We start from the raw sequence: 60,948 nt of genomic DNA, 5'->3' as shown, positions 1-60,948 counted from the left end.
CAATCTTTCTCCATCTGTCTGTGACCCCCCCTCCATCCCTCCAGGGACCCCCTTCCCCCCCACCAACACATCCGATCACGCTTCATCCGTCCATCCAGGACACCCCCCCCCCATAAATAAATGCCAGTCCCTTCTAGCCCTAGACACTGTGCTGAGCTCACCAACCAATAGGATTCATATACAAACCCTGGTGGAGAGTTGCCCCATGGCCTAGGGGATTTAGACACCTCCAGCATGGGTGATGTGTCTAAGCCCCCTAGGCTGGAAATCTCAGCCTTCGTCTGCCACTTGCCGGGCTCTGGACACTAGTGTAGCTGCTTTACGTCGCCCCCTGCAGGTGATCCGGGAGAGGCCGTAAGCGGAGCCCGTCCCCTGTGAGTTCCCGAAGGCACTCGCCCTCCGCCGGGGAGTCTGCAGGATGGCAGCCAACGGCACAGTGGGGCCCGAGTCGCAGGACATGCAGCGCCGCGTGGATCAGATCACAGATGAGGTGAGCAGGGACGAGGGTGCTGGGGCCAGCTCTAGCATCCCAGAGCGCCTGGCGCTGGGGCAGGCGTGTGAATACCCCCACTGCGGAAACTGAGGCACCGAGAGAGGAAGTGACTTGGGCAAGGCCAGACTGCAAGTCAGTGGCAGAGTCCTGACTCCAGCCTGCCTGCTCTAACCCACTAGCCCCCGTTCCCCTCCCAGAGCTGGGGAGAGAACCCAGGCATCCTGACTCCAGCCTGCCTGCTTTAACCCACTAGCCCCTGCTCCCCTCCCAGACCTGGGGAGAGAACCCAGGAGTCCTGACTCCAGTCTGCCTGCTCTAACCCACTAGTCCCCGGTCCCCTTCCAGAGCTGGGGAGAGAACCCAGGAGTCCTGACTCCCAGGCCCCTCGCCCCACCCACGGGCCAATGCTCCCACCTAGGGGAACAGGGGAAAGATGGGGCCAGAGAGAACAAAGGGATCCGAACTGCCTTGCAGGGACTAGAGCGAGGCCCAGGTGGAGGGGAAGGAAATCCCGGACCCTGCCCCTGATGGCGACTGATGGGGTGCAAATGGCAACTGGGGAAGTGGCAGCTCCTGAACCGGGCGCTTAGTCACTGGGAACCGAGCTCCCGAGCCCCAGCGGAGCAGAGAATACAGCGGCCACCGAAAGGCCATTGGGAAGCAGCTGGCACCTGCAAGCCTTGTTCCCCTTTCAGCCGGGCCCCGCCGAGCAGGTGGTGAATTCATCTCCTCCCAGGGCACACAGAGGGCAGCGGATGGGCAGGGCAGGAGCCAAGGGATTTGGGGGCTGCCCCACGGCAGGACAACCGCTGGCAGGGAGCTCATTTTAGGGGGCCCAGGAGGGGACAGATTCAGTGAGCACAGGGCAGACACCTCCTTGGGTCTCTCAATGCAAAGCCCACATGGACAGTAACAGCTACACAATAGGGATCAGGGCCCCGTCGCGCCAGGCGCTGCCCAGACACACAGTGACCGAGATCAGGGCCCCGTCGCGCCGGGCGCTGCCCAGACACACAGTGACCGAGATCGGGGCCCCATTGGGCCGGGTGCTGCCCAGACACACAGTGACTGAGATCAGGGCCCCATCGGGCCGGGCGCCGGCCAGACACACAGTGACTGAGCTCAGGGCCCCATCGGGCCGGGCGTCACCCAGACATACAGTGACCGAGATCGGGGCCCCGTCGGGCCGGGTGCTGCCCAGACACACAGTGACCGAGATCAGAGCCTCATTGTGCCCAGGCGCTGCCCAGACACATCACAAGGGCCTAGAGAGCTTTCAGTCTAAATAGACAGGGGAAGGATTATCATCCATTTTTTACAAGTGGGGAAACTGAGGCACACTCACTCACCCAAGGTCTTGTGGGGAGTTGGTGGCTGAGACAGAAATCAAACCCAGATCCCCTGAGTCCCAGCGTAACATCGTAACCATGAGGTTGGCGGGCCAGCCTGCCTCCCCTCCATAACATCCCCCCCACCCCACCCCACTGCACCCCACTGCACCCCACCCCACGTGCTCTTCTCTAGCTACTTTCATTCTGCAGAGCATTTTCAGGAGAGCTCATGCAGGGAAGGCGCTTTCTGCAAGAAGGCTTGCGGTGGTTTTGCTGCGCTGTGGAAGGGCTGTGCCCCAGAGGTAGCTGCACTTCAGTCGCCTGCCCCATATGCAGCACTGAGCTCCTCAGTGGGGGCACGTGCTCTCTGCCGATGGGAGTGCTGGGCTGCGTTTCTTGTACCAACACCCTGTTCTCTGTTCTCCCCTGCAGTCGCTGGAGAGCACCCGTCGGATGCTGCATATGGTGGAAGAGGTAAGAGCTGAGCCAGGACCCCAGGGGTGATGGGGGGTGGTCCCTTGGCACCCCCTTTAGTATAGAGATGTGCAGCAGCTGATAGCAAAGGCAGCTGTCCCTTGGGGCTGGTAAACTGGAGTCCCAGTTGGAACTGATCAGGACACTGCTGTGGGGAAGCTCACAGCATCAGAGAGCCCAGCCAGGAACAGGAAGGGCTCTCTTGTGGGGAAGTTCACTGCACCAGAGTCTTCAGCCTGGTATTGGCAGGGCACTGCTGTAGGGAAGCTCACAGCTGTGGAATCCCTGGCTGGGCACTGTTGTGGGGAAGCTCACAGCTCTGCAGTTCCTTTATGGACACTGCTGTGGGGAAGCTCACAGCACCGGAATTCCTGGCAGGGCACTGCTGTGGGGAAGCTCACAGCACCGGAATTCCTGGCTGGGCACTGTTGTGGGGAAGCTCACAGCACCAGAGTCCCTGGCTGGGCACTGCTGTGGGGAAGCTCCCAGCATTGGCGTTCCTGGCCGGGCACTGCTGTGTGGAAGCTCACAGCACCAGAGTCCCTGGCTGGGCACTGCTGTGGGGAAGCTCCCAGCATTGGCGTTCCTGGCAGGGCACTGCTGTGGGGAAGCTCACAGCACCAGAGTCCCTGGCTGGGCACTGCTGTGGGGAAGCTCCCAGCATTGGCATTCCTGGCAGGGCACTGCTGTGGGGAAGCTCCCAGCATTGGCGTTCCTGGCAGGGCACTGCTGCGGAGAAGCTCACAGCACCAGAGTCCCTGGCAGGGCACTGCTGTGGGGAAGCTCACAGCCTCTGGCATCAGCGCGCTGTTCTGAGGTTAGTGTCACAGTGGCTGGGCCGGGGTTTGCTAACACTGCCCCCCCCTTACCTCCTTTCCCATCGCAGAGCAAAGACGCTGGGATCCAGATCTTGGTGATGCTGGATGAACAGGGAGGTGAGGAAGAGGCTCAGGGGGGGGGGGTGGCGGGAGGAGCAGGACACACCCAGTGTGTGCCTGGGAGGGGGGGACACTCCCAGACCTCCCCCCCAATCAGGTCACTCCTGTCACAGACCCGCCCGGCTGGATCAGCACCGGCTCCAGTTTAAGGCTGGATCCCCCTGAGTTCTGCTGGATCCAGGTTCCTGAGACCCCACTGCCCCCACCCCCAGCCGTTGGCTGTGCAGCCCCCAACTTCCATGGGCGTGGGGGGGGGGGGACCAGCGCTAGGGAAGGGGCAGAGCTGGCTCATCACATGAGAGAGCAGGGGTGGGAGCCAGCTCCAATATCATCCTCCCCCCCCCCTCCCGATAACTCACAGCCATGGTGACTGGAGTCCAAGGACACTGCTGTGGGGAAGCTCACAGCACTGAATTCTCAGTGCGGGTGGGAGGGACGCTCTCCATTGGCTCCCCATTGCCCCCCCATTACTCTCATCTGGGAGGAGCGAACCCCAACCCCGTAGGTTATTTGTACCTGGGAGTGAACCTCAAGACCTGAACCCCCCTGGTACCCCCGACTCCCCCATTACCCCACCCTGGGTTCATGCATCCTGAGACAGCCCCGGGCTCCTCCTACCTGGGGGCAGGTCCAGATGAAGACTCAATCCATTGCCAACCTAGAGCCTGCCCCACCCAGGGGCTCCCCCCAACCCCCCAGGGACTCCCCCAGCCCTACGGCCTCATCTGCCCCCCAACACCCAGCCTCATAGACTCCCCCAGCCCTACGGCCTCATCTGCCCCCAACACCCTGCCTCATAGACTCCCCCAGCCCTATGGCCTCATCTGCCCCCCAAACATCTGCCCCACATACTCACCCGGCCCTACGGCCTCATCTGCCCCCAACACCCAGCCTCATAGACTCCCCCAGCCCTATGGCCTCATCTGCCCCCCAAACATCTGCCCCACATACTCACCCAGCCCTACGGCCTCATCTGCCCCCAACACCCTGCCTCATAGACTCCCCCAGCCCTACGGCCTCATCTGCCTCTCCAACACCCTGCCCCATAGACTCCCCCAGCCCTACGGCCTCATCTGCCCCCCAAACATCTGCCCCACATACTCCCCCAGCCCTACGGCCTCATCTGCCCCCAACACCCTAACCTCATAGACTCCCCCAGCCCTACGGCCTCATCTGCCCCCAACACCCTGCCCCATAGACTCCCCCAGCCCTACGGCCTCATCTGCCTCCCCAACACCCTGCCTCATAGACTCCCCCAGCCCTATGGCTTCATCTGCCCCCCAAACATCTGCCCCACATACTCACCCAGCCCTACGGCCTCATCTGCCCCCCAACACCCTGCCCCATGGACTCGCCCAGTCCTATGTCCTCATCTGCTCTCCCACTGTCCCCCAGCCTTACGGCCTCATCTGCCCCCCAACACCCTGCCCCATGGACTCCTCCAGCCCTACGGCCTCATCTGCCACCCAACACCCTGCCCCATAGACTTCCCCAGCCCTATGTCCTCATCTCCCACCCACACAGTCCCCCAGCCCTACAGCCTCCTCTGCTCCCAACACCCTGCCCCACAGACTCCCCCAGCCCTACGGCCTCTCTGCCCCCCTGGCCCCAGCACTCACCTGCCCCTCACCCCCTCTCCAGAACAGCTGGACCGGATTGACGAGGGGCTGGACCAGATCAACCAGGACATGAAGGAGGCGGAGAAGAATCTGACAGACATGGCCAAGTGCTGCGGCATCTGCGTCTGCCCCTGTGCCAAGTAGGTGCCCCCCCACCCCCCGCCTGGAAGGGGAGACACCCCTGTGATCTGCTGCCCCATCACCTCCGCCCTGCCGGTCCCAGCCCCATGCGACAACGCAGCCTCCCCACACCCCTGCATCTCAGGGCGCCAGGGGGGTATGGGGCAGCCCTGTGGGATCAGACCCCAGCTGGGTTTGAGGGGCAGCCCTGTGGGATCAGACTCCAGCTGGGTTTGGGGGCAGCCCTGTGGGACCAGACCCCGGCCGGGTTTTGGGGGGCTGCCCTGTGGGATCTGACCCCAGCCAGGGAAAAGGGGGCACCTGGCTGCCCTGGTTGGGGTCAGACCCCCCAGGCCTATGTCTCACCGGCTCCCCCCATCCTTGTTTTACGGAGGCTGAAGAACATCAAGGCCAGTGAGGCGTACAAGGCGGTCTGGGGCAACACCCAGGACGGGGTGGTCTCCACGCAGCCCTCGCGGGTGGCAGACGAAAGGGAGCAGATGGTCATGAGCGGCGACTACATCCACAGGTAGGACCAGCAGGACGCGCCTCCAGGGGGCTGAGCCCAGCTGGGCCCCCTGGGGCTGGGAGCCCATCGGCTGGTGTCCCACTGGAAGGAAAGGGAGTGGGGTGGGTGGCTCAGGGAGAGGTGCTCTCGCCGGGGGGGGGACCCCCAAGCCCCTTAGGTTATTTGCGTCTGGGGGGGACCTCAAGACCTGACCCCCACCCCACCCCACCCCAGGTTCTTGAGACAGTCCGGTGGGGTTCTGGACCATCAGAGACTCAATGCTTCAGCGTGGTGTTAGGGGGCAGGATGGGGTGCTCTCCTCTCAAAGTTGGTGCTGGCCTCGATGGAGAGGGGCTCGGAAAAGACGGCCTGGCTGGGGAGTGGTCCTGAATGGGGAAGGAGCGGGAATCCAAGGTCTAATAAAGCCCATAGAGATGCAGTCGCTGGCTAAACCTCTCCCTCTAGTGGCTGCAGCCTGCATAGAGGATAACAGCCTGCTACTGCCCCCTCGCAGAGGGAGCTACTCCCTTAGCCCAGGCGGCAGAGAGGCTGGTGCTGTTAGTGCTTAGGGTCAGAGCAGGACGCTCCCCACCTTACGGGAGGGGCCGGATCTTCCAGAATAACGAATGACGCGCGGGAGGACGAGATGGAGGAGAACCTGGTACAGGTGGGAAGCATCCTGGGCAACTTGAAGAGCATGGCGCTGGACGTGGGCAACGAGATCGACATCCAGAACAAGCAGGTGGAGAAGATCATGGAGAAGGTGAGCGCCGCGCGGCCACACGCCCGCCTGGAGACGCAGCCTTTGGGCAGGAGCCCGGTTGCCTGCAGGGGGCGACAAAGGAGTGGGATGCTGTAGGGGGCTGGAGATGGGACAGTGTCTTGCCCCCACTAAGGAGCCAGGCTGAGAACCCCCCCCTCGGCCGCCAGCTGCTCCCCGGCCCAAGGAGGGTGGGCTACCAGCCGAGCACGCTCACCCGGTGCCACGCGCTTGTGAATCGTGCGCTGCATCCCGCTCCAGCTGGCGGATAATGGCCCAGCTACTGCTGCTGGCCGAAGGAGCGACTCCCTCCTTGAATTCAAGGTGCAGAGAAAGGCTGCTAGGAGCGTGGGGGGAAGGGAGGAGTCGAGCCCGGCAAAACGCAGGCCGAGCAGGGAGCTGAGGGCTGTCTAGAAATACCCCAGGAAGATAAGGTCTGGAAGCTAAAGGCACCAGAAGAAATGGGATTAAATTGGGCTGTGATTGGCTGAGGGTGGAGATTAGGAGCAGGTTTCTAAGCACCAGAGGGTGGAGGGTTTGGGACAGTAGAAGGGATGGGGGGGCAAACAACAAAACTGGGTCAAAGATGGAGCATGATCAGTGTCTGATGGGGTCGGCAGGGGATGGGATTGGAGGACCCAGCGACCCCTTTCCGGGGCCATGTTCAAGTGGGAGAGGGCTGGGCTGGGCTTCCGAGCGGGGGAGTCCTGGGTTCAAAACCCCCTGGCGGCAGCTAGTGAGGGAGTAGGCCCAGCGCTCCCAAGTCGTCCCTGCCCGCCTGCTCGAGAACTAGGTTCTTAGGTTGCTGTGGGTGGGTTTGCAGCCCCTAACGGAGCCGTGGCCTCCCGAGTTGTCTCCTCCCCTACACCTGGATCAGGGCATGAGCCCGTTCCATCGCCGCCTCCTCTCCCCGCAGGTCACCGTGAACGAAGATCGCATCCAAGAAGCCAACACCCGGGCCAAGAAGATTCTAAAAAATGCCTGAGACGCCGCGCCACGTGCTCTCCCGCTTCGCTGCCCCCCCCACCCCGGCTCCCGGTCGCAGCTGTCCGTCCGTCCGTCCGTCCCTGCTGTCCAACCTGCCCTGGAGTCTCTGGCGCCGTGCGTTAAGTGGAGCCGCGGATGTTCGGGGGCGGGCGTAGGGTGTGTGCACTGCCATTGCACTTAGCGGATAACAGCCTTACTATTGCAGCCAGCTAGGGGAGCTCCTCCTGTAGCTCCAGTGGGAGAGGGCTGTCCCTGGGTGCTGAAGGTGGTAGGCTCAGTGGCAGCTGGGGGGGGCGGAGTATGCTATAGACACGGTGGCTCTATTTTCAAACGGCCACAGCCCTGCCTCCCATGGGACCCTAATCTCCCCCACCCCTCCTCTTGTGATTGGGTCCTCATGCCCCGCACCCGCTCCTGCCACCCATGCCCCTACCCTGGAGGCTCCTCCCCCTGGCTGAGATGGGTTTTCCCAGGGGCAGGTAATGAGTGCTGCGGGAGGGCCAGTCAGCTGTGGGATTGGGCAGGACTCTGCCGTCTGGAGAGAAATGGGGGTAGGGGAGGGGGTGAGAGGGAGACAGGGATTTTCTTGTGTGTTATCCCAGCCAACTTTGGGTTCTGAGCAGCCTATGATTTTATGAAGCATGTTAACCTGTGGAACTCCACGCCACAAGATATTAATAATCCCTAGATCTCAAAGCACTTTACAAAAGGGCGTGGTGGTGTCAGTATCACTATCCCCATTTTACAGATGGGGAAACTGAGGCACAGAGAAGGGAAGTGACTTGCCCAAGCTCACCCAGCAGGCCAGTGGCAGAGCTGGGAATAGATCCCAGGTCTCCTGAGTCCCACTCCAGTGCTCTATCCACTAGGCCACGCTGTTCTGAAGAAAGCCCATATATCAACTGACACAAATGCTTCAGTAGCTAAATGAAGCCAAACAGGATTGATGGGACAGCTGAATCAGAGGGGGGTCAGGCTAGAGAATTGCCTGGCTCAATTCTCCACTCCATCCTTCCCTGTTAACCTGTGGAACCCCCCACCACTGGATACTTGCAGACATTTCATTAACTAACTGAAGAGAAACAGGAGTTATGGGAGAGATGAATCAGAGAATGGGAACTATAGGAGATTTCCCTGGTTCCATTCCCCCTCCAGCCTTTCCTGGTAACTTGTGGAACTCCCCCATCACAGGATATTCCAGAAGCAAACATTTCATTAACCAATTAAAGAGAAATAGGAGTAATGGGAGAGATGAATCAGAGAATGGGGACATCAGAGATTTCCCTGGTTCAGCTCCCCTTCCATCCTTTCCTGGTAACCTGTGGAACTCCCCACCACAGGATATTCCCGAAGCAAACATTTCACGAACTAAATGAAGGGAAATAGGACTGATGGGACGGCTGGATTGGGGAGGTGGGGGCGCATGCCGATGACTCCCTGGTTTCTATCCCTGTGTGTGTGTGTGTGTGTGTGTGTTTGGTTTTCAAACGTATCTGTCACTGTGACACCAAAGCCCCTGTCTGTGTGAGGGGCCCTCTTTATTTTTATCCATGATGTAAGCAAGGTGATTTTTTTTCCCCAAAGCAATATACAAAAAAAAAAAAAAAAAAAAAAAAGGAAAGCACCTTTTTCTTTACGATAAACTCAAACCCCATGTCCAGTTCGCCGGCCGGTAAATGCTCCAGAGGAGGGGGGTGTGCTGTCCCATAGCATTCTAGGAATATTGGGCTAAAAGGGACCTCCTTGGGTCAGCTAATCCATCTCCCCCCGCGCTGAGACAGGACCAGGTAGCCCTGACTCCCCTTAGAGTTCCTACTATCTACCTTAAATCTCCCTTGCTGCGGATTAGGACAGTTCCTTCTTGTCCTACCCACAATGGAGAGCAGTGGATCACCGTCCGCTTTATGTAGCTCTTAACGTAACTGACGACTGTTCTCAGTTCTCCCCTCAGCCATCTCTTCTCTAGACTAAACCTGCCCACTTCTTTCAGCCTTCCCTCCTGGGTCAGGTTTTCTAAACCTGTCCTCCTTTGGGTCAATCTCCTCCAGTTTGCCCTGAGGCTGCTCAAACTGCCACTGGGGACCAGGTAACTGATAGAACCCAGGAGTCCTGGCAGCTCCCAACCTCCCACTGCTCTAATGACTAGACCACTCATATCTGTGAGACCCACCCAGTTGGCCCCTGGGCAGCATATTTATTCCATTGCCATCCGGCCCTTAAGTAACAACAATCCGTAGCTCCAATACAGGGCTTACAAAGGAGGTCAGTAGCATTATCCTTATTTTACAGATGGGGAAACTGAGGCACAGAGCGGTGCTATGACTCACCCAAGGTCACTGAGCAGGCCAGTGGCAGGGCCAGGAATCAAACCCACTAGCCCACGCTTTCTCCCCCAAAGCAAAGGTTTCAGTAACTAAATGAAGGCAACAGGATAGCGGAATCAGAGAATGAGGGCATCAATCGCGGCGTCAGTTTCTCCCGCTGGCCATCCCTGTTAACCTGTGGAACCCTCTGCCACAGGATATTCCTGAAGCACAGGCAGTGTGGGGTCGGCGGAGCTGGGAATCAGAATCTCTGAGTCTTGGATCAAGCCCAGCAGCTGCTGAGAGTCATTCCAGTATTTGGAAAGAAACAAAGCTGGTGCTAGATCCCCTCACTGTGCTCACGTTAGCCCCACCCCACTCACCCCCTGCCCCCCAAAGGGGGGGTCTTACCCTGACACAGTTTTTAAAGGTGCTTTTTATTGATTTCAGAGGGTTGGGGTTTTCTTAAAGTACATGACTCTCCGCTCTCTGCTTCCAGCCCCAAACGGGCCCCAGTGGGGCGGGGGGAGAGGGGAACCAGCTATTCCAGGCTGCCATCTCATTTGTTCTTCTGGGGGAAAGCAGCTCTGACCAGCGAGAAGACGGAGTAACAGGAGCCTGGAACGGCAAGAGAATGACTGGTAAGATTTTCAGAATAGAAAGAGAGGCCCAAGCCCTAAAGCATACCCTTGCCCCTGATGCACACGGAACCCAGGAGTCCTGGCTCCCAGCCCCCCTGCTCTAACCACTGAACCCCACTCTCCTCCCATAGCTGGGGATAGAACCCAGGAGTCCTGCCTCCCACTTCTCCCTGTGCTAAAGCACTAGATTTTCTTCCCCTCCCAGAGCTGGGAACAGAACCGAGGGATCCTGATTCCCAGGGCCCCCCCTGCTCTAACCACTAGGAAATGCTACAACACCCCGCCTCATTCACAGCTAAATCTTTCCCCCTCAATACCTCTGCGAGTCCCCAAAGGGGCTGATCGCAAATCAAAAGGGAAATGGGTCTAGAAAAGGATCATTACAACAAGGAAGCAAATAGGCTTTGTTCAGTTTCATTTCTCTGTCTGGCCTGGGCTTTTATTTTAAGAGCTACCAGGCTCACGTTTGATTCAAATTGTGCTTATGACCCGGGGGGACTTTGCTGCCGCTCCATTAAACAACTAATAACTGAACCCAGAAGTGCGGATTCCTGCTCTAACCACTAGTCCCTGAATTAGAGAGAGAACCCAGGATTTCTAGCTCCCAGCACAACCCCCCCCCCCACTCTAACCACTAGACCCCACTCCCCTCCCTGAGCCAGGGTCAGAACCCAGGAGTCCTGGTGCCCAGCCCCCCCCTCTAACCACTGCACCCCACTCCCCTCCCTGAGCCAGGGTCACAACCCAGGAGTCCTGGTGCCCAGCCCCCCCCCTCTAACCACTGCACCCCACTCCCCTCTCTGAGCCAGGGATAGAACCCAGGAGTTCTAACTCCCAGCACCCCCCTCACCCCTGCTCTAACCACTAGACCCCACTCCTCTGAAAGAGCTGTGCACAGAACCCAGAAGCCCTGACCCCGCTCTAACCACTACACACCACTCCTCTCCCTGAGCCTGGGATAGAACCCAGGCGTCCTGAGCAGGAAGCAGCACCTACCAAAGATAGTGATGCTCATAGTGAGTCGATACAGCAAGGCATCCACGATGCCCCCTTTCAGATGCACGGGCAGGCCATTATCCGCCTAGGCAGAGAAGGAAAACGGGGGTGGGGGGGGGGAAGGGAGGTCAGGAAACCAGCCCCCCCCCCAGTCATTGCAAGGGTCCCTGCACTTCCGAGCAATGGGGCACCCTTTATGCAGAGAATGGGACAGATTCAAAGAAAAGGAAAGGGCCGTGGCTGCCTGCACAGATGGCAGCATGGGGGTAGCGGCCGGTTGGGGGGGGGGTGTAAAGGGGTGGACTGCCACTTTAAGGGCCAGAGGCCTGGAGCCAGCCACCCCAGCCCCGTCCCCACCCCACTCCTGGGCTGGGGTGGGGTTCATTAGCAGAGCCGGCTAGGTGCAGGGAAGCGGATGTCCCTATAAAGAGCAGCAGGACGCCCCAGAGGGGGCTGGCCAGGGAGGCGGCCCTTGCCTGGCTCTAGATGGGACAGGCCCGGGTGAGCCCTGAGCAGCATGGACTGGCTGGAGGTTTAAGCATTGGATTTGGGGTAACAAATCCAGCCCCTGCTGACCCAGAGATGGGTTTGTTCTCATAGGGTGATTGAGGGAGCCCTGAGAAGTGGGGAAACTGAGGCAGGCATGCTGTAGGGTGACCTCTGGCTCTGAGGGGGTGCCCAGGAGGCAGCTGCCCCATTGCCAGTGGGGGTCAGTGTTCCATTTCTTCCTCCCCATCCCCCTCACTCATGCCGGGATCCCCACGCACTAACCCTGCCAACACCCTCACGTGGCTACCATCCCCATTTAATGGGTGGGGAAACTGAGGCACCAATTGCTGCAGGGACTTGAACGCCTACCCTCAAGATTACACCCTGCATCCATGGCAGAGCTGGCAATAAAGCCCGGAGTCCTGACCCACCCCAGCTCTAACCACTAGACCCCACTCCCCACCCAGAGCTGGGGCTAGAACCCAGGAGTCCTGACTGCCAACCTCCCACTCTACTCCATCCCCTGGCCCCTCCCTCTCCCTTCGCCTCTCTCAAGCTGGGGTCTGTCTCACCTGAAAGAGCTTCTGATGTTCGGGGACTTTGTTTTTCATCTGGTGGCGAGTGGAGGTGGCGAAGGAGCGGAGGGATCCCACGCGGGAGATCTGTGACACAGACGGCCGTGGGGAGGGGGGACAGGGTGGGGGAGGGCAAAGGTGATGAGGAACCTACAGAATAGGTGAAATCAACCCCCACCCACCCACCCACCCCCGCGTAGGTCCCAGCCTCTGGGAGGAGATGGCCCCGTGCGGCTTGGTCCTGTTGTCTCGGCATTGATGCCAGTGGAGTCACTCCTGAGCGAGAGGGGAAGGAGCCCCGGTGACCCAAGGGGAGTCACTCCGGATTTACACCGGGCTGAGCGAGATCAGAATCATCTTGCTGGGTTCTGGTTTCCACCCTGCCTTGCATCTAATGCATGCAAATGCCAATACAAGGCGCAGACCAGCAGAGAATCAAACCCAGGCTGAGGGTCAGGACTCCTGGGTTCTGTCCCCGGGCTGGGAGGGGAGTGGGGTCTAGTGGGTTAGAGCAGGGGGGCTGGCAGTCAGGACTCCCACATGCCAATCTAGAAGGGTTGGGCTGGATCAAGGGAGGGTGCAGGGCCGGGTGGTACAGTGAAGCCAGGTTCAGGAGCTCCCCACCCTTCCACCGTGTGACACCCCAGTGCAGCTTCAGTTTCCTGAACAGACAGAGCGAAAGCAGCAGCTGCTCGGAGCCTTCCCCCGGGGACGTGAAAGCACATGTGAAAGTGGGGCTGGCTAGTGAGGCTGGGACAGCGAGAGACAGCCAGTGGGGACGTACAGCACCCTGCACCCAGGGTCTGGCTAATGGATTTACACTGCTGCGTAACTGGGGTCACGATCTGGCTCACGCTGCAGGATCCGGGCTGCCGGGCATCAGATGGGGCCAGAGTGAGAACCCCTCAGTTTGCTACAAGATGTCATGGCGCTGCAGAGGCTGCCAAGAAACTCTCAGAGTGGCAGAGGGGTCCAGATTTCCCAGGGCAGCCTCCAGCCAGGCCCAAGGCCATTGCTGGGAGCGGGACTGGGAATCCCACTGCTGACACCAATAGATCTAAAGTCACCTTGGAAAAGTGAAACTGCAGCCGTAGAGGCCTCTGTGCCCTTTCCTCTCTCTCCACCCCACCTCTGGGGTCTACCCCTCTTTACTCCCCCTTATCTATACTCTCCTTCTGCTTAGCCCCCCGAAGCAGGAGATCTAATCCACCTAGAAAACATCCCTGCAGCCCACCCAGGACCTTGGAGGATTAACGGCCACCATGGAATTTTAACACCCAAGCCTACTGCCCCACTCACGCCTCCCCCTTCCAAACTCTCTGCTCCCTGGCTCCAAAGCATCATATCCTTCTAGGCAGGGAACATTGATTTCTACTGATCTACCCCCGCCCTGCCATGCAGTATTCTTCTTATTTGTACACCTAGCAACCTAGATGCCTTGCTGAGATCAGGGCCCCGTCGCGCCGGGCACTGCGCAGACCCCGACCGAGATCAGGCCCCATCGGACCTGGCGCTGCCCAGACCCTGACCGAGATCAGGGCCCCGTCGGGCCGGGCGCTGCCCAGACCCCGACCGAGATCAGGCCCCCGTCATGCCGGGCGCTGCGCAGAGTCAGAGTCAGTTCCTGCCTTGAAGGGTTCCCAGTCTAACCAGCCGAAGGAAGGCCGATTATCCCATTTTACAGATGGGGAGACAGAGGCCCAGGGAGCTGCAGTGACTCGCCCCAGGTCACACAGCGAGTCACAGCTCAGGCCACCCTTCCTCTGCCGTGCCGCCCTCTGTCTAGCTGCTTAGACGCCAGCCGGTCTACCTAGCGCCCATCCACCCGTCTACCCACCGTACCAACCCACCTGTCTACCGAATCTACATTCCGAAGCACACGTTGGCACAGGAACGAGGTGCCAGGCAGATCCATTCCTGGGCATATTTCTCACCCCCCCCCCCCCGCTTTTTTTTGACATCGCTCTGCAGTTTCGGGGGCTTTTTGTACCTGCCCCTTCCCAGGCATGTAACGAACCTGCGCAGTGGCACCAGAATAATTTCCAGTTTGTGGGACTCCGTGGCTGCGTGCGTGTATATGCAGAGGGGGGAGGGGGAAGAAGAGGACCCCTGTTTGGGGGCGTTTCCCAGAGTCATTATGGGATGGCTCCGAAAACCAGAACGGGTGAAAGCGCTAAACGGCCCAAAGCTGGAGTCTGGGCCTTTAATTGGGAACGTTCCCTGGTGCTTCCCCTCTCGGCCTGCACCTGTTGTCTTTGTCGTGTACGCAGATGGTGAGGGCCTTGGGCCAGGCGCTGTGTGAGTTCGCAGCGGGGGCCTGGTCCGTGAGGGGGGCGCCTCGGCACTACCGTAATACACCGAAGAGCCATAAAAATATACAGCGCCTAACACAATGGGGTCGTGGCCCCTGTCTGAGGCGCTACCATAATACACATAATACATAATAAGTCTCGCAGGGTCTGGTTGGGCTCTTGCTTACCCAGGGTTTAAATCAGGAGTTGCTCCCGGTGTTTACACTGGGCTGAAACTGCAGCACAGCAGAGGAGGGTCAGGGCCTCGCTATTGAAAGACACCAGACTGACGGGTTTAAAAAACCAGCCCCCGAAGGCGAAAAGCCGGTGCCCAGCAGGGAACAAAGGTTAGAGACCCAGGCAAAGCGCAGGGGAGCGATTCACACACATGGGCTGCACCTGAAGGGGGCAGGGGGGTTGACTCTTGGAAGTGTTCAGATCTGGGGGGGTTGGACCTGCTTGGAGCTGGGGGTGTTTGGGGTTGTGAGGGGGTGTGTGGATCCAGGGAGGGGTTAGAGTTGAGGGGGTGTATGGAGCTGGGGGGCGTGTGGATCTGAGGGGGGTGTTTGGATTGGGGGCTTAGATCTTGGGGGGCTGGATCCAAGGGGGTGTTTAGATTGGGGGGTGGATCCGGAGAGGGGCTGGATCCATGGGGGTGTTTAGATTGGGGGTGGATCCAGAGGGGGCCTGGATCCACAGTGGTGTTTAGATTGAGGGGTGGATCCGGAGGGGGCCTGGATCCACAGTGGTGTTTAGATGGGGGGTGGATCCGGAGGGGGGCTGGATCCACGGGGGTGTTTAGATTGGGGGGTAGATTTGGAGGGGGGCTGGATCCACGGGGGTGTTTAGATTGGGGGGTAGATTTGGAGGGGGGCTGGATCCATGGGGGTGTTTAGATTGGGGGTGGATCCGGAGGGGGGCTGGATCCACAGGGGTGTTTAGATTGGAGGTGGATCTGGAGGGGGGCTGGATCCACAGGGGTGTTTAGATTGGGGGTGGATCTTGAGGGGGGCTGGATCCATGGGGGTGTTTAGATGGGGGGTGGATCTGGAGGGGGGCTGGATCCACAGGGGTGTTTAGATGGGGGGTGGTTCCGGAGGGGGGCTGGACCCATGGGGGTGTTTAGATGGGGGGTGGATCCGGAGGGGGGCTGGATCCATGGGGGTGTTTAGATTGGGGGTGGATCTGGAGGGGGGCTGGATCCACGGGGGTGTTTAGATTGGGGCTGGATCCGGAGGGGGGCTGGACCCACGGGGGTGTTTAGATTGGGGGTGGATCTGGAGGGGTCTGACTGGGGACTTGCACCCTGATGAGGGGGCTGGGGCTGGCGGGGTGTTTGGATCGGGGGGTGGCTCTGAGGGGGTATTTGCGCTGCAGAGGTGGGGGGCGTTCGTTACCAGAAGGGCCTGCATCGTCCTGGGCCTGGGCCGCGCTCTCCTCTCCTCTCGTCACCCGTCTCCTTCTCTCCTGCCCCCCTCTGCCCGTCGCCCTCTGTCCCGGCCTTACAAGGACGCTGCCGGGCGGGGGGCTGGCTCTCTGCCTGTCCCGCTGCCAGACTAAGGGACAGGCAGAGAGCTCAAATCGCAAGCTGAAGCCAAGAGGCCTCGGCGTCTTTCCGGGGCCATGGACTCCCCCCACGGCCTCCTCGGGGGGTGGGCAGAGAGGGCAGGAAAGGTCCCAAGAGGAGGGAGAATAGAGGCCACTGAGGAACAGGAAACAGCCCCCCAAGACCCCCCCCAATCGGGCATGGCCAGGGTGCACTGCGCTGTGGCTATTCGCTGCCCCCCAGGGCCCATAGGGGGCGGATCGGGGGCGTGGTCGGAGCGCCCTGCGCTGTGGCTATTCACTGCCCCCCAGGGCCCATAGGGGGCGGATCGGGAGCGTGGTCGGATCGCCCTGCGCTGTGGCTATTCGCTACCCCCCAGGGCCCATAGGGGGCGGATCGGGGGCGTGGTCGGAACGCCCTGCGCTGTGGCTATTCGCTGCCCCCCAGGGCCCATGGGCTATTCGCTGGGGGCGGATCGGGGGCATGGTCGGAGCGCCCTGCGCTGTGGCTATTCGCTGCCCCCCAGGGCCCATAGGGGGCGGATCGGGGGCGTGGTCGGAGTGCCCTGCGCTGTGGCTATTCGCTGCCCCCCAGGCGCCCATGGGCTATTCGCTGGGGGCAGATCGGGGGCGTGGTCGGAGCGCCCTGCGCTGTGGCTATTCGCTGCCCCCCAGGGCCCATAGGGGGCGGATCGGGGGCGTGGTCGGAGCGCCCTGTGCTGTGGCTATTCGCTGCCCCCCAGGGCCCATAGGGGGCGGATCGGGGGCGTGGTCGGAGCGCCCTGCGCTGTGGCTATTCGCTGCCCCCCAGGGCCCATAGGGGGCGGATCGGGGGCGTGGTCGGAGCGCCCTGCGCTGTGGCTATTCGCTGCCCCCCAGGGCCCATAGGGGGCGGATCGGGGGCGTGGTCGGAGCGCCCTGCGCTGTGGCTATTCGCTGCCCCCCAGGGCCCATAGGGGGCGGATCGGGGGCGTGGTCGGAGCGCCCTGCGCTGTGGCTATTCGCTGCCCCCCAGGGCCCATAGGGGGTGGATCGGGGGCGTGGTCAGAGCACCCTGCGCTATGGCTATTCTCTGTTCCCCGGGGCTGCTCCTCCATAGCCCTGGAAGGCACCTCCTCACCTGAGATGATCTCCCCCCATCCTCTCCCTTTACTGAGTGAGGAATATACATCCTGGATCCACTTTGGGCATCTCCCCAGACCCCTCACCCCCAGCACCCACCCACCCACCAAACTTCCTGATGGTGGTGGCTGAGGGCCCCCAGGGTCCCCACACATCTGTGCTCGAGGGGCGTGTTTTGCTGCATGAAGAAGTGAAACCAGCTCGAGGGCTTTCCATTTTCGGCTCCCCGGCCGGCTCCACCCTTCGGCCAGGCAGCGTCTCTCTCCGGCGCCGGCCAGATTGGACTGAGCAGGGTAAGCTGGGCATTCGTGAACCGGGCTTTCCAAGCCCAGATCCCTCCAGATTTCCAACTCCCAGCCTCCTCCTCCTAGTGCTCCCCATTAACTCCCCCGGGGAGGTAACCGAGAGGTGCCGGATCCAACCCGGGGCTCCCACCCTGGGGTGCTGGCTGTGCGTGGCAACTGCCCAGCACACAGACCCAGAGATGTTTGGCCGAATCCACCCCTGGACATTGACTTCCACCAAGGACGGGGGCTGCCCCGGGGGGGTTGGCAGGACGTGGCCTGTGCCGCCCGGGGACAACCGTGGCCGCCGTTGCTCCCCCTTGTCAGCGGTTTGGCGCTTGCCTTGCAGGGACGATGGTGCGTGGGGCCGTGCTGGCGTTCCTGTGGCTGGCCGGAGCGGAGATGCTCCGGGAGGAGCAGGTGGAGCGAAGCTGGTAGGTGCCACCGGCAGTGAGTGCCCCTTTGCAGTGGTGCCCGCTGGCTCCAGCACTGGTGGGGGGCAGAGCGGGGTCCAGGGCTCCAGTTCTCACTGGACCTATAGGCGCACTGATCCCCATCCCCAGCGGGCTTCATACGGGGATTCTGGGGGGACTGACCCCTAGATTACAGCCCCGAGGCCCCGTCTGCCCTGCAAGCAAGTTGCAGAGCGTCCCCTAGCGAGGGACAACCCCCACTCATCCGGGGGGCAGGGAGAAGGGTTTGCATTGGTGACCATGTGGAGTGCAAGAAACACAGAGGTAGGAGCTGGGGAAAGCCCCTTGGGAACCTCTCTCCCCACCAGCGTAGGAGGTGGGCTGGGGACATGGCTGGAGCGCCCTGTGCTGTGGTTCTTCTCCGCCCCCCAGGGGGCAGATCGGGGGCGTGGCCGGAGGGCCCGGTGCTGTGGTTCTTCTCTGCCCCCCCAAGGACAGGTGGGGGCGCGGCCAGAGGGCCCTGTGCTGGTCCTATTCTCCACTCCTAAGGGATCATAGGGGACAGCGTGTGAGTTAGGGCAGCCCTGGCAGGGCCAAGAATGGAGTGGGCGGGGAGGACAAAGGGGGTTTAAAGCCACCTCCCATCCTGTCCCTGCCCTGGGTGCGGAAAGGGGGTGACTCCGAATCAGGCTCCAGATTTTCCACTTCCTGTCTGTCTGAGCTACTTGTGCAGCCCCCCATCACCGCAGCATCTCGGCGCCTCACAGTCTTTGGTGCTTTTATCCTCCCCCCTAGCCCGTGAGGCTTGGCAGGGCTGGGCTGGGCTATCATCCCCATTGTACATATGGGGAAACTGAGGCACAGACTAAGTGACTCGGCCAAGAAATCTGTAGGGAGATGGGATTTGAACCCAGAGTCCCCAAGCCATACCACTAGGCCACCCTTCCTTTCCACTTCCCCATCTCCTTCCCCCCTGCCCCTGCCCCTGCCCCTACCCCTACCCCTACCCCTACCCCTGCGTGGTCTCTGCAAAGCTCTGCTTTGCCTCTCTAGGTTTTGCAGCTGGAAGTGCATGAAGTTTGTCCAGATGTGGCCGGGATCGTTCTGTGTGGTGAGCGCCTGCCGCCCCACCCCCAAACCTTCCCCCCTATATCTGATCCCTGCCCCACAACACCTCCGCTCCCCCAGCCCCCATACCTGGCTGCGGCTGCCACCTACAGGTAGCAAGTGGAACAGCCACATGCACCGGCTGAAAAGCCTGGCATTAGGGAACTAAACCAGGGTGGCTGCTTGCCAGAGCTGGGCCCGTGGTCTGCCCTAGGGCAGGGGGCGTGGGGCCAGCTGGGCCCGTGGTCTGCCCTAGGGCAGGGGGCGTGGGGCCAGCTGGACCTGTGGTCTGCCCTAAGGCGGGGGAGAATACCAGGTTAGATTGGTCTGGAGCTGGCGGGGCTGGGGGTGGGGGATCCCAGGTTAGATGGGCCCATTGCTCTGATCCCCTGGCTTGCTTTATGGAGTGTCCGATCCCTGGGTAGGAGCAGGGTGACAATCTAGCCCCCCCACCCCCCGTTAGACACTCGCTGCCTGACAGGATATTGGCTTTTCAGTCGGACGGGTCTAAACAACCCGTGTGGGTAGCCGGGCCACCATCTGAGCGGACTCCCCGTGGTGCGTCGGGGCAGGGTAGCCTGAGCTGGATCATGTGCTCTCATGCCCCCCCCCCGGCGCGGATCTGGGGAGGGGTCCCCAGGTGGCATTTTTTGGTTTATAGCAGCATCAGGTAAACCTCACACCCCGCTGCCCCCGGCTGGGTAGGTGGTGGTATCACCGTGCTACCGATGGGGAAAATGTGGCACAGGGAGGGGATGTGATTGTCTCAAGGGCAGGCAGGGAGAGCCACGAATGGAACCCAGTCCCCCTTGCTCTAACCACTTGACCCCACTCCCCGAGCTGGGGATAGAACCCAGGAGTCCTGCCTCCCGAGCCCGCTGCTCTATCCACTAGACCCCACTCCCCTCCCAGAGCTGGGGCTAGAACCCAGGAGTCCTGCTCTAACCACTGGACCCCACTCCCCTCCCAGAGCTGGGCTAGAACCCAGGAGTCCTGATTCCAGTGGCAATAGCTCAGGGGGGGTGGCGGGCTAAACTGGGACGTGACCATTTCCATTTCTCGGTTCCTTTGCCTGGAGGCTCTAGGGCCGAGGTTCGACTGCATCGTCCCCGAGTCTGCCGACAGCTGGACCATCCACGGGCTCTGGTGAGAGACGCCCCTCGAGGCGGGTGGGAGGCGTGGGGTCAAAGCGGCCTTTCCCCTGACTCTGTGCCCCTTGATCCCAGGCCCAGCAACGTCATGAACTGCTGCAGCTGCTGGCACCTCTTCCCCTCTGACCTGATGGTAAGTGATGCCCCGCCGACCCCCACATCCAGTACGTCCTGATCCAACCACAGCAGGGCTGGGAGTGGTTAGAGTGGGGTGGGCATTGAGACTCCTGGGTTCTCTTCCTGGCTCTCCCACAGACACCCTATCTGAACTTGGGCAGGCCAAGTCTCCCTCCCTGGTGCCTCAGTTTCCCCATGTGCGAGAGAGGTACCAGTGTGAACGGATGCAAAGTGGTGGAGAATCTAGTCCTGTCTCCTGGAGTCTCCTAGGTAGCTGTGGGTAAGCAGCCAACTGCTCCTGAATCACGGACGGGCAAAGCGGGGCTGAGGGTTAGAGCTGAGGAATGGAAAGAATAAATCCCCCCTTATGTGACCCCACCCCAGGAGTACGTGGCTGGGAGACTTGAGGGGGGGGAGGTTCTGCCTCCTCTTGGAGTCCTGGCCAGGGGTGGGGGGGAGGAAGGGTTGATTCCCCGGCTTGGGGGGCACTGGTGGATTATGGCCTCATCCCAGAGCTGGAGCGCGGCCTGCTGGGAGCTGATGTCTCCTCTGTACAGGGGAGGGTGACCCTGGGCCAAATTGTGGGACCCCTGCCCCCCCCCCCCGGGACAAGGGAGGGGCCTCCCAGCCTTGCCTGCTTTTCTCTCCTATGCCAGGATCTGCCCAAGCAGCTGGCCCAGCACTGGCCCACCTTCCTCAATGCCAGCAGCTTCAACTTCTGGTGAGTGGGGTGGCCGGGGAGTGTTGGCTCTCAGGCCCATCAGGGGGAGGAGGGGCTGGGTTGGTGGAGAGGAGAGGATCGGGGGGGGGGGGGGCTGGGGACATGTGTGGGGAGGTTAGAGCTGGGAAATGGGGCCAGCTGCAGGGAGAAAGCGTGAGGGGGGGGCGCTGCAGAGCTGTGGGGGTGGTGGGAAGCTGTAGGGGAGGGGAGAGAGCTGGGGGGGGGGGGGAGGGTAGTGGGGAGGCCACAGAAAGGATGCTGAAGAGGCCATAGGCACGGGAGGCTGCCGTACCGGGTCAGGTGTCATGGCCGGCAGAGCCCCCTGCCCCCCCAGCCTGGATTCCCAGCCTGGGGCCTGGGGGAGCGGGGCATGTGACTGACTCATGGGCATTTAATTTCCCCCCTCCGCCCCCCGCAGGAAGGAAGAGTGGCAGAAGCACGGGACCTGCGCTGGGTGCATGGAGGCCTTGAGCTCCCCCAGAAAGTACTTCGGGGCGGCCCTCAGCCTGCGCACCATGTACAACATTGACGGGTGAGCCGGGCGCAGGGCGGGAGAGCAAGGGAGACTAGCCCCCCGTGGGGCGGGGGGGAGATACTTCCAACCCTCGCCCCACCCCTTGGTGCCAGCAAAGCTCCCACTGGGGCAGGGGCTCGGAGAGGGGGCTCGGTCTCTCCCTGGCTTTGGGTTATGGGCCGAGCGATTGGGATGCCTCATGGGGGAGATGGGAATCTGTCACGAGCTGATCTCTCATGAAGGGATCTATAGGGTGGGGATCTATCATTAGGGGATCTTCATCTGTGGGAGATCTGTATTGAGGGGATCTCTCGATGTTGGGGGAATCTCTCGGTGCTGGGGATTTATAGTAGGGGGATCTCTCAGTGTTGGGGGATCTATAGAGGGGGATCTCTCAGTGTTGGGGGATCGCTCAGTGTTGGGGGGAATCTATCGTCGGGGATCTCTCAGTGTTGGGGGGATCTATTGGGGATTTCTCAGTGTTGGAGAATTATAGTGAGGGGAGCTCAGTGTTGGGGATCTATAGAGGGGGATCTCTCAGTGCTGGGGCATCTCTCAGTATTGGGGGATCTATAGTAGGAGATCTCTCAATGTTGGCGGGATCTCTGTGTTGGGGATCTCTCAGTGTTGGGGGATTATGGTGAGGGGAGCTCAGTGTTGGGGGGAATCTCTAGTGAGGGGAGCTCAGGGTTGGGGATCTATAGGGGATCTCTCTTTTAGGGGGCTGTACAGTCTGGGGTTGGGACAGTCTGTAACAGGGGTCCGGCTCTCTCTTGGGGATCGATGTACAGTACTGGGGGGGGTCTCTCTCTCTCTCTCTCTCTCGGGGGATCTATAGTGGGGCGATCTATAGCTCAGCACTCTCTCTCAGGGGGATGTTTATGGGGTGAATAGGGTCTCTGTCGGGGGGTGGGTCTGTCTATGGGGAAGGTGGGGCTAACTCTCTCCGGGCAGTGCTCTATGGGAGGCTGGCGTTCTGGTGGTACTGCAGTGCTGGCGTTGTGGGGTGATTTTTACCTCCCCCTGCCCCTCCGTCTGACCCCAATTCATCTCCCTTTTGCACAGAGCGTTCCAGAGAGCTGGGATCCTCCCGTCCTGCAATCACAGCTACCAGGTACGCCCGAGGGGTGCTGCCCCACAGTCTCCCTAGGGCCCCGTCCCTGGTGTGAGGGGGCTCGGCTCATCCCGCCCCTTGGGATCCCTGGCCTTTTCCGGCTGGGTTTGCTCTTGGCAGATGATGGTTTGTGGAGGGGGGACTCCCACCCCCGTCACCACCCCAGTTTCCTGCTCGCTGACCTGTCCCATCCTGCCTCCACAGCTCCACACCCTCCAGGAGGCTTTGGTGCCCATTCTGGGGAAGGAGCATGTGCTGCAGTGTGTGACCGACGGCCAGGTGGGTGCCTTTCTCACGCTCCCCAGGGTCCTGCGGGCAACAGCTGTGGGGTAGGGTAGGAGCCACCAGGGATTCTGGGTAATAAACAATGGGGTGCTGGGTGTGAGCAGAGGCTATGGGGCATTCGGGAAAACAGAGGCTGAGGTGCTGGGGTTGGGCAGAGCCCCAGGGGATTCTGGGTAACAGAGAATGGGACATGGGGGTTGGGCAGGTGCACCGGGGGATTGTGGGTGCTGGGGCTGAGCAGGGGCTTGGGGTCACAGAGAATGGGGCCGTGGAGCTGGGTAGGGCTGTGTGTTTTTGCTGAGCCTCCTGAAGCTATGAGAGGACCTGTCTTTCCTGCAGCAGGGAGTTCCGCAGGTCAATGCATGGCAAAGCTTTTATTTCTGCTCCTTGGTTCTATGCCTCATGCCCTTCTTCCCTCCCATTGTGCTGCAGGCCCGCCAGGTCCTGGTACAGCTCAAGGTCTCGCTCTTCAGCAACTTCTCTGCCGGGTGCCTGGAGGAGGGAGCCCGGGATTTCTCCCCCTACCGGCCCTGCGAAAACCAGAGACGCATCTTCTACTTCCCTCCGAACCAGAAGACCCCACGGGACCCCTGCCCCTGACTGGGGTTGGGGGTAGGGGTGGGGCAGGAGAGTGTCAGGGCTCAGCAGCAGAGAGCCCCAGGGAAGGCTGGAAATCAGGGGCCCCGTCACCAGAATAAAGTGCTCGGGAAGGATCGACTGAGTCTGGTGCATGCGATTATTTTGTTACCCCGGCCACTGGCTACACGGGACCCTGGCGTCCGGGACCCAACGTGGTTAAAGGGGGAACAAATTCCCACGGTGGAGGGGGTAAAGGGGGAGTGCCCCCTAGAGGGCATCTGCCTCGCTCTCCTGTACCTGGCACAGACAAGCGGGGCAGCTGTGGGGACAGCAGGAACGCCTGGCCCTCAAGGCTGAGCTCACCAACCCAGTGCCTTTGCTCTAACCACTAGACTCCACTCCCCTCCCAGAGCCAGGGATAGAAGCCAAGTTCTCACTACTAGCCTGCCCCCCGCTGCTCTGACCACTAGACCACACTCCTCCTGCAGAGCCAGGACTAGAACCCAGGAGTCCTGGCTCCCAGCCCCCCTGCTCTAACCGCCGGACCCCACTCCCCTCCTGGAGCCGGGAATGGAACCCAGGAGTCCTGGCTCCCAGCCCCCCTGCTCTAACCGCCGGACCCCACTCCCCTCCCAGAGCCGGGAATGGAACCAAGGAGTCCTGCCTTGTGCGGGGGATGGGGGCGGAGGCTCTGGGTGCTCCCTAAAGCGACTGCTCCCCCACCCCCCGCGGGATTGCCAGCACTTTCTCGCTTGTGTTGTGTAGACTCAGAGCAGCTGCCAGAACCCTATTTCCTGAGCAATCTGGCCACAGGTAAGAGCCAGGCCGGGCCCGGGCAGCCCAGGCTGGTCCGAGTCCTTAGGGGTTCCCCTAACCTAGCTCCCCCTGCCCGGCCCCATCACACGTGCCCTGTCCGTCTAACTATTACATCGCTCTGAACCCTGCCCACTCCCCGGCCTCATGCCACATACTGCTATGCCCTGTTCCTGCTACCACCCCCTTCCCAGAGCTCCATGGTGCCACTCCCCCAGTCGGCTCCCGGTGGACAACCTCACTTGGTAGGACGTGAACTAGCCCAGGGGGGGTCTGGCCACCGCTCCTGCAAGAATACCCAAGATAACTGGCCTGGGAGAGGCCTCCAAGGAGTAAAATCAAGACGCTGGTGCAAATTTAGGGAGTTGGGGTTAGGGCTTTTAAGAACATGAGAACGGCCATACTGTGTGAGACCAAAGGTCTGTCTAGCCCAGTAGCCTGTCTTCCAACAGTGGCCAATGGTGGGTGCCCCAGAGGGAATTAACAGACCAGGTAATCATCAAGGGATCCATCCTCCCAGCTTCTGGCAAACAGGGGGATATGGCTAATAGCCATTGATGGACCTATCCTCCATGAATTTACCGAGTTCTTTTTTGAACCCTGTTATAGTCTTGGCCTTCACAACGTCCTCTGGCGAGGAGTTCCACAGGTCGACTGTGCGCTGTGTGAAAAACTCTGTTTGCCATGCTGCGTGGGAGAGGGGCCAGGGCTGGGCTGTGACCAATGCCCACTTTTCATTGGAGTGGGCTTTGAATTACCAGGGTGGGCTGGCTGGTTCAGCCCCGGCGGCACACAGCTGCCAACCTGCCTGTACTGATGGGTTCGCGCACCAGATTGGCCCAGCAATTCCAGGCATTTAGCCCGATTTCTCCCTCTCTACAAACCTTTCGGTGGTGCCTTTATTTTTTGGCTGGGGTTTGTGTGTGTGGGGCGGGAGTGGGGACCTGCCTCCTGGAAACCACAACAGCTTCCAGCTCCCTGGTAGCGGGGTGGAAAACACGCAGGCAGCGAGGGATTGTTTGGACACCGTTGGGAGTTTTTGCTCTTTGGCAGGGCCGGCCTTAGGGAAAATGGTCCCCTGGGTGAACTTGTAGTTTGGCGCCTGTCCCAGTGCCCCTGGCTCCCCACCCCACGTTCGCCCCAACCCCGGCACCCCGCTCCTCACCCCATGCACTGTGCCCCCGTTGTCCCAATCTCTGCACACACACCCCGCACCCGTAAGCCCTGCGCCTCCCTCCTGCGCCCCTAACCCTGCACTGTGCCCCCTTCACCCAGCCCCTGCACCCCTCCTCCTGTGCCCATGTGCGGAAACAGACCATGGCACTCCTAGGTCCCTGCATCTAGGTCCCTTTCCCCCCCGGGCTGTGTAAACGGATGGCAGGAGAGCAGTAGCCCAGGTGCGGAAAGTGACCTGATGCCCAGAGCATGTGGTATTGCACCTTGCTCCCCACCCCCTCCCCAGCCTGGCATGCGTGAGGCTGTCACAGACTGAAACACCTGCCCTTCCCCCGTTGGCTCCTGGGCAGCGGCTGAGGTGGGAACCCCCCACCCCCTGTCCATGGCCTGCTCCGGCAACTAGATTCAGCCATAAGAGACCATTTGGACCAGCGAGTCCGACCAAGGCCAGAGCCGCTGGCCCGGCGCGTCCTGGTGCGAGCTAGAGCAGAACGCTTGGAGATGGACATCTGGGGTGGGAAGCTTCCGCGTGAGAGAGACGCCCCCTACAGGTGCAGGGAAGCATGTCCAGCGGTTAATGACACTCATCCATTAGCTAGATTGAGCTCAGATTTTACATACCTGGGGTCGTCCTCGGAGCTCTTTGTATCCACAGCCCTGCTGAAGTCCAGCCATCAGGACAGGACAGGGTAGCGCCAGACGGCTCTCCCCACGGCTGCATTGCGAGGTACCACCCCCCTCCTTGCTCCGCCAGGCTCCTCTCCTTCTCTATTCACCTGCTGCACCCTCCCGCGGCCCCCACCCCAATCCGGCCGTGTGCACGCCGTTCTGGGGCCCTCGCTGGCCGGCCGGCCCGTTTAGCTGCTGGGAATAGTTGCAAGCCAAAGCATCGAATATCAGGGCACCGCTGCCCGTGCTCAGAGGGTTTGGCCTGGCTCCTGGAAGAGATTTAGGTGCCTTATTCCCACTGAAATTAATAGTGTGTGGGGGATGGTGGGGAGAGGGGGATGGCTGTATGTTGGGGTGACACCAATGAGCGGTACGACCTTTAATGCAGAGGGCTGGGCCCTTACACAACCGGCTGCTTAGGCCAAAGGTTAAACTAACAGGTACAGTACAGCCTGAGCTGTCTCTGTAATCCCTAGACATTAAAGGCTCACAGTCGGCCACGCTGAGATCCAAACTATTTTAGGTCACCTGGTCCCTCATGTGGGATTTTTTGGCTCCCCCGTTCCTGTCCTGCGTCCCGTTCCTCAGCTGTTAAGGACTCGCTTGACTGGCCTGTTTAGTTTAACCTTTCCTTCTGCTCTAAAGCTGCCGGCGGTTGTTCGAGTCGCTTCAGACCGGCCTTAAGAAAAGCGAGAGCCCCAGTGAGGTAGCTGGGGCCTCCTGGCTGGGGAATACGACGCAGGCAGGAGGGAGCATGGCCGAGGGGTTAGAGCACTGGCCACCCTAATCTTATTCCTAGCACAGGCCCTGGGCCTGCTGGGGACCCATGAGTGAGTCACATCCCCACTCTGTGCCTCAGTTTCCCTATCTGTAAAATGGAACTAAGGCAAAGTGCTCTGCGCTGGACAGATGCAAAGCTCCAGGAATCAATTGTAGATAGAGCCTTTAATTCGTAGGGCACCCGCAAGCCCTAAAAACTCTCAGCGGTGTTAAACAGCAGGGATAAACTGCTGGCCCCGGCCGGCACGTGCCATTTCTGGGGCCCACGACCTACCGCCAGCGGTGGGTCGTGCCAGTCAAGCCCTGGCAGACGAGCTGCTGTTAGAGTTAACTGTATTTCAAAGGCAATAAGATAAATACCAAGGGCAAATTTTCCAGCAAGTCTATTAACCCAGCTGCCACTTCTACCACCCCCCCCATAGCTTCCTGCCCCCATCAAACACACATCCCTTTAAATCCCCCACCCCTCAGGACAGGGACCGCCCCGCTCTGGAGCCAATTAACGCAGCAAGGTCCTTGTCCCGACATGGCCCCGCTCAGTGGGGAGGGATCTTGCCAAACTCTCCCCGCCATGGGCTGGAGGCAGCTTTTAAAAACATCAGTTGTGAGCAAAGGGGGGAGGGGAGGGTTGCAAACCGGCGGGGGGGTGGGGGGGGGGAAGGGAAATTCTGCCAGGGAGGCAGGATTGAAATTTGACCCTCCTTCGAATCTTTCTAGTCAAAAACCTCCCCGTAAGCCAAGGGCTGGTGCCTCACACACCAGAATTCCAGCATTCAGCCCCTAGCTGGTGGTGGAGCTCGCGCGGCTCTCGAACGGGGCATGCAATCTCGCTGAGACGCCAGAGTGATGAAGACTCCAGCCCGGCGCTGAGAGACCTCCTCCACTGGCTCACCGCCCATGGTGTTAAAAACCAGCACCCCGTTTTCCAGCCGACTCCGCCCAGCCACGGGATCTCGCTCTGGATTAACAAGGCCCCCGCTGTCAGAAATCGCCTCCGGCTGCAGGACCCGGCTCGAGCCGCCTTTCCGCCCAAGCTTTGAATGTTCAAGCCGCTCTTCAGTCTTGAGCCGAGGGGGGAGAAATTCAAGCAGTTGGACACGAAAAAGATGCTAACTCGGCGCCAGACGCCCACGAGGCTGCGTTAAGAGGGGACACAGACGATGGCGCTTTCTGCTTTTGTCCTGGGCGTCACGGCACAGTTCCTCGCTGCTCCGTCTGTGGCTACGTCGCCTTCCACCCCCACGCAGGGAGGTGTTGCGCGTCCTGCGGCATTCGGGGATTCCTTCCTGGGCCCGGCTCTGTTCGGAGCAGCTGGGACCCTTCCAGAGGCCTGAAGGGTGCAGAGCAGGGCTGGCTGTATGGCCATGCAGCGGGGATTGGGAATGACTGGGGGAGGAGAGGATGGAGCTTGGAGTAGCTCAGCCCACCAGGAGCCCAGATCAGTAGCCGGCCCTGAGTGTCTCTTGGCTAGCCAAGGGGGAGGGCGCGCCCACGCGGTTGGAGAGGTATCGCAGCCTGTAAAAATCTATTGCAAATAAATAGGGTGCTGCAAAGGACCCCTCTGCCCAGCCGTCCTGGCCCCCAGCGGTAGTCCCAGACACGGAGAAGCTCCCCACCACGGGGTAGGTGGGTGGGGGAAAACCCCCTCCCTAACAGCAGCCCCCACCTCCGTCGCCGCCCTCCCCCGCGCCGTCCCGGCCCTGCCGCAGGGGGGCGCTCTGGATGCGGGGGTTGGGCTGGCGGCTGTCGCTGTGGGGGAGGCCGCTGCCCACCCGGTTCTTGATCTCGGCCGCCATGGTGACGAAGGCCTGCTCCACGTTGGTGGCGGTCTTGGCGCTGGTCTCCAGGAACGGCACCTCCAGCGCGTCCGCGTATTCCTGCCCCGGGGGAGGGAAAACACGAAAGGCCACGGTGAGTGCCGGGCAGATCCCCGCCTCGCCCTGCCAGCTTGGTTATTCACGGGAGCCCTCCCCCGGTGCTTGTGGGCTGGGGTTTAAGTGTGCGACACGTGCATTATTCTGCCCCCCGGTACTGACCTTGGCCGTGGTGTAATCCACCACCTTCTTGCAGGTCAGGTCGTTCTTGTTGCCCACGATCAGCTTGTTGACATTCTCGCTGGCGTAGCGGCCGATCTCCTCCAGCCACAGGTGCATGTTGCTGAACGAGTCCTGGGGGGAGCGGAGACGGGAGAGGCTCTGAACGACGTCTCCAGGGGCCCAGCACTTCCCTGCTCCCAGGGGGTCAAGGCAAGGGCCTTGCCTGCAGTCTAATCCCCATCTACATTTGGGGGCAGGCCCATCAGCCTTCACCTAGTCCATCCCCAGCCAGGGTGTGATTGGCCCATACACGTCAGGGGAACATAGAATCATAGAAGATCAGGGTTGGAAGGGACCTCAGGAGGTATCTAGTCCAACCCCCTGCTCAAAGCAGGACCAATCCCCAGACAGATTTTTACCCCAGTTCCCTAAATGGCCCCCTCAAGGATTGAACTCACAACCCTGGGTTCAGCAGGCCAATGCTCATGTCAACTTGCGTCTCAAATAAAGGGCGCCTTCCCGTCCAAACTGGACTGAGACCCACCAGCTTCTGACTCACACACACGTCCCCCAAAGCGACCATTAATTGGGAGCGACTCTCAGGCATTACTCCCCTGAGCGGGACTCGAACCCACAGCCTGGAGGGAAAGGCTCCACAGCCCCGCCCCCAAGCAACGGAGCTAGCCAGTCTTGGAGCGGCTACCCTCTTAGAACAGAATATCAGGGTTGGAAGGGACCTCAGAAGGTATCTAGTCCAACCCCCTGCTCAAAGCAGGACCAACCCCCAACTAAAGAGACCCAAGACACTCCTGGCCACACAGGTGTTGGGATTTTCAGCCCAGCAGATTCATTTACATTTCCAGCAAGACTTGATTTCTCCTCCTCGACTTTAAAAAGTTGGTGTTGTTATTGATACAGAGCCCTTGGCTAGCACGGAGCCGCTCTGCGAGAATGCAAAGATCATTCGCACGCAACGCTCAGGTCTCCCACCAAACACATGCAGCTGCCTCTAGGGTGGAATCAATGTGGCAGCTGTTTTGAACAACAGGCAGAGCACCGCTTCACTGAAGAAATCCCGCATCTGAGATCAGCCCATGGCAGAAGGCAGCCAGGTCTGTATCTACTACACACAAGCCCCCCCCCCCCCCCCCCAAAAGGGCCATTCATTTGAAAATCAAATCCCCATGCAGATACCATTCCATTTTCCTCTGCACTTTCACTGGGATACTGGATTCTCCTTCCCTTCCGGCCTTAAAATGCTGTGTAGTTTCTATACAGCTGTCGAAACTGTTGCCATATCCCAATGCAGAGGTAGCTTTATCTCTCCACTAGGTGACATGATCCAGAGCCGCTGTGCCCCACCCCAGAGGTGGCTGCATCTCAGTGCTGGGTGACATGATTCCAGTATAAACAGTTGCCATGTCCCACCCCAGAGGTGGCTGCATCTCAGTGCTGGGTGACATGATTCCAGTATAAACAGCTGCCATGTCCCACCCCAGAGGTGGCTGCATCTCAGAGCTGGGTGACATGATTCCGGTATAAACAGCTGCCATGTCCCACCCCAGAGGTGGCTGCATCTCAGAGCTGGGTGACATGATTCCGGTATAAACAGCTGCCATGTCCCACCCCAGAGGTGGCTGCATCTCAGTGCTGGGTGACATGATTCCAGTATAAACAGCTGCCATGTCCCACCCCAGAGGTGGCTGCATCTCAGTGCTGGGTGACATGATTCCGGTATAAACAGCTGCCATGTCCCACCCCAGAGGTGGCTGCATCTCAGAGCTGGGTGACATGATTCCGGTATAAACAGCTGCCATGTCCCACCCCAGAGGTGGCTGCATTTCAGTGCTGGGTGACATGATTCCAGTATAAACAGCTGCCATGTCCCACCCCAGAGGTGGCTGCATCTCAGTGCTGGGTGACATGATTCCAGTATAAACAGCTGCCATGTCCCACCCCAGAGGTGGCTGCATCTCAGTGCTGGGTGACATGATTCCAGTATAAACAGCTGCCATGTCCCACCCCAGAGGTGGCTGCATCTCAGAGCTGGGTGACATGATTCCGGTATAAACAGCTGCCATGTCCCACCCCAGAGGTGGCTGCATCTCAGAGCTGGGTGACATGATTCCGGTATAAACAGCTGCCATGTCCCACCCCAGAGGTGGCTGCATCTCAGTGCTGGGTGACATGATTCCAGTATAAACAGCTGCCATGTCCCACCCCAGAGGTGGCTGCATCTCAGTGCTGGGTGACATGATTCCGGTATAAACAGCTGCCATGTCCCACCCCAGGATGAAGAACACTGATGAGCCACAGTCATTTATAACCAAGGGCAAGTCCATACCTAGCCTAACGCCCTCCCTTAGGAAGGGCTCCGTGGTCAGACTCACCTGGTCTGTTACATCATACACAATGATGATACCGTGGGCGCCTCTGTAGTAACTGGACGTGATCGTCCGGAAGCGCTCCTGGCCGGCCGTGTCCCACTGCAGGGCAGGGAAAGAAAGACACATAGACTATGCTCCTTCCCACCACTAGAAAGGGAACCCAGGAGTCCTGGCGCCCAGCCCCTCCCACAACACTGCCTCCAAGAGCCAGGGATAGAACCCAGGAGTCCTGGCTCTGAATCCTCCGCTCTATTAGACCATAGAACCCAGGAGTCCTGGCTCTGAATCCTCCGCTCTATTGGACTATAGAACCCAGGTGTCCGGACTCCCAACCCCCCAGCTCTAGCCTCTGGTCAGCATTCCTCCCCAGAGTCAGAAATAGACTCCTGGCTTCCAGCCCCCCTGCTCTACCCACTAGACCCCACTCCCCTCCCAGTGCCTGGGAGAGAACCCAGGAGCCCTGGTGCCCAGCCCCCTGCTCTAACCACTACATGGCCCCCACACCTCATAAGCAGCAAACGCAGGGAAAACAGCAGCTTTCTGCCTCCAGCCACGTCCCTGCTAGGGGAAGCTCGCTTCGGGGTGGGGGAGAAACACACGAAAGAGCTTGTCTGGATGATGGAAACAAGCGGACGGCGCCACCCACAGGGAGCAGCCAGGATACACGGGACCATGATGGCACGCTGGCTCTGAGCTCGGCAGAGGGCGCTGCTGAGCCCCCCGACTGGCTGGCCTTGGGGTGAAAGCCCCAGAGTCAATTCCCAGCTCTGCCCCTAACTCCCCATGTGAGTCGCTGCATCTCAGGCCCCAGGGCCGGCTCCAGGCACCGGCGCAGCAAGCGGGTGCTTGGGGCGGCCGACGGAGAGGGGCGGCACGTCCGGCCCTTCGGCGGCGGGTTCCTCAGTCCTTCTCGGAGGGAAGGACCTGCCGCCAAATTGCCCCTGAAAAGCCACCGACCGCGGCTTTTTCCCCCCCCCCCGCCGCTTGGGGCGGCAAAAGCGCTGGAGCTGGCCCTGTCAGGACCCCCCGCTGCTGGATAGGGAGAACCACCCTCCCTCGGGCCACTTCGGCGGTCAGGACTTTGGGGCAGGGACTCCATGTCTGTGCAGCACCCGGCGCGACGGGGGGAACCCCCCGACCTCGCCTGGGATCCGTGCGGCACCCGGCGCGACGGGGGAACCCCCCGACCTCGCCTGGGATCCGTGCGGCACCCAGCGCGACGGGGGGAACCCCCCGACCTCGCCTGGGGGCCGTGCGGCACCCGGCGCGACGGGGGAACCCCCCGACCTCGCCTGGGATCCGTGCGGCACCCGGCGCGACGGGGGAACCCCCCGACCTCGCCTGGGATCCGTGCGGCACCCGGCGCGACGGGGGGAACCCCCCGACCTCGCCTGGGGGCCGTGCGGCACCCGGCGCGACGGGGGGAACCCCCCGACCTCGCCTGGGGGCCGTGCGGCACCCGGCGTGACGGGGGAACCCCCGACCTCGCCTGGGGGCCGTGCGGCACCCGGTGTGGACAACCCCCAATCAGTGTCCATGCAGTGCCCTGTAACTGGGAGCAGGCCCCTTATGCCAGCTGGCCAGGGAGGACCCTGCGTGGGGGGAGGGGAGTTTCAAGGGGCCATTCTTGGCACAGAGGGGCTGGCACGTGAGTGAGATTAGGGTCCTGTGCATGGGGACTGGCAGGGAGGTGGAGCAGCAAGGAGCCTTGAGGGGCGGGGCCCCCCCACTGCGGAACAGGGCTGGGATTGGAGGGTGGGATCAGCGGTTGGACGGACCCTGCGACCCCCCCCCAGTCACAGCTGATAAATGGCTGCTCCCGGGGCTCTGCTGTGGGGCATCTGAACGGAGCAGGACAGGCCCCATAAGGGTTGAGGGGGGAACGGAGGCTTCCTTCCCACCCCGGGATGAACCCCGCTGTTTGCTGCCCCACGGGGCAAAAGGGGAATCGGCCCCAGCAGGCTGGTTTGTAGTTTATTAAATGCAGCTTCTAGAAGGCTGCCACACACACCCTGTGCCCCACACTGATCCTAGATCTACTGTACCCCACAGCCTCCCACTCTGTACCCCCAGCCCTGCCAGCTCGTATTCCAGCTCCCAGGCCCCACAGAACCCAGATCTCCTATCCTGGACCCCCACAGCCCCCCACTCTGTACCCCCCAGCCCTGCCAGCTCGTATTCCAGCTCCCAGGCCCCACAGAACCCAGATCTCCTATCCTGGACCCCCACAACCCGCCACTCTGTACCCCCCAGCCCTGCCAGCTCGTATTCCAGCTCCCAGGCCCCACAGAACCCAGATCTCCTATCCTGGACCCACACAGCCTCCAGATCCCCAATAGACCCTAGCGCCTCTTGCACTCCAAAAGGACCCCAGATGCCCTACCCTGTGCCTCCATCCCCATAGGTCCTCGATGCCCTGCCATGCACCCCATAGACCCCACCCCTTCTTGTACCCCCAAAACAGACCCCAGCTCCCCCTCATGCACTCCTGATGAAGAGATCATAGAAGCACAAGGTGAGAAGGGACCACAAGGGTCATCTAGTCTCACCCTCTGCCAAGGTGCAGATTTGTTGGGTCTAAACCACCTAAGACAGATGGCTCCAGCCTCCTTTTGAAACCTCCAGTGAAAACGATCCCCCCCTCGCCCCCCAAAGGCGTCTGTTCCATTGTCCTACTGTTCTTACAGCAAGGGGAGATTTAATCTAGATCGGCTGGGCTGTAGTTTGAACCCACTGCCCCTTGTCCTGTCCTCTGTGGCAGGAGAGAACAACTTTTCTCCATCTTTCTGATGGCAGCTTTCCAAGTATTTGAAGACCGCTATCGTGTCCCCCTTTCATCTCCTCTTTTCCAAACTAACCACACTCAGCTCAGTCAGCCTTTGCTCATACGGCTTGTGTTCCACCCTTTGATCATCTTTGTCGCTCGCCTCTGGATCCTTTCCAGCTTCTCTACATCCTTTCTATACATTGATGACCAAAATTGGACACTGTTCTCCAGCAGAGCGGTACTGTCACCTCCCAGGACTTGCAGGCTATGCCTCGGTTAATGCAACCTAAAACCGCACTTGCTTTTTTTTGCAACAGCATCGCGTTGCTGACTCATGTTGAGGTTGGGATCCACCACAACTCCCAGCTCCTTCTCAGCGGCGCTGCTGCCAAGCCAGTTACCCCCAATTCTGTATTTGGTTTTTCTTCCCTAACAGAAGCACCTTCCATTTGTCTGTGTTGAATTTCATTGTGTTGTCTATAGCCCAGTTCTCCAATTTATCAAGATCCCTCTGAATCTTAGCTCTACCCTCCAAAGTGTTGGCAACACCCCCTACCCCCCGCACCACCACCAGCTTTGTGTCACCTGCAAATGTGGTCAGTCTGCTCTCTCTATACCTACATCCAGGGTATTAATAAAGATGTTAAACACCACCAAACCCAGAACAGATCCCTGGGGAACCCCCCTCGAGACCTCCCTCCAACCCGACATCGTTCCATTCATCGTTAGTCTTTGTTTGCAGCTGTTTAACCAGTTATGTATCCACTCAATGGTAGTTCCGCCGAGCCCACATTTCTCCAGCGTAGTTATCAGAATGTCACGGGGGACTGTGTCAAAAGCCTTGCTGAAGTCCAGGTATATGACATCCACCACATTCCCCCATCCACCAAACCAGTTACCCCGTCAAAGAAGGGAATCCAGCTGGTTTGGCAGGACTTGTTCTTGGTAAATCCACGCTGGCTGCTAGCGATCACCCCTTCAGCCTGCTGGCGATCACCCCTTCAGCCTGCTGGCGATCACCAATAGAATGTTTGCTACATGGCTCTAGCAGCTCCCAGGTATCGAAGTCAGGCTGACTGGTCTATAGCTCCCCGGCTCCCCCCTTTTTAAAGATGGGCTCTGCGTTGGCCCTTCTCCAGCCTTCCGGGACCTCTCCTGTCATCCATGTGTTTGTATCATCGCCAGTGGCGCCGAGATTTCTTCAGCTACTTCCTGCAGCGCCCTGGGTGAACAGCGTCCGGCCCTGCTGATTTGACTTCGTTCAAATTGGTCAGAAGATCTGTGACGTGTTCTTTACTTTATCCCGATCTGCCTCCCTTCCCCTTTATTGTCTGTGGTCGTCCGGTCACATGTGATAGACTGAGGCCAGGTGGGCACTGAGCCGCTCTGCCTTCCTATCATCTCCCGTTCCCAGCTCCCCTTCTCCACCGAGCAGCGGCCCCACGCTGCCCGTGATCTTTCTTTTTCGCCTGACGTATTTGAAGAACCCCGTCTCGTTGTCTCTAACCTTCCTTGCCAGCTGTAGCTCATTCCTCGCCTGGGCTTTCCTGATCTTGCCCCTACACGCTCGCGCTATTCCCACGTATACGTCCTTGGTGCCATGCCCCTCCTCCCATTCCCTGCGTGTATCAGACGCAGCGACACCCTGAACAATTTTAAGGTCTCCCCCACCGTCCTCATGGATGGGTCAGAAAGCAACTTCAGATCCAGGAAGGTGGGAGCGTCATGAGGTCAGAGCGAGGTGCCATCAAGCTTCAGCTGAGTCTGGATGCAACCCCCCGATCTCATGGGTGGGGGAGAGAGTTGGGGTCAGGAGTTGGGGGGGGGGGGAGGGAGAGCTTCTCACTTTTGCAGCCGGGTCTGTTGTTCATTCAATGTGTTGAACCTCTGACCCTGGCTCCTAACCCTACCCACAAGACCCCACATTCCCCTCCCAGAGCCCATAGAACCCAGGAGTCCAACTCCCAGCCCTCCCCCGCTCTAACCCACCAGAACCGACTCCCCTCCCAGAACAGAGAATGGAACCCAGGGGTCCTGACTCCCAGCCCTCCTCTGCTCTAACCAGTAGACCCCACTCCCCTCCCAGAGCTGGGAATGGAACCCAGGGGTCCTGACACCCCCGACTGCCGTGAACTCACTATCTGGAGTTTGATAGTTTTCCCCTCCAGCTCGATGGTGCGGATCTTGAAGTCCACCCCAATGGTACTGATGTAGCTGTCCGTGTAATTGTCATCCTGGGGAAGAGAGGAGGGACAGCGAGTGATGGGGCGGGGGGAGCCCGGCAGTGCCCCCCAGCCTTCCCCAGCCCCCACAGCCATCATGGTGCCCCTGTGCTGCCCACCCCACAGCCCCTAGGAACGTCACAGCAACAAAAAGCTTAGAACCTGCTTCCCCCTGCTCTAAAAGCCTAGCCACCGAAGCTAAAGGAGAATCCCCATCAGCTCTTAGCAGCACAGGGGCTAGGACACACAAATGAGCAGTTCCAATTCCATCCTGGAGAGGACAGTGGCTTTACCCTAGTAAGATGCACAAGCCCTCAACCCCTCAGGTTCAGGCCATATGGTATTTTTATCACGTCACAAACGGGGAAACTGAGGCAGGGAACAAGGCAGCAACTCACTCAAGGTCGCACAGCGAGGGGCTGACTGAGCTATGAAGAGAAGCCAGGAGTCCTGATTCCCAGCCCCCTTCTCCACTGCTCCCCACTGCTCCCACCCCTCCCCCGGCTCTAACCCACTAGACTCTGTTCCCTCCCATCATTCTTGCTTCCCCCACTGGATGGGAGAAATTCCTTCATCAGGGCCCTTGGCTTTCTCTCCCTCCTTGGGCCCGGAGAAGGGAAGAGCTGTTAGGGTCAGGAGTGTCCATAGGCCCCATGGGGTGGGTGACCTGGCTTCTAGGCGCTACCATAATAAACCTAATAGCAATACAAATGTACAGCGCCTGGCACAATGGGGGTCTGGTCTATGAGCAGGGTGCCTAGATTCTACCGTAATACACCTAACAGCAATACAAATGTACAGCGCCTGGCACAATGGGGGTCTGGTCTGTGAGCAGGGTGCCTGGGCACTACCGTAATACACCTAATAAATCATCATCTCCGATACTCACCGCGAAGCGCAGCAGGAGGCAGGATTTGCCGACCCCGGAGTCCCCGATCAGGAGGAGTTTGAACAAGTAGTCACTGTTGGGGAGAGGGGAGGGTGACTCCCTGAAATGTCCTGGGGGGCAATTCTAGCAGTTGAGTAAACCCCCCCCTTCCGCTGCAGCCAAACAGCCGCCCGCAGGGATCCAACGACGGACTCAGCGCGGGAACCGCCAGCCCCCGATAGTGGGCTGGGTGGTTGCAGTGGCTGCAGGTGGCCAACAGGGAGCGATATCACCCCGCTCACAAGGCCAAGGACCCCAGCAACCACCCCCATCCCTTCTAATGTCTGCCAGGGGAACACAGGGCTCCCCCCACCCATATGCACATGGACACCTCCCCCCAACAGGTCCTGTTCCCGTCTGGGTGCCACATCTGGGCGCATTAACCCCTCCGCCCCACTCCCAACATCTGGGCACATTAACCCCCCCCCCCAGCCCCAACATCTGGGCACATTAACCCCCCCCAGCCCCAACATCTGGGCACATTAACCTCCCCCCCTGCAACATCTGGGCACATTTCCATACTCCTCCAATATTTCCCCACCACCATCTGCTTAATGTCCCCCCCCATTCACCCTATATCTCCTCTGAGGACAACCTCCCCCCCCCCCAACGTGATGCACCCCCACCCCCTTTTAAAAGTAGTTAAAGCACCCAAGGAGACGGAGGTGGACAGCATGGGCAGGCTGCCCTCAGAGTGAGGGGAATCCAAGCATATTGCAGGGGCGCACGGTAGGGAAACCGGGTGGTACGATGCTGCAGGAGACGGCTGATTTGTGTCTTAGTCCATCCCAGGGCTCTCCCATCTCTACCCCCTGCTCCCCCGTGCCCCACTGCCCAGAATTACAGGGTGGGCAAGCAATGCCAGCTGCCCTCCAGGAACCGGGCTGAGACCCACCCAACTCACTGCACACAACAGCCACCTTTTGCTCAGCATCCCCCCCCCACCTCCTGCCAGCCATGCGATGCAACCCCAGGTTCTGGCAGCCTGGACTCACTATTCTGGATTGATGGTCGACATGACGGCGCGGGGGCGTCCGGGGTCCGGCTCAGAGACGGTGCTGCTTCGAGGGAGGGGGGCAGGGGAAACCCAGGTTCTTGCTGGATCCGGCAAGGCCAGTGACAGGGGGTGCGGGAGAGAGACAGGAGGGATTAATGGGTGCAGTCTAAGCCCCTCACCCAAAATGGGATGGGGGGGGGGTTATTTCCATTTTACACAGGGGGAAAGAAAGTGATGTGCCCAAGGTCATGTAAACTGGTGGCAGAGCTGGGAATGGAACCCAGGAGTCCTGCCTCTCAGTTGCCACCCCTGCTCTAACCACTAGACCCCACTCCCCTCCCAGAGCTGGGGCTAGAACCCAGGAGTCCAGGCTCCCAGCCCCCCCCCCCCCCACTCTAACCACTAGACCCCACTCCCCTCCCAGAGCTGGGGCTAGAACCCAGGACCCCTGACTCCCAGCCCCCTGCTCTACTCCATAATAATGCATTGTGCTTCCCCGGCTCCTTTCATCCCAGAATCTTCACACACCAGTGAATTACCCCCCAGTCACCCACTCTGGAAATCAGGTTTTCACCCCCACGTCACTGATGGGGAAACGGTGCCACAGAGAAGGGAAAGGACTTCCCAAGGTCACACAGGGACCGAGGGGGGCCAGAGCTGGAACAGAAAACACCCCCCCCCCAGCCCACAAAGTCCTGGCTCCCAGCCTTCCCTGCTCCAACCACTAGACCCCCCTCCCTCCCAGTGCCAGGAATAGAACCCAGGAGTCCTGACTCCCAGCAACCCCCCACCCCACTCCCATCCCTTAGTTGCCTCCCAAGCTGCAGCCCAGGTGAGATTTAGGGGGAGGCTCATGGCAGGAACTGGCCAGTTTAATCAGGATGGTGGCTGGTGGGGGGGTTTACCCCCTTCCCATATGGGCCAGCCCCCCAGGGCAGGGGAGCAATTGGTGACTTGGCAGCCAGGCTGGGCCTGGAGGCATCTCTGGGTGGGGGGCACAAGGGGCTCCATTCTAGGGGGCATGAGGGGCTATACCCAGAACCCCTCCCCTCATTCCACCTCCCCAGTCTTCCAGCAGGCTCAGTGAGGTTCCCCCATATCTGCACCCTGTACCCCAGCCCTAGGGGTGTAACCCCTGCTCCCCCCCTACTGTTCCCTCCCTCAGACAGCTGCAGGTAATGCAGCCTGCCCCCCAAAACCTGTTCTCTCATCCCTCCTGCAACCTGCCTCCAGCTCCTCCCCCCGAAACCTGCTCCCCCTCTTGTCCCCAGTTCCTATACCCCAGCCATCCCACAGCACCTCCATCCCCCCCCCAAAGCCTGTCCCCCGTGCTCATATCCCAGCCCCTCCCCAGCAGCCCGGTCCCTGCCTGTACCCCCCCAAAACCTGCTCCCCCTATTGTCCCCAGTTCCTATACCCCAGCCATCCCACAGCACCTCCATCCCCCCCCCAAAGCCTGTCCCCCGTGCTCATATCCCAGCCCCTCCCCAGCAGCCCGGTCCCTGCCTGTACCCCCCCAAAACCTGTTCCCCCTATTGTCCCCAGTTCCTATACCCCGGCCATCCCACAGCACCTCCATTCCCCCCCCCCAAAGCCTGTCCTCCGTGCTCATATCCCAGCCCCTCCCCAGCAGCCCGGTCCCTGCCTGTACCCCCCCAAAACCTGCTCCCCCTATTGTCCCCAGTTCCTATACCCCAGCCATCCCACAGCACCTCCATTCCCCCCCCCCAAAGCCTGTCCCCCGTGCTCATATCCCAGCCCCTCCCCAGCAGCCCGGTCCCTGCCTGTACCCCCCCAAAACCTGTTCCCCCTATTGTCCCCAGCCCCCCCCCCCCGAAGCCTGTCCCCCGTGCCCATACCCCAGCCCCTCCCCAGTAGCCCGGCCTGTACCCAGACACACACACCCCGATCTACTCCCTCTGCCCCCCCCCCTCCTCCGCAGCCGCAAGGGAAGCAGACCCCCCCCCCCGCCCCAGCTCAGGCACCTTGAGCCGGACACCCGCTCGACGCAGTAAAATGTCTCCCAGGCCCAGACTGCAGCATCCTCCCCGCACATCCGCCCCCACCCCGAGCCCGGGCGGGCGGGGGGGGGCAGGGAGGTCCCCAGCGTCTCCCCCACCGGCGCTGCTGAGACAGCCGGTGCCGAGCGCAAATCAGCTGGTACCTGGGGGAGGGGGGGGCTCCCCTTTCCAGCCCCCGAGCAGGTGCAGCGCCGATCCCTTCCCAGCCGCTCCCTTTCCCGGGAGTGGGGGAGCGCCCTGATCCCGGCGCTGCGCCCCGGTCCCGTCCGGGGAGGTGTTAAGCAAAGATGCCCCCCGCAAAAACCCAGCGCACAGACACAAGCCCTGCGCTATTGGCTGGCGGGGCGAGCCACAGCCAGGGATGGAGGCGATTGGCTGAGCCCCTGACCCAGATCTGGGGGGGGGGGGGGTGGTTGTTTTTTAACCCTTCAGAGGCTGGAGGGAGTGGATTGAGCTGGGAGCTGCCACCCCCGTGTGTGTGTGTGTGTGTGTGTGTGAGAGAGAGAGAGAGAGACTGAGAGCCAGCCAACCGGGTCAGACCCGCCACCAGCCAAATGAGATTAGGAATCAGAAAGGCCCATTGTGATCACCTAGTCTCTCTCCCCCCCGCCCCCCCGCGCCATAACTCAGCCCCCCTCCCCCCCTGAATTGAATGAGGAAAGATTTTCACAGGCACCAAATTCAATAGACTTGAATGTTTTCTTCTCTCGCCCCACCACCTCCCCCCAGCGGCCAGGATCCTGGAGAGGTCCTATGCTGGAGCCCACGGGGCCTGTTATTGTGTATTATTTATTAGGTGTATTAGGGCAAAACATTTTCCTTGCTATTAGGTGCATTACGGTAGCACCCAGGCGCCCCAGCCAGGGGCCAGGACCCTATTGCACCAGGCTCTGAATATTTTGAATGCTATTAGGTGTATTACGGTAGCACCTAGGCACCACAGCCATGGAGCAGGACCCCATCGTGCCAGGCGCTGTACATTTGTATTGCTATTAGGTGTATTACGGTAGCACCTAGGCACCCCAGCCATGGAGCAGGACCCCATCGTGCCAGGCGCTGTACATTTGTATTGCTATTAGGTGTATTATGGTAGCACCTAGGCACCCCAGCCATGGTGCCAGGCGCTGTACATTTGCATTGCTATTAGGTGTATTACGGTAGCGCCTAGGTGCCCAGCCATGGAGCAGGACCCCATCGTGCCAGGCGCTGTACATTTGTATTGCTATTAGGTGTATTACGGTAGCACCTAGGCACCCCAGCCATGGTGCCAGGCGCTGTACATTTGCATTGCTATTAGGTGTATTACGGTAGCGCCTAGGCACCCCAGCCATGGAGCAGGACCCCATTGTGCCAGGCGCTGTACATTTGTATTGCTATTAGGTGTATTACGGTAGCACCTAGGCACCCCAGCCATGGAGCAGGACCCCATCGTGCCAGGCGCTGTACATTTGTATTGCTATTAGGTGTATTACGGTAACACCTTTGTGCCCAGCCATGGAGCAGGACCCCATCATGCCAGGTGCTGTACAAACACGGAACCAAAAGGCAGTTCCTGCCCCAAAGGGCTTCCAATCTAAGGCTAAGACACGAGACGACAGCTGGGTGGCACAAGGGCACAATTGGCCAGCGTGATGGGCAGTGCACTCAGCACACCAGCCGCTGACCCACAGGCAAGCTTTTTGCAGGCATCACATGGACGTTCCAAACTGGGCCAGTCCTGCCATCTGCTTGGCAGGGCGGGGGTCCCCCTGCCCCACCTGCAATCAGGGACTGAGGCAATTCCCTTCCTCCCGCCTCCCTTAAAGACACTTGGCAACGAACACAGGCCGGGATGCGGGTCTGGGAGAACGGGGACTGTGTCGCAGGGAGGCGGGCAGGCAAAGGAAGGGAAATGCTGGCGGGCGGATGGGGGCACCTGGCATTAGGGGTGTGGATAGAGCAGTGCTTTCTCTTCAGAGCAGTGTGCCCTACTGCATCACACACTGGCCTGGGACCTGGAAGATGTGGGTTCTAATCTCAGCTTGATCACAGGCAAATCATGCTTCCTTCGTGCCTCAGTTTCCCCACCCATAGAACAGGGCTAATGATACCGACCTCCTCTGGAAAGCCACTTGAGATATACTAGGGCTGATTATGATTAAGGCCTGAGCTTGCTGGAGGAGATGAGCGCACGGCGGGACATTTTATAGGGTGCAGTGGGGAGAAACAGAGAGAGATCAGCTGCACCTAAGCCGGACGGACACTGTCCAGCAGGCCTCTGGAGCTGGGCACGAGCAATCACAGGGAAATCCGCGCCCACCGGGGAACCGCAGGGCAAGAATCCACCCCTTGAAAACCTCCCCCCACTCTGATCTGACTTTAATGTCATCGGTGCGGGACGAGCCGTTTCCCCAGACCCCCCATAACTGCTTTGTGACCCCATGGGTGTGACAAGCAGGGCCTACAAGAGACACCGGAATAACTGCCCTCTCCCCACCCTGCTGAGCGTCAGTGATCCCCCAAGCCATTGGTTTCATAGCCCACCTAGACAGGGCGGCACAGTAGCCAGCTGTGGGTCAGACCGCCTTTGGATCAAGGACCCATGTGCTTCTGAGTGCATGGGAGGGGGCCTTCCCGTGTGAGATTGAGGGAGACTCTAACCCACCAGATTATAGTCGAATGCCGCAACCCCTTAGCCACTCCACCGTGAAAAGGCCAAGGGGTACATGGGACGATGGGGCCTGAGCCCCCTAATTTCCCTTGGAGGTGGGGTGATCCCTCCAGAGCCGGGCCAGATTGGCGAAGGGGAGCTGTGTGGCTGGACACACTGCCCCAGGGACTCAAAGGGGAGAGGGGGAGGCATCTTCTCCCCGGCATTAAATCCAGACGGAAATTCTCTGAACTCACGACGATTATTTTAAACCCGAGGACGAGATTTTTCACGGTTATTTTATTTTTTTACAAACAGACGGAGCTGAATCCGAGCGAATCCAGCCCCGATGGCGGGAGATTCTGGGCCCAAGTCTCAGGAATGCTGAGCCCTCTGGGACGGCAGCGTCCCCCCGAGAAGCTTCCCCCGCCTTGCTCAGTGAGAGTGTCCCCGGCTGCTGTGCATAACGGCCCTGCTTCCAGCGCCCGGCAAGAGGGGTCGATTGGGGGCATGGCTGGAGTGCACTGCGCTGTGGGTATTCTCTGCTCCCCAGGCCCTCTAGGGGGTAGTGCGCAAGTCAGAGCAGCCTCAGGGCTGCTCTAATTGACACTGGGAGCTGGGTAGGGCCCAGAACAGAGGGACTGCAAAGAGGGCTTAAAGCACAAGAATGGGAGGTGCTGTTCGTCGGTTGTAAGTCTCTGATCTGCAGTGACCCGACCAGAGGCTGTACTATCCCCTGCCACTAGGGGCATCAGAGTCCCCAGGTATCAGGGGCAGCGCTGGGGTGTTAGCTTGGATCCCGTTCCCTGGGTGCAGGCACTTGTTATTTGGAAGGAGCGACAGCCATCATAGGCCGGCCTCACAGCAGGATCCACTCTTTGTCAGCAATGCAATCTGATTGGATGCAGCCCCTTTTCGACTGGATCCATCCCAAGACAAGGGACAGAGGTGAAATCTGATTGGATGCAGCCCCTGTCAGACTGGATCCATCCTGAGGTGAAGGGGCAGAGATGAAATCTGATTGGAAGCAGCTCTTCTCTGTCTGGAACTATGCGGCGGCAGGAAGGTGGAGCTGAAGTGTGATTGGATGCAGCCCCTCCCTGGTGGGATCCATTGGATGATGAGAGGGCGGAGCTGAAACCTGATTGGCCGCAGCCCCTCTGAGAGTGGATCTTCCCAGTGCTGGGGGGGCGGTGGGGGGGGCTCTCTCCGATCCTGACGGGTCACTTCAGCAGCCGGAGGCTCATTCTCTGCTCGATATTCAGCTTCTCCACTGACTGCGGGGAAACAAGGACATCAGAAACATGGCCAGTCCCGGGCCGTAACCACCTCCCACCCAGACAACCGCCAAGGGTCCTTGGGGGCGGGGGGCCCGGCCACGCAGCTAAAGCCCTGGGCTCGTACTCAATTCCCAATGCTGTTAGCCTCCCGTGCCTCAGTTTCCCTTCCTGTTCAACGGGGATAATGGTCCCTCCTTGGTCTCGCTAGACGGTCTCTCACTCAGTTGTGGCCCCAGGCGCTACATTAATACACCTAATATTCCATCCTCCACCAGGCCTCACCGCTCCCCTCTAGACAATCAACCCCACCCCTTGCCCCCCGGCTCTACACCCTGCCCCACCGTGGCAAACTCCTCGAAGGAGATGGCGCCATCACCGTCCTGATCGGCCTCCTGGATGGTGCGCTCGGCGATGCACACCAGCTGCTCCTCCGTCACCTGGATGCCAACCATCAGCCGCAGCACCTGGAGGGGAGGAGACAGTGATGGCCCCGCCCCTTGCCCCGCCCACCCCTGGGGCTGCCACTGAGGGAGGGGAGGAGGGATTCCATCTCTGGGGGCCCTCAGGTGGAGACAGGGGCAGTGCCGGCCTCGCACAGTCACCTTGCACACTCACTCTCCAGCCTCGTGCGCATGCTCACCCCAAGTTCCTCCTCCTCTCTCTTTGCACACTCCCCAGCCCCTCGCACGCTCATGCACGCTCATTACCTGCAGCATCTCGTCCCGGGAGATCTTCCCGTCACTGTCCTGGTCATAGAGCTGAAAAGCAACTTCGCAACCCAGATTGGTGTCAGCGCTGGGATCGGAGCAGGGAAATGATCCCCCCCATCAGCCCCAACCTCCCCCTGACCCCCTTAGAGCCCTACATGCTCCCATGTCCCCCCTAGCCCAACACCCCTCCATATGCCTGTGGCCCGGCCCTGCCTGGGTACCCTCTGCCTCCTCCCCATGCATGCTTCCACCCCAGCACCCCTCCACATATCTCTGCATGGCCCACCCCCCAGTTCTGTCAGTTCCACCCCACCTCAGCACCCCTCCACATGCCCCTGGGTGCCCCCACCCCACTGCCCCTCCCAGTTCTCCACACCTAGCACCCCTCCCACATGCCTTCCTCACCCCCCACTCCAAATGCCCTCTGGCCAGAGGTCAGTGGTACCTTCTCCTCCCATGCAGGCCCCATAATGCCACAACCCCTCATCTGGCTCCTCCTCCCCTTGTCACCAAGGGGCCCCAGTGACTTGCCTCAGCAGTGGGGTGTGGGGGGCAGCCCCCTAGGCTTCCCTCCCCGCACCAGCCCCACTACTCACACTGCAGCTTTCGGAGTCGGCTGTTCATGGGCTCCGGGCGACCAGTCTCCTTGGACTTTCCTTCCTCCACGGGCCGGAAATGGGCCAGGACCCGGATGAAGGATCGGAAATCGGTGAGCTCTTCCCTGCGGCGGGGGACGGGAGATTTGACTAATAACCAGTGCAGCAGCGCAGGCTGCCAGGCGCACCACAGCTGTTTATACAGGGAGCTCTCGCCCGGCGCTGAGATGCGGCCACCTCTGGGGTGGGGCATGGGTGCTGTTTATACAGGGACCCCTTGCCCAGCACTGCAATGCAGCCATCTCTGGGGCGGGGCACAGGGCTGTTTATACAGAGAGATGCAGCCGGCTCTCAGGCGGGACATGGGGGCTGTTTATACAGGGACCCCGCACCGCCCAGCACTAAGGTGCAGCCACTTCTAGGGTGGGGCACCAGGGTTGTTTATACAGGGAGCCCTCACCTAGTGCTGAGATGCAGCTGCCTCTGGGGCGGGGCGTGAGGGCTGTGTACACGGGGATCCATACAGCAGGGAGCGAAGGAGGACCACGCATGCCTTTGCCACAGAGGCCACACTGCTCTGCACGCTGCAGCACCCAGTCCCCGTTGGGCTCCGCGGGGTCCCCTGTGATGCTCTGCGGCCTGTGAGCTCTGGCGCCCCCCAGCAGCGAGTGACATACCCTGCAGCCTGCACCCTCCACGCTGCAGAGCCAGGCCGCTGGAAGCTCCCTGCCCCCACCATCGATTGGGGCTGGGGGTACTCACCCCTCCTTGAAGAAGGCGTTGATGATCCGGTCCCCCAGGGGGTTCACCGCCAGCTCCCCGATCCCCTGCAGGTCGTATTTGCTTTAGGGAGTGAGACAGGGCAGAGGTCATGGCATGGCCCGGCTGGTTTAGCTCTGAACCCTAGGGGCCCTCACCCCTGTGTTCTAGGCCCCAGGCTGGTCCCAAGACTGGTGGCTGTCGCCTCTGGGGTGGGGCATCGGCAGCTGTTTATACAGGGATCCCTCTCTCAGCGCCGAGATGCAGCTGTCTCTGGGGTGGGGTACGGCAGCTGTTCCAGAGGCGGGATCTTGGTTCCCCGCGGCTCACTCCCCTGATGTTACTCCAGATTGACGCCAGAACCTGGCCCGCCACCGGCAGCTCCCATTAGCTGTCCAGTGCATTGCTGCTGCTGGTCTCTGTTAGTAGAGTTGGGCCCCTCGGAGAACCACTGGGCCCAATCCCCCTCGCCCAGGGCTGAAGCAGGGGGAAGGGGCAGGGGTGTGGACAGCATCCAGGACACCTGGGTTCTATTCTGGGCTCTGTCCTTGGGCCCCACCCTGTGCCTCAGTTTCCCCTCCCACCCTTTCGTCTGTCTCCTTGGGACAGGGGCTTCTCTCCAGCCGGTTTCTGCAGAGCAACAGGGCACGGATCTCAGCGGCACTCTCCTTTCCCCGGCTAGGTGCTACCGTACTACCCATGATAATCGCTCCACCTGGAACCCCGGACTGGACCCTGTGTCTGGGCACCCTATATGGCAGGGATGGGCAAACTACGGCCCCAGGGGCTGCGTCCGGCTCTCCAGACGTTTTAATCCGGCCCTTGAGCTCCCGCTGGGGAGTGGGGTCCGGGGTTTGCCCCGTTCCAGTGCTCCAGCCGGGGAGCGGGGTCTTGCATGTCTGCCCTCCGGCTCCTACACATGGGGGCAGCCAGGGGGCTCCGCACGCTGCCCCCGCCCCAAGTGCTGCCCCCGAAGCTCCCATTGGCCGGGATCCGCAGCCAATGTGAGCTGCAGGGGCGGTGCCTGCGGACGGGGCAGCGCGCGGAGCCGCCTGTCCGTGCCTCCGCGTAGGAGCCAGAGAGGGGACATGCTGCTGCTTCCAGGAGCTGCTTGAGGTAAGCGCTGCCCAGAGCCTGCACCCCTGAGTGTCTCCCCACGCCCCAACCCCCTGCCCCAGCCCTGATCTCCCTCCCGCCCTCCGAACCCCTCGATCCCAGCCTGGAGCCCTCTCCTGCACCCCATACCTCTCATCCCTAGCCCCACCCCAGAGCCCGCACCCCCAGCTGGAGCCCTCCCACACCCCAACCCCCAATTTCATGAGCATTCATGGCTCACCATACAATTTCCATACCCAGAAAAAAAAGTTTGCCCCCGCCCCCCCCCCGCGCTACGGGTTCCTTTACCACGCCCATCACCGGCGTATCCGAGCCCTTTGCACCCAAGCGTTAAACCACCTTAATGCACCGGAGACTGTAAGTGCTACCGTAATGAGCCAGTAATAAAGCAGCCAGAAAGGCCCAGGGACAGACGCCGGCTTTCCCCTACCTCAGGTAGCCCTTCTGCTGCTTGTCCAGGGCCTGAAATCGGTCATAGAGGCGCACGACGCTGGCCTGCGAAACTGGACACGAGAGAGCGAGACAACTTTAGCCGTTAGCAAAGATTCTCCCTTCTTGCAGGGCCGAGGCAGGGGAGGGTTTAACGACCCGTGACGGAAGCTTTAGGATATTGGCCATTAAATCTGTTCCCCTCCCTCCCCCCATCTGATTAACATTTAATGAGAAGATTTAATTTCACGCCAGGGGCCTGGGCCGCCCAGGGATCGCAGCATTATGGGGTTGTTGGAGGGGGGGTCACATTAAAAGCCCCACCCCCTGTATATCTATATATATAGGGCAGGGGGATTGGTTCTTTCCCAGGGTTTTTCGTCTGGAGACCTCAAAGTGTTTTACAAAGGAAGGTCGGTATCATTTTACAGATGGGGAAACTGAGGCACGAGACGGGGAAGTGATTCACCCAAGGTCACACACGGCCAATCAGTGGCAGAGCTGGGAAGAGAACTCAGGAGTCCTGACTCCCACCTTCCCCTTTGCTCTGACCACTAGACCCCAGTCTCCACCGGAGCTGGGAAGAGAGCCCAGGACTCCTGACTCCCAGCCTTACTTGGTCTAACCACTAGACCCCACTCTCTTCCCGGAGCTGAAAACAGAACCCAGGAGTCCTGGTTCTGAGTCCAGCACTCTAGCCATGGGGCTATTTTGTCTCAGCGCTCCCTGGGGTGGGAAATGGCACCCCAGGGTCCTCCTCCACACACTGTGCTGTGGCAATTCTCTGCCCCTCGCCCCCCGGGGTAGATGGGGGGCTGGGATGGAGCAGTTTGGGGAGTGAGCCTGCCTCCTTCGCCAGCCCCTCCCGTCCACCAACTATCAGAGCACTTTGCAGATTAACCACTTAGGCTGCTTTCCCAAGGCTCCAGGTCAGACGGGGGAAACCGAGGCACAGGGGGTTTGCCGTGGGACTGTACAGCTCGTCAGTGTCAGAGCCAAGCAGGGAACCCAGGAGTCCTGCCTGACTCCACAACCTCTGCTATGGTCACAAAATAACACCCTTCCCAGAGCTGGGGCGAGAACCCGGGAGACCTGGCTCTCAGCCCCCTGCTCTAACCACCAGACCCCACTCCCCTCCCAGAGCTGGGGAGAGAACCCAGGAGACCTGGCTCTCAGCCCCCTGCTCTAACCACCAGACCCCACTCCCCTCCCAGAGCTGGGGAGAGAACCCAGGAGTCCTGGCTCTCAGCCCCCTGCTCTAACCACCAGACCCCACTCCCCTCCCAGAGCTGGGGAGAGAACCCAGGAGACCTGGCTCTCAGCCCCCTGCTCTAACCACCAGACCCCACTCCCCTCCCAGAGCTGGGGAGAGAACCCAGGAGACCTGGCTCTCAGCCCCCTGCTCTAACCACCAGACCCCACTTCCCTCCCAGAGCTGGGGAGAGAACCCAGGAGTCCTGGCTCTCAGCCCCCTGCTCTAACCACCAGACCCCACTTCCCTCCCAGAGCTGGGGATAGAACCCAGGAGTCCTGGCTCCCAGCCCCCTGCTCTAACCACCAGACCCCACTCTCCTCCCAGAGCTGGGGCGAGAACCCAGGAGTCCTGGCTCTCAGCCCCCTGCTCTAACCACCAGACCCCACTCCCCTCCCAGAGCTGGGGCGAGAACCCAGGAGTCCTGGCTCCCAGCCCCCTGCTCTAACCACTGGTCCCCACTCCCTTCCCACAGCTGGGGCGAGAACCCAGGAGTCCTGGCTCTCAGCCCCCTGCTCTAACCACTGGTCCCCACTTCCCTCCCAGAGCTGGGGCGAGAACCCAGGAGTCCTGGCTCTCAGCCCCCTGCTCTAACCACCAGACCCCACTCCCCTCCCAGAGCTGGGGCGAGAACCCAGGAGTCCTGGCTCTCAGCCCCCTGCTCTAACCACCAGACCCCACTCCCCTCCCAGAGCTGGGGCGAGAACCCGGGAGTCCTGGCTCTCAGCCCCCTGCTCTAACCACCAGACCCCACTCCCCTCCCAGAGCTGGGGCGAGAACCCGGGAGACCTGGCTCTCAGCCCCCTGCTCTAACCACCAGACCCCACTCCCCTCCCAGAGCTGGGGCGAGAACCCAGGAGTCCTGGCTCTCAGCCCCCTGCTCTAACCACCAGACCCCACTCCCTTCCCAGAGCTGGGGCGAGAACCCGGAAGACCTGGCTCTCAGCCCCCTGCTCTAACCACCAGACCCCACTCCCCTCCCAGAGCTGGGGCGAGAACCCAGGAGTCCTGGCTCTCAGCCCCCTGCTCTAACCACCAGACCCCACTCCCCTCCCAGAGCTGGGGAAAGAACCCAGGAGTCCTGGCTCTCAGCCCCCTGCTCTAACCACCAGACCCCACTCCCCTCCCAGGGCTGGGGCGAGAACCCAGGAGTCCTGGCTCTCAGCCCCCTGCTCTAACCACCAGACCCCACTCCCCTCCCAGAGCTGGGGAGAGAACCCAGGACTCCAGCCTCCCGCTCTAACCACCAGACCCCACTCCCCTCCCAGAGCTGGGGAGAGAACCCAGGTGTCCTGGCTCCCGCTCTAACCACCAGACCCCACTCCCCTCCCAGAGCTGGGGCTAAAACCTGAGTCCTGCTTCCCAGCCCCCACTAGACCCCATTCCCTTCCCCAAGCTCGGAACAGAACCCAGGAGTCCTGACACCCAGTCCGTTGGCAGAACCACACACCCACCCATCCAAATCTCCCCCTCCCCTTCAAACAGAGGCGACGGAGGGCAGGTATTTAGGGTGCAGGGCTGTCCGACTGGCCAGGGTCCCTGCCCCCCATGGCCTGCAGCCCCAGGACACCAGCCAGTGCAACCCCCCCCCCCCCCGCTTTTGCTCAGATTTAAGTTGCCAACTTTAGGGTTACACAACACCCCCCCCCCCCACACACACACACACTCTGCTGATCCCTTACAGCCCGTTTCCCGCATGATCTCCTCCAGCTCGGGGATAGCGGATGGATGGGAGTTCTGGCAGCCCATCTCTCATGCCGTCAGGCCTCGCCGGGAATCTCCCCCCTCTGCAGCAGGGCGCCCAGGGCAACTGGGAGCCTGGAGCCAACTTTTCCTAGCAGCCCATATGGGATCTCGAGTGACTGGCCGGACGGCCAATCAACCCCAGGGAAAGGAAGGCCTTGGAATAGCTGGGCTGAGTTCCTTTAAGGTGGATTTTTCCTTCTCCCCGCCCAGGCAGTAAAGGCTGGGACTGGAAAACAGGGAAGTGGCTTGTTTGTTCCGTTTTCCAAACTGTCAAGGTTTTCTGGGGGGGGGGAGCGGGGTTTGAGCTGCTCTGAGCACTTCCCATAACAATGCTTCTCTACACAGATTGATTGTTTTGCACAGAGCAGCTACCAGTGGGGTAGGGCATGACAGCTGTTTATACAGGGACCTTTGATCTAGCACTGAGATGCAGCCACCTCTGGGGTAGGGCGTGACAGCTGTTTATACAGGGACCTTTGACCTTGCACTGAGATGCAGCCACCTCTGGGGTAGGGCGTGGCAGCTGTTTATACAGGGACCTTTGATCTAGCACTGAGATGCAGCCACCTCTGGGGTAGGGCGTGGCAGCTGTTTATACGGGGACCTTTGACCTTGCACTGAGATGCAGCCACCTCTGGGGTAGGGCGTGGCAGCTGTTTATACAGGGACCTTTGACCTTGCACTGAGATGCAGCCACCTCTGGGGTAGGGCGTGGCAGCTGTTTATACAGGGACCTTTGATCTAGCACTGAGATGCAGCCACCTCTGGAGTAAGGCGTGACAGCTGTTTATACGGGGACCTTTAACCTTGCACTGAGATGCAGCCACTTCTGGGGTAGGGCGTGGCAGCTGTTTACACAGGGATCCCTCACCCAGCACTGAGATGTGCCCACTTCTGGGGCGGGAGGGCAGCAGCAGCTGGTTATAAAGGGCTCATGTGCTGAAATGCAGCCACCGCTTGACTGGAGAACGGCAGCTTTTTATAACAAGGCTCCTTGGTCCGGCACGGAAATGTAAACCCCTCTAGGGTGGGGCTTGGCAGTTGTTTATACAAATACCCCTCACCCAGAGCGGAGCTGCAGCTGTCTCTGGGGTGTGGCACAGCTGCTGTTTAACAGCCGGACTCCCATTGTGCATCACAGTTTAAGGCACGAAAAGGATGATGCTGAAATGGAATCCAAGGGAAAGCGCAGGAATTTAAGGAGGGCTAAATCCACACTGACTCCAAGGGTCCCTTTCTGAATCACTCCCCACCCAGCTCCCTGCAGCACAGCACCCCCTAGTGCCGCACTGGGGCATTGGGGTCAGGCCTGACTGCCAGGGGAGAGCGCCCCCTACTGAGCCCCCCACTCCCTGCAGCACAGCACCCCCTAGCACCGCACTGGGGCATTGGTCAGGCCTCACTGCCAGGGGAGAGCGCCCCCTACTGAGCCCCCCACTCCCTGCAGCACAGCGCCCCCTAGCACCGCACTGGGGCATTGGTCAGGCCTGACTGCCAGGGGAGAGCGCCCCCTACTGAGCCCCCCACTCCCTGCAGCACTGCGCCCCCTAGCACCGCACTGGGGCATTGGGGTCAGGCCTGACTGCCCGGGGAGAGCGCCCCCTACTGAGCCCCCCACTCCCTGCAGCACTGCGCCCCCTAGCACCGCACTGGGGCATTGGTCAGGCCTGACTGCCCGGGGAGAGCACCCCCTACTGAGCCCCCCACTCCCTGCAGCACTGCGCCCCCTAGCACCGCACTGGGGCATTGGGGTCAGGCCTGACTGCCCGGGGAGAGCGCCCCCTACTGAGCCCCCCACTCCCTGCAGCACAGCGCCCCCTAGTGCCGCACTGGGGCATTGGGGTCAGGCCTGACTGCCAGGGGAGAGCGCCCCCTACTGAGCCCCCCACTCCCTGCAGCACAGCGCCCCCTAGGGCAAGTACTGTCTGCTAGGCACCCCTTAGCGATCCCCTGCCCCACTGCCAGCACCCCCTCAGACAGGTGAGCGCCCCCTATTGAACCATCCACACCTCTGGCCCCAGAGCTTCCTTTAGCAGCTCATAGCCAGCATCTCCCCCAGCCGGGTGCAGCCAACAGGCCCCCGGGCTGCTGGGAAATAAGGTGCGACTCCGCGCAGAGAACTCGGGGGCACGTTAACCCTTGAGTTGCCTGGCAGAAGTACAGCACCCGGATCCTAGTAACCCCACCCGTCGGCACTCAAGGCCCCCAGCAGTTGGGCTCGGCGCCTTAAAAACCCTTCCCTTCCTCTGGGTGAGGTCAGGACCATAACACCACACACACATTAACATCAAGGGGGCATCAATGCTGAGGCATCAGGGCACGCTTGTTGCTGGCAGGGTCAGGAAGGTTAGCACTACACACTCGCTGCGAGGCTACCGTGAGGGTCGGCCCAGTTTCTTACGGACCAAAGGGCTGGCTGGGACGTGCAGAAGGCTGGGCCCAGAGCCCTGGTGCTCCGATCTGCTGGGACCCAGCCTGGCTGGAACAACGGGCTGGTCATTTGATGGTCTGCAGGCTGAGTTACGCAGGGCAGATTCGATGAGTCCTCTGGCCACGGACTCTATGCAGCTGCTACCATAACACCCCGCTGCCTTTATCCAGTGCTTTTCACCTGCAGAGCTCAACGGGCTTTGCCGAGGAGGGAGGCATTGTTATCCCGGTTTCACAGATGGGGAAACTGAGGCACAGGGCAGGGCAGTGACTTGCTCGAGGTCCCCCCGGCAGAGCCAGGAATAGAACCCACACCTCCTGTGGGCCGGGGCAGTGCTCCACCCACTAGGTAACGCTGCTTCAGGATAAAGTCCGAGGCATCAGGCGTGGCGCACGGCTGGAGACAAGACGCCAAACTACCTGGGCACAGGCTCAGCGGAGCCGTCGATAGCTGGGAGCTGTGGCGCCTCAGTTTCCCTTTCCCCGCTTCTCTCTCTCTCCTCACACCATCCTCTGCTCCCCAGCAGCCGGGGCAGAGCTAGTGGCATTTGGCCCGGCCCAGGGTCACCCCCAAAGTCACTTGGAGAGGAGTTGAGAGCGACTGTACCAGCAACCTGCCGCCAGAGGGCGCTGCCGGACTGTAGGAGTCAACTGGATTTAGGGGAGGCCTGACCCCCAGCAGGCCCTGGCTTGAACCAGACAGCCCCTATCTCAGGAACTAGGGCACAGCTCTGGGGCTTGGGCCCCACAGTCACTGGCCCCCCTGGGGCCACAGAGGGGAAAGGCCCCCTATCCCTTCCTCGCATAGCTAGTCCCCCTGCCTGGGGCTGGCTCAGAGCCAGCACCCCCCAGGGGGGAAGCCCCAACTCCCATTCTCTGCCCCCTTGAGCCAGCCACTCGCCTGCTGTGGGGCCAGATCACAGCCAGCACCCCCTAGAGGGGAAAGGCCCCCAAATTTCACCCTCCCACCCCCAGCCAGTCCCCCGGCCCTGAGGCTGGAGCAGAACCAGTGCCCCCTAGAGGGGAAAGGCCCCATGTCCCACTTCCACCCCCCTGAGCCAGCCCCCCCTTTCTCTCCCCCCACTCCTGTTTGTGTGAGTTGTTGATGCCAATGCCCCAGAGGGGAGTGGGGGGGGGGGCAAGGCAAGACTACACCCAAGGACATCAGCAGGATGCAGGCCGGAGAGGCAGAGCCCCTTCCGCACAGCTGCTCCCCACCCCCCCATCGCCCTGGCCAGCTGTGTCAGGACAGGCAAGCCGGATGAGTCTCCATGGGCAGGAGGGGGGGGCGTTCCCCCCCAGCTCCAAGGGGGTGCAGAGAGCCAGGCAGACGGGGCATCCAGCTCTGTAGGAGTGTGTGTGTGTTTGGGGGGCAGGGGGGTCAAAAGGAGCAAGCATTTTGCAGCCCAAGATACCGATAGGGCCCTGGGAACCCCCTGCTCCAGCCCCCCACCATCACCAGTGCCCCCCTTTAAACCAGCAGTGGAATCCAGCCATCTCCCTTTAAACCATCTCTAAGACCCTCCCCTCCCATACACCCAACACCCCTTTGCACCTGCCTTTTAATAGCCTGAGCAGCTGATTGCCTTTGCTGGGGGGGGGGTCTTAAAGGGACAGGAGCTCATTTTCTCACCAAGGTTGGGTGAGTGATGAGGGCCTGGATGAAGCTGGTTATCTGCCCCTTCATGCAGAGCAAGGCCAAGCTAAGGGGGTCCCCAGTAGCTGGAGGCCCCCCCCCCGTGGCGGAAGTGGGTGAGGGAGCGCAGCCTTCCTGGAAAGGACGTTCGAGGCTCGCTCGCAGAGGAGCCTGGGAAGTGGCCGGTTTGTTAATGGGGTCCCCTGACTGGCCATGCATGCAACGAGCTGGGCAGGTCTCAGCCCAGCCCCAGATGCTCCTGGCACACAGCCAGCCATCACCGCTGGCCCTGACTGGCAGTGGCCACCCCATCGCTGGCAGAGAACTGAATGGGCCACGGAGACCCATCCCCCCCCCCCCCGCTGCTTCCTAGAGCCTCGATGGGGCTGTGGTATTGGGGGGCTCTGTATTTAAGGGTGCCCCCCTCTAACCGCTAGATCCCACTCTCTCCCCCCAGAGTTAGGGGTAGAACCCAGGAGTTCTGACTCCCAGCTGTAGCCACTAGACCCCATTTCCCCCTGAGCCAGGGATAGAAGCCAGGAGTCCTGACTTCCAGCCCCCTCCCCACTCTAACCACTAGACTCCCCGCCCCTCCCAGAGCTGGGGAGAGGACCCAGGAATCCTGGGCTGGCAGGACTTCAGCACTGTTTCATGCCCGTCTGTGTGTCCCCATGCAGGAGGGATGCCCAGCGTCTGGGTAGGTTGCTGCGCAGGGCGAGAGGGAACCGAACCCCGAACCGAGCAGAGCTCTCTTCTTGCAAGGCCCTTAAGCCCTGAGCGATTGCTGACCAGCAGGGGGTGGGGAGGAGTCACTTGGGAAGTGGATGGATTTGGGGGGCGGGTTACCCCCCTGGCCGTGCCCGCTCTGGGGATACCGGTTGGAGCCCAGTCCATGGGCAGGGCAAATCGGTCACTTTCCCCGGCATGAAATTGACGTGTCTTGAAAGGGGTAGGCCAGTGGAGGATCATTAAAAAACAACAACCTCCCTCCCTCCTGCTGCTCCCAGCCCCCGGCTCTGGCTCTGCTGGGGAGGGCCCAGCGGCCAAGTGCCCCGTGGTGATGGTCCAGGAATCCGCAGCCCCGACCCCAAGTGTCAGGTCTGGGTTGGGGGGCTGAAAACAACCCGACCCTCTCGGGGGTCTGACCACCTCTGGGTGAGGGTAGCCCGGTGGAGGCTGCTGCATGCACACAGCGCAGTGTGGCAGCGATGGCTGGCCTGAGCTGGGCACACAGCTGTGGGCCTCGCAAACCCCATGGGCAGGAGGTGTCCAGAGATGGATTGCGGGCATGGGGACACCCCACCAGGCCGAGCCCTGAGAACAAGGTGGCAGTGCCAGGGTTGGCCCAAGGGCGGAGTGGGGGGAATGTTGTCACCACCGGGACATGGACAGCGTGGCCTAGCAGGTAGGACCAGGCAACAGGCCAGAAACCAGGAGTCTAGCCAGGGACAGGGATCAGGGGTCAAGCCAGGAATCAGAGCCGGAGAACAGAGCCGGAGCTGTTGTAGCAAGAGGCCGGATTGCGCCTCAGCTTCCTGAAACTCCTATCTGCGGCCACGGGGGGTGCTGCCAGTCAGGTCTTGGCACGCCCGGGCCACCCAGTGCCCCCAGGTTTATAGGGGCTGGCTCCCAGTTCTGTCCTGGTGGGTGGTGTGGACGTTCTCCAGAGCTTCCACCTCGGGTCTGAAAGCGACGCGTTGCTCTTGCGCTTGGGTCAGGCTTTCGAAGGCGGCCCAAGCAGGCCCTTAATCCACAGGCGGTGCCGAAGCAGCGGCCGGCGGCCTCACGGTGAGGCCGGAAGCTCGTTGGGGCCTGGGGAGATCGACGGCTGAGAAGTGCCGTGCTAAGAGCACATGGCTTCAGCTCACCGGCACGGCGCGTCCAAGCCGTCCCCGCAGTCCTCTGCCAGTCAGCCCCGCTGCACCTAAGACAGCGCAGGCAGCGGATTCCTGGCAGTGACTGCTGGCTCCAGGGGGCAGAGTTAAGGTCGGGGAGGGGGCGTTTACCGTGGCTCTGAGAGTTGCAGAATGCGCCGCAGTGGAAGGGCCCGAGCAATCGCCAGGCCCCCTTAACTCTACGTTAACGACAGATTTTGCTGCCAGCGCCCACCCCCAGCTGTGTCTGGGAGGCAGAGCCCCCCCGGCGAGGGTGGCGCTAGGCAGCTAGGGGGTGCCCCATCTCTTCCCCCGCCCCGGGGTTGTTTTGGCTCCCTCCTACATCCTGTTTTGCTGGGCAGGCTGAAGGCCAGGAAGTTGACACGTCTCGATGCCCGAGCCGTTTGTTTCGGTCACTCGCACCTGGATCGGTGCCCTGGGAGGAAACCCATCCCCCGCCCGTAACCCCCACACACGGCAGCAGCCGGGGGAGCAGAACTCAGCGTCTTTCTCCTCCCAAACCTGCCCCTGCCTGATCTCAAGTAGTGTAGTGCGGGGTCTATGACACACAGTGGAACAGTTCTGAGGCCATGCAGCAGAGAGGAGTATTGAACACACACACACACACACACACACACTCTCCCTCCAGACCTGGGAATAGAACCCAGGAGTCCTGACACCCAATTGCTCTAACCACTAGCCCCCACTCCCCTCCCAGAGCTGGGATCGAACCCAGGAGTCCTGCATGCCAGAACCCTGCTGCTCTAAACTCAAGACCCCCAGCCCAGGACTAGAACCCAGGCGTCTTAAGCAGTAGAGCACAGCCATCCCCCAGCGAGGCCAGTTCCCATCCCTGCCCCCCCCCCCGGTGGCCCTACGCTGGAATGATCCTAGCTCCGCTGTGGGGTAGCATCTTAGCCATGTGTTGACAGCTGCTGGTTGTAAAGCGCTGCCCAGGGGGCCATGGTTTCCTCATTAACACTGGGCTGTGTGGGGTCAGGGAGGTGAGGAGAGCTGGCTCCACGGGGAGCTGGGGCGCGGGGGGGGGGGGGAACCTAAACAAGAGGGTCAAGGGGGTCAGGGGAAATTAAGCTATATGGCAGTTCAAGGAAGGGACCAGGAAAGTCTGGGCATCACCAGTACCAGCCCCAAAGCTGGGCAGAGTACATCTGCCTGACAGTCACACCTCCTGCTCTAACCACTAGACCCCACTCCCCTCCCCGAGCTGGGAACAGAACCCAGGAATCCTGGTGCCCAGTCCCCACGGCTCTAACCACTAGACACCCCTCCCCGAGCTGGGCGTCCTGGCAGGTCTTCTGCACTGTTTCATAGCAGTACGTCTGTCCCTCAGCCAGGAGGGGGCTTCCCGTTTGCCTCTGCCCCGGCCCCATAGCTGCAAAGGCCAGCAGGAGCTCAGTGACTTTCCCACAGCTGGGGGGTGGGGGAGTGGGGAAGACCCCAGCCCTGCAATAATCTGATGAACAAGCACTTTCCCTCCCACCCTCACCTGGCAGACTCATTACCCCCCCACCCGCCAAGATCAAAGGAATATTCCCACCAGCTGCCTGGTAACCACTGGGCCTCAGTTTCCCTGCATTATGGAGTCCAGCAGGCAGGCCGTGGGCAGGGCATGGGGTGGGGGGATGTGTCTTAAGCAAGCACCAGGCCGGACAGGTCAAATTCCCCCCCCTCCATCCGCTCCATCTCCCCCTGCCCGTGAGCGCACGAGACTCTGAGCCGGGGTGGGGGGTGGGGCTCGGAATAGAGGGGCAGGGTTGGTGGCTAAATTAATTAATTAATAAGAGACCTAATTCCTACCCCGCCTCTGCTCTAACCACTAGACCCCACTCCCGTCCCAGAGCTGGGGATAGAACCCAGGAGTCCTGGCTCCCAGCCCTCCTGCTCTAACCACTTGACCCCACTCCCCTCTCAGAGCTGCAGCTGGAACCCAGGAGTCCTGGCTCCCAGCCCCCCCGCTCTAACCACTTGACCCCACTCCCCTCCCAGAACTGGGGATAGAACCCAGGAGTCCTGGCTCCCAGCCCCCCCCGCTCTAACCACTTGACCCCACTCCCCTCCCAGAGCTGCAGCTGGAACCCAGGAGTCCTGGCTCCCAGCCCCCCCGCTCTAACCACTTGACCCCACTCCCCTCCCAGAACTGGGGATAGAACCCAGGAGTCCTGGCTCCCAGCCCCCCTGCTCTAACCACTTGACCCCACTCCCCTCCCAGAGCTGGGGATAGAACCCAGGAGTCCTGGCTCCCAGCCCCCCTGCTCTAACCACTTGACCCCACTCCCCTCCCAGAGCTGCAGCTAGAACCCAGGAGTCCTGGCTCCCAGCCCCCCCTGCTCTAACCACTTGACCCCAGTCCCCTCCCAGAGCTGCAGCTAGAACCCAGGAGTCCTGGCTCCCAGCCCCCCTGCTCTAACCACTTGACCCCACTCCCCTCCCAGAGCTGCAGCTAGAACCCAGGAGTCCTGGCTCCCAGCCCCCCGCAGCGCTCACCACTTGCCAGGTGCTCTGAAGGTCACAGCTTCTCTTCCTCACCCCCGCGGCCCGGCTTCCCGAGCCTGCTCCGGGACGGCCGGGGGTGTTTGCGAAGGGTCACGTAGCCGCTTCCGCCGCCTCCCACGCCACCAGAGGAGGTCAGCGCGAGGTCCCCCCCGGCCGGGGGGTGCTGAGAGAGACGATGGGGGCCAGGTACTCCCAGGACTCCTGGAGTCTGAGCCAGGGCTGGGCCGCAGGATCGGGGCCGTGCCAGGCTTGCCCTGCCTGAGGATCCAGAGGGAGCCCAGACCCCCTGGGGATGGGCCTAAGAGCCACTGGGCCCGGCCTTTGTCAGCACCGACCGGCCCCGGGTTCTTGTCCCCGGGCACCGAGGCCTCGAGCGACGGCAGCCAAGTGTAGGGTTACTGTGCGGCACAGAGGGGTGAGCCCAGGGGACTCTCAGCCCCCTCGCCTCTGGGCCTCTCCCCGTGGCACCGGGGGGTCCCAGCCCCTCACCTCCGGGCCGCTCCCCGTGGCACCGGGGGTCCCAGCCCCTCGCCTCCGGGCCGCTCCCCGTGGCACTGGGGGTCCCAGCCTCTCGCCTCTGGGCTGCTTCTTAGTGGCACTGGGGATCCCAGCACCCCCCCTGGGCCGTGCCCCAAGGCACTGGGGAATGCTGGCCCCGTAGCCCTAGCCATACCCCCATCGCAGTGTGGGGGGGTCCCAGCACTTTCCCCTCGGGGTCGGGCCCCCGTGGCACTGGGGGGATGCTGGCCCCCCGGGGACACCAGGCTGATCCCGAGCGCACGAATCTGGCCGGCCGTGTGCGCTGAGCACCCTGCCAGCCTCCCGGGCCACCTGCCGCTCCTGGCAAAACCTTCACCCCGGTGGCTCCCCCCGGCCCTGGAGGGCTGGTTTTTCCTGGCCGCGCCCCAAGGTCTCTGCCCTGACTTTTGTTCTGCGGCCCCCGGCGGCTTTCCTGTTTTCGGGGCCCGACTGTGGGAAAGCGGAGCTGGGAATGCGGGTGTGTGTGTGTGACGGTCACCTTCACACAAATAAACACAGGCGGATGTGCTGGGGGTGGGGGGTGAGCAGATACAACGGCACAGCTGGAGGAACCCACTGAAGCCACAACGCTCCCACTGGGGCGGCCGGGAGTAGGGTGGGGGGCTAGTTAGTACATTCCCCTCCTTCCCCCCCCCCCCACCCCCGGTAGCTGCTTTTCTATCAAATGCCTTTTTGCACGGACGTTAGAGCTGGGCAGAGGGGCCAGACTGAGCCCGCACCCCGGCATGCACCCCTCCAGTTCAGGCACATTCCCCCAAATACATGAGCTGCCCCCCACCCTGCTGGGGGTTGGGGGAGGGGCTGGGTGTCTCTGCTTTGCCAAAGGGGGACGTTGCTCCCAGAACGACCCCCTGCAACTCGTTACAGGGCTGGGCTAGAGAGTGGCATGAACTTTTCACCATTTTCCAGCGTCCGGGTGTTGGGGGAGGGGGTCAGCTCTCACTGCAAGGGGTGAGCCCCTCCCCCACTGAGCCCCCACACCGCCCCCTGCAGCACACCGCCCCCTAGCAGTGCACTGGGGCATCGGGGTCAGCTCTGACTGCAAGGGGAGAGCGCCCCCTATTGAGCCCCCTGCAGCATAGCGTCCCCCTAGTGCCACACTGGGGCATCGGGGTCAGCCCGACTGCCAGGGGATAGCGCCCCATATTAAGCCCCTCCTTCCCA

The 60,948-nt window shown here is 60.9% G+C and overlaps 5 protein-coding genes across 5 annotated transcripts; 2 read left to right on the top strand and 3 right to left on the bottom strand.

Annotated features, from left to right (window-relative positions):
- Positions 1-418: 418 nt before the first annotated feature.
- LOC135893172 (synaptosomal-associated protein 25-like) lies at positions 419-7,228 on the top strand. The gene is made up of 7 exons (XM_065420967.1): positions 419-490; positions 2,257-2,298; positions 3,185-3,233; positions 4,878-4,995; positions 5,370-5,504; positions 6,102-6,246; positions 7,160-7,228. The coding sequence occupies exons 1-7, from the start codon at positions 419-421 to the stop codon at positions 7,226-7,228; spliced, it is 630 nt and encodes a 209-aa protein (XP_065277039.1).
- Positions 7,229-10,092: 2,864 nt separating this feature from the next.
- Positions 10,093-15,937, bottom strand: LOC135893221 (cytochrome c oxidase subunit 7A2, mitochondrial). Its single transcript, XM_065421021.1, has 4 exons — positions 15,923-15,937; positions 12,232-12,321; positions 11,171-11,255; positions 10,093-10,151 (listed from the first exon to the last, which is right to left on the bottom strand). Exons 1-4 carry the CDS (start codon positions 15,935-15,937, stop codon positions 10,093-10,095), a joined length of 249 nt encoding a protein of 82 aa, XP_065277093.1.
- A 1,505-nt stretch (positions 15,938-17,442) lies between these two features.
- On the top strand, positions 17,443-23,611 carry LOC135893220 (ribonuclease T2-like). The gene is made up of 10 exons (XM_065421020.1): positions 17,443-17,485; positions 17,826-17,910; positions 18,943-19,000; positions 20,075-20,142; positions 20,223-20,280; positions 20,921-20,985; positions 21,404-21,517; positions 22,565-22,613; positions 22,818-22,892; positions 23,331-23,611. The coding sequence occupies exons 2-10, from the start codon at positions 17,831-17,833 to the stop codon at positions 23,496-23,498; spliced, it is 735 nt and encodes a 244-aa protein (XP_065277092.1). The 5' UTR covers positions 17,443-17,485; positions 17,826-17,830; the 3' UTR covers positions 23,499-23,611.
- A 4,953-nt stretch (positions 23,612-28,564) lies between these two features.
- LOC135892973 (ras-related protein Rab-1A-like) lies at positions 28,565-38,273 on the bottom strand. The gene is made up of 6 exons (XM_065420755.1): positions 38,251-38,273; positions 37,217-37,289; positions 36,244-36,339; positions 31,342-31,437; positions 28,952-29,083; positions 28,565-28,792 (listed from the first exon to the last, which is right to left on the bottom strand). The coding sequence occupies exons 1-6, from the start codon at positions 38,271-38,273 to the stop codon at positions 28,565-28,567; spliced, it is 648 nt and encodes a 215-aa protein (XP_065276827.1).
- Positions 38,274-44,125: 5,852 nt separating this feature from the next.
- Positions 44,126-50,793, bottom strand: CHP2 (calcineurin like EF-hand protein 2). The gene is made up of 7 exons (XM_065421047.1): positions 50,727-50,793; positions 47,794-47,866; positions 46,251-46,331; positions 45,489-45,613; positions 44,890-44,951; positions 44,524-44,646; positions 44,126-44,179 (listed from the first exon to the last, which is right to left on the bottom strand). Exons 1-7 carry the CDS (start codon positions 50,791-50,793, stop codon positions 44,126-44,128), a joined length of 585 nt encoding a protein of 194 aa, XP_065277119.1.
- Between the last annotated feature and the right edge of the window lie 10,155 nt (positions 50,794-60,948).

Source organism: Emys orbicularis, chromosome 21, assembly GCF_028017835.1.
Source record: "Emys orbicularis isolate rEmyOrb1 chromosome 21, rEmyOrb1.hap1, whole genome shotgun sequence".
NCBI classification, from domain to species: Eukaryota; Metazoa; Chordata; order Testudines; family Emydidae; genus Emys; species Emys orbicularis.
Note: the sequence above shows the minus strand (reverse complement) of the source record. Positions and strands in the feature narration are given on the sequence as shown.

Bases quoted from the DNA above. Each gene is read 5' to 3' on its own strand.
- LOC135893172 (XM_065420967.1), top strand. From the start codon at position 419: ATGGCAGCCAACGGCACAGTGGGGCCCGAGTCGCAGGACATGCAGCGC. The intron at 2,299-3,184 runs GTAAGAGCTGAG...TTCCCATCGCAG, and splicing joins TGCTGCATATGGTGGAAGAG to AGCAAAGACGCTGGGATCCA. The intron at 4,996-5,369 runs GTAGGTGCCCCC...TGTTTTACGGAG, and splicing joins TGCGTCTGCCCCTGTGCCAA to GCTGAAGAACATCAAGGCCA.
- LOC135893221 (XM_065421021.1), bottom strand. The intron at 11,256-12,231 runs GTGAGACAGACC...TTCTCTGCCTAG, and splicing joins AACATCAGAAGCTCTTTCAG to GCGGATAATGGCCTGCCCGT. The intron at 10,152-11,170 runs GTAGGTGCTGCT...TTGCCGTTCCAG, and splicing joins TATGAGCATCACTATCTTTG to GCTCCTGTTACTCCGTCTTC.
- LOC135893220 (XM_065421020.1), top strand. From the start codon at position 17,831: ATGGTGCGTGGGGCCGTGCTGGCGTTCCTGTGGCTGGCCGGAGCGGAG. The intron at 19,001-20,074 runs GTGAGCGCCTGC...CTTTGCCTGGAG, and splicing joins GGCCGGGATCGTTCTGTGTG to GCTCTAGGGCCGAGGTTCGA. The intron at 20,143-20,222 runs GTGAGAGACGCC...CCTTGATCCCAG, and splicing joins TGGACCATCCACGGGCTCTG to GCCCAGCAACGTCATGAACT.
- LOC135892973 (XM_065420755.1), bottom strand. From the start codon at position 38,273: ATGTCGACCATCAATCCAGAATA. The intron at 37,290-38,250 runs GTGAGTCCAGGC...TCTCCCCAACAG, and splicing joins TCGACCATCAATCCAGAATA to TGACTACTTGTTCAAACTCC. The intron at 28,793-28,951 runs GTCAGTACCGGG...CCCCCGGGGCAG, and splicing joins TGGATTACACCACGGCCAAG to GAATACGCGGACGCGCTGGA.
- CHP2 (XM_065421047.1), bottom strand. From the start codon at position 50,793: ATGGGCTGCCAGAACTCCCATCCATCCGCTATCCCCGAGCTGGAGGAG. The intron at 45,614-46,250 runs GTGAGTACCCCC...CCCCCGCCGCAG, and splicing joins AACGCCTTCTTCAAGGAGGG to GGAAGAGCTCACCGATTTCC. The intron at 44,180-44,523 runs GTGGGGCAGGGT...GTTTCCCCGCAG, and splicing joins CCTTCGAGGAGTTTGCCACG to TCAGTGGAGAAGCTGAATAT.